Raw genomic sequence first — 72,089 nt, 5'->3', positions numbered from 1 at the left:
GGTACCGGGCTGGAGTCCTCTACAGGTTCTGTGGTCAGTATAGCCGGGATGGACGGTATGCTCCACCCTACGTTCAACAGCAGTTCCTGCGGGCCCCTGGGCATGCTCCCGGGGGCGACGGTAGGGACCTCCGTCTGTCGAGAGTATGACTTAGGCTGGTTGCAATGTACCCAGTGCAGTCGAGTCCTGTCCGGTTCTCCGCTTTGGTGGACTTCGATTGCTGCCGTCGGGCTCTTGGTGACCACGTAGGGCTCGGCCTCCCATTTATGGTGAAATCTACGCCGGGGATGACTGTTAACGATAGGGGTGGGGTGATTCCACTCCTCTGCTGCGACCGGCTTCTCTCCTCTATTGGCGGGAACGAGGTTCACTCTTGAGCGTAGATGCCGTGAGACTGGGCTGAGGGAAATCGGTGCTTCCATCTGTCCACTTTGGCACCAATGGGCACGCCTGCGGAAAGGACGCCTGTCGGGGCCCGGCCGGTATCTTCTCTCTGGCACCCCACCTGGACCAGTCACGTTCACCGCTTTGGCACCCTGTTCCTCCTCCACCACATCGAACTCCACCGTCTCGCCTTCTCTGAGACTGTACAGAAGTCTCCGCGAGTGGCTCTTCCTTAGGGCTGTCCGATGGACAAAAATGTCATCCCTTGTGTCGTTCCGGTTGATGAAGCCATATCCCCTTCGGATGTTAAACCACTTGACCGTCCCTTGGGTACGCGGGGCCAGCACTCTCTTCTCCACTTGGCTCCCCTGGACGCAGATTATGTGCCGTTGGGTGATCTCCCCAGTCTGGTCTTGGTTAACTGGTTCCTGCTTTAACGCTGCAATCAGCTCTTCAGGGCAATTCCTTAGTATGTTCATGCCCAGGATGATGGGAGCAACTCTCCCTTCCCCGCAGGTGATCACTAAATAACCCTGCCTGGGTAAGCGGGTTCGTCCAATCTGCAAATCTGCTTCCCAGTACCCGTTGCAGACGACCTCTCGGCCATTGGCAGCGACCACCTTCACTTGTGTGGGGGGCTGTCTAAACGGTACTTTTCCCCAATACTTTTGGAGAGTGGGTAACTGTATCATGGATACCTGTGACCCGGTGTCGATCATGGCCACTGTCTCTATCCCGTTGATCACTACTGGGATCCTCGGGCATTGTCCTACATATTGGGCCCACCATTCCTCCGGGTCTGAGTCTACTCCCGGTGTTCTCCCCGAGGTTCGGCCCTCATCCTCGGGGCATTGCAGTTTAAATGGTCGGACGAGGGGCAGTTTCTCTCGACGTGCCCGGCCTCCTGACAGTGTCGACACATGGGCTGGCCTTGATGGTCGAATGGGTCTGAGGCTTGCCTCCCATATTCTCGGGGTGGGTCCCATCGATTCCGGTTCGACTGCTGTCCTTCCATCTTCCATCTGGCCTCCCCGCGGTTAGCCGCGGTTTGCTGTGTCAGCTGGCGTATGTCTCGATCCATTGCAGCCATCACGAGGGTCAGGTCTTCCACCTGGCGCTGGAGGGATTGGTCTGGATTTCCCGCTGGCGGTTGGCAACTCTGGATGGTCCGGTCTTTTAATCGGCCGACTTGTTCAGAGCTCGTGGCCACAGATCCTCGATCCTCCGCCATCTCCGGATATTCTGCTTCGGGGTCAGTGTGATTCCCGATGGTCAGGATGGCGGTGTTCTTAAAGTCGGCAAAGGACTTTCCCGGCATCTGCATCTTTAGGATTCGTAGCTGGGTCTTGATGATGGGGTTCGACGCTCCCTCCACGAACTGGAGAGTGAGAGCCTCATCACTGTTACGAACCTCATCTTTGTCGACCGCTTGGATGAGCTTCAGGGCCTTCTGTAGGCTAAGGGCGAAGTCCCGGAGGGTTTCGCCTGGTCGCTGTTTCCGACCGTAGAGTTGCATCTTCAACTCTGGGAGGGTGGCGGTCTCGAAGATCGTGGCCAGCCGGTTCAAGATCTGGTCGGTGTCCTTCTTTTGGTCATCATCCCACGATTCGACCTCGCTAAGGGCAGAGCCCGTGAGTTGGCCGATTAGGATCTGTACCCTCTGTTCTTCGCTCGGGGTGTAGAGCTGGGCCATGGACTTCATCTGGTTCCTGAATGCCGAGAACGCGGCGCCCTTGTTGGGGTCCCCACTGTAAGTCAGCATCCATGGGGCCCCAAAGTAATAGGGTAGCGTGATGGGAGCATGAGGGAGGGCTGCTGGCGCAGGTACTGCCACTGGAGGGGCAGCCTGTTGGTCGCCGTTGGGGGGCACACCGGGTGGTTGTCCACCCTCAACCTGTACTGCGTCCATCCTGGTATCAGATTATACTCCGCGTCGACTATATCCTGTTCGTGACGCCAGAAAACTGTAGACACCCAAAAGGAGGAGTTACCTTATAGATGCGGTGGGGGCCGTGCCTCCCCAACCTCACGGATCTCAGTCTGGAGTCTTCTCTTGATACAGGAATGGGCACAGAACACTCGACCACTGGGTTAGGTTGACCTTTTATTTTCAAAGCAGTCACTATGGACGTCAACCTCTTTCAGTTAACAACTTAACAATATTATCACAACAAGTGAACAAATTGTAATAACATTCAAGTAAACGGACATGTTTTACAGTGCAGTAAACATTCAAGTAAAAGGAAATGTTTTACCATAATGTCAGGCAATACAGAGAAGGAAACGTTTTACCAGCATACTAAACAGTGCAGACAAGGAAATGCTTTACCATAATACTAGGCATTACTCCTATAATCAATCAGTACTTCTGACCTCTATTTACTGTAGATTCTTTGCATGCATATAACCTAGGGTTACCGGTAACCATTACCCTAACTAAAGTCCCGGATTGCAGGTCCTAATAGCCAGGGGAAAAACAATATAAGAAGGGCTCTTGGTTTGCTGTAAGCGGGGTCGCTTTACTAGGGCGTGGGTGAATCCCACTTGGAGTCCTGGAAGGGTTAGATCACTCTCAAGTGTTGGTAAGGAGGCCTTTGGGCCCTTATAGTTACCCTGTTTCCTTACCCAGGCGTCCGGCTGGGATCAGAAAGTCTTCACCAGTGCTGTGTACCCTCCTGGGAGTGCTAGTGTGGGCGCTTAGACGTTGCCACAATCAGCTACACAGGACTACTGGCCACTGGCCTGCACTGTGGCTCTCTATGCGGCCTCAATGGGTACAACCCTGTCATGTGCTAGGGGTGTCCATGGGTCCCTGACCCTATAATGTGCCTGGCGGGCGATATAATAGGGGTGGTAGGCAGGGGCACAGTGTGCAGTAAGGTACCTGTATCGGCTGCAGGTGCTGGTTCCAACCAGTCTCAATCTCCCGGACTCTGTCACCGCTGATCTGTCCCTGGTGACTGCATCAATGGTGCCTCTGCTGTCCAGGCTCTGCTGCTGCTTACACCATGCTGCTGGGCTCTGGCTACTATGCTCTGTGCTACCCACGTGCTGGCTGCTGGGCTCTGGCTGCTGGGCTCTGTACTGCCCACGTGCTGGCTGCTGGGCTGGCACTTAATATTTACTGCAGGGCTCTGGCAGCTTGACACTGTGACTGCTGTGTTCTCTTGTACAGTTTGCACGCTGCCTGACTGGCTCCTTCTCTCACAGGCTGGGCTGCCACTCATTACTGGAGCTCTGTGCTGCTCAAGTGTCTTTCAGGCTGCATGGAGAAGTCTCCTCTCTCTGTGCTAGCTGCTAACTTCCTCAGTCACCTCTGACCTCTCTCTTCCTGTCACACTCCAGCCTGTCTGTGTTTAACTCTTTAGGTCTGAGCTGTGCCTAGTGCTGGGGTATATTAACCCCTGGTTAACTGGAATGCACGGCACCTATTATTCCACAGTTATGGGGTGTTACATCCGCCCATACTTTTTTATGTGCGTGTCCTCACGCCACGCTTTCGGAGACATAAGTCCGAACCTTTCAAAGTTCTGAATCCGTAAAGTCTCTTTCGCAGTCCGAATACTACCGACAGTTATAACAGTGTCAACATAAATGAACAACCTATACATATATACATAAATATATAACATCAGAACGGCATGAGATTATTACAGCTGGAGCTTATTCTCGGTACCGGGCTGGAGTCCTCTACAGGTTCTGTGGTCAGTATAGCCGGGATGGACGGTATGCTCCACCCTACGTTCAACAGCAGTTCCTGCGGGCCCCTGGGCATGCTCCCGGGGGCGACGGTAGGGACCTCCGTCTGTCGAGAGTATGACTTAGGCTGGTTGCAATGTACCCAGTGCAGTCGAGTCCTGTCCGGTTCTCCGCTTTGGTGGACTTCGATTGCTGCCGTCGGGCTCTTGGTGACCACGTAGGGCTCGGCCTCCCATTTATGGTGAAATCTACGCCGGGGATGACTGTTAACGATAGGGGTGGGGTGATTCCACTCCTCTGCTGCGACCGGCTTCTCTCCTCTATTGGCGGGAACGAGGTTCACTCTTGAGCGTAGATGCCGTGAGACTGGGCTGAGGGAAATCGGTGCTTCCATCTGTCCACTTTGGCACCAATGGGCACGCCTGCGGAAAGGACGCCTGTCGGGGCCCGGCCGGTATCTTCTCTCTGGCACCCCACCTGGACCAGTCACGTTCACCGCTTTGGCACCCTGTTCCTCCTCCACCACATCGAACTCCACCGTCTCGCCTTCTCTGAGACTGTACAGAAGTCTCCGCGAGTGGCTCTTCCTTAGGGCTGTCCGATGGACAAAAATGTCATCCCTTGTGTCGTTCCGGTTGATGAAGCCATATCCCCTTCGGATGTTAAACCACTTGACCGTCCCTTGGGTACGCGGGGCCAGCACTCTCTTCTCCACTTGGCTCCCCTGGACGCAGATTATGTGCCGTTGGGTGATCTCCCCAGTCTGGTCTTGGTTAACTGGTTCCTGCTTTAACGCTGCAATCAGCTCTTCAGGGCAATTCCTTAGTATGTTCATGCCCAGGATGATGGGAGCAACTCTCCCTTCCCCGCAGGTGATCACTAAATAACCCTGCCTGGGTAAGCGGGTTCGTCCAATCTGCAAATCTGCTTCCCAGTACCCGTTGCAGACGACCTCTCGGCCATTGGCAGCGACCACCTTCACTTGTGTGGGGGGCTGTCTAAACGGTACTTTTCCCCAATACTTTTGGAGAGTGGGTAACTGTATCATGGATACCTGTGACCCGGTGTCGATCATGGCCACTGTCTCTATCCCGTTGATCACTACTGGGATCCTCGGGCATTGTCCTACATATTGGGCCCACCATTCCTCCGGGTCTGAGTCTACTCCCGGTGTTCTTCCCGAGGTTCGGCCCTCATCCTCGGGGCATTGCAGTTTAAATGGTCGGACGAGGGGCAGTTTCTCTCAACGTGCCCGGCCTCCTGACAGTGTCGACACATGGGCTGGCCTTGATGGTCGAATGGGTCTGAGGCTTGCCTCCCATATTCTCGGGGTGGGTCCCATCGATTCCGGTTCGACTGCTGTCCTTCCATCTTCCATCTGGCCTCCCCGCGGTTAGCCGCGGTTTGCTGTGTCAGCTGGCGTATGTCTCGATCCATTGCAGCCATCACGAGGGTCAGGTCTTCCACCTGGCGCTGGAGGGATTGGTCTGGATTTCCCGCTGGCGGTTGGCAACTCTGGATGGTCCGGTCTTTTAATCGGCCGACTTGTTCAGAGCTCGTGGCCACAGATCCTCGATCCCCCGCCATCTCCGGATATTCTGCTTCAGGGTCAGTGTGATTCCCGATGGTCAGGATGGCGGTGTTCTTAAAGTCGGCAAAGGACTTTCCCGGCATCTGCATCTTTAGGATTCGTAGCTGGGTCTTGATGATGGGGTTCGACGCTCCCTCCACGAACTGGAGAGTGAGAGCCTCATCACTGTTACGAACCTCATCTTTGTCGACCGCTTGGATGAGCTTCAGGGCCTTCTGTAGGCTAAGGGCGAAGTCCCGGAGGGTTTCGCCTGGTCGCTGTTTCCGACCGTAGAGTTGCATCTTCAACTCTGGGAGGGTGGCGGTCTCGAAGATCGTGGCCAGCCGGTTCAAGATCTGGTCGGTGTCCTTCTTTTGGTCATCATCCCACGATTCGACCTCGCTAAGGGCAGAGCCCGTGAGTTGGCCGATTAGGATCTGTACCCTCTGTTCTTCGCTCGGGGTGTAGAGCTGGGCCATGGACTTCATCTGGTTCCTGAATGCCGAGAACGCGGCGCCCTTGTTGGGGTCCCCACTGTAAGTCAGCATCCATGGGGCCCCAAAGTAATAGGGTAGCGTGATGGGAGCATGAGGGAGGGCTGCTGGCGCAGGTACTGCCACTGGAGGGGCAGCCTGTTGGTCGCCGTTGGGGGGCACACCGGGTGGTTGTCCACCCTCAACCTGTACTGCGTCCATCCTGGTATCAGATTATACTCCGCGTCGACTATATCCTGTTCGTGACGCCAGAAAACTGTAGACACCCAAAAGGAGGAGTTACCTTATAGATGCGGTGGGGGCCGTGCCTCCCCAACCTCACGGATCTCAGTCTGGAGTCTTCTCTTGATACAGGAATGGGCACAGAACACTCGACCACTGGGTTAGGTTGACCTTTTATTTTCAAAGCAGTCACTATGGACGTCAACCTCTTTCAGTTAACAACTTAACAATATTATCACAACAAGTGAACAAATTGTAATAACATTCAAGTAAACGGACATGTTTTACAGTGCAGTAAACATTCAAGTAAAAGGAAATGTTTTACCATAATGTCAGGCAATACAGAGAAGGAAACGTTTTACCAGCATACTAAACAGTGCAGACAAGGAAATGCTTTACCATAATACTAGGCATTACTCCTATAATCAATCAGTACTTCTGACCTCTATTTACTGTAGATTCTTTGCATGCATATAACCTAGGGTTACCGGTAACCATTACCCTAACTAAAGTCCCGGATTGCAGGTCCTAATAGCCAGGGGAAAAACAATATAAGAAGGGCTCTTGGTTTGCTGTAAGCGGGGTCGCTTTACTAGGGCGTGGGTGAATCCCACTTGGAGTCCTGGAAGGGTTAGATCACTCTCAAGTGTTGGTAAGGAGGCCTTTGGGCCCTTATAGTTACCCTGTTTCCTTACCCAGGCGTCCGGCTGGGATCAGTAAGTCTTCACCAGTGCTGTGTACCCTCCTGGGAGTGCTAGTGTGGGCGCTTAGACGTTGCCACAATCAGCTACACAGGACTACTGGCCACTGGCCTGCACTGTGGCTCTCTATGCGGCCTCAATGGGTACAACCCTGTCATGTGCTAGGGGTGTCCATGGGTCCCTGACCCTATAATGTGCCTGGCGGGCGATATAATAGGGGTGGTAGGCAGGGGCACAGTGTGCAGTAAGGTACCTGTATCGGCTGCAGGTGCTGGTTCCAACCAGTCTCAATCTCCCGGACTCTGTCACCGCTGATCTGTCCCTGGTGACTGCATCAATGGTGCCTCTGCTGTCCAGGCTCTGCTGCTGCTTACACCATGCTGCTGGGCTCTGGCTACTATGCTCTGTGCTACCCACGTGCTGGCTGCTGGGCTCTGGCTGCTGGGCTCTGTACTGCCCACGTGCTGGCTGCTGGGCTGGCACTTAATATTTACTGCAGGGCTCTGGCAGCTTGACACTGTGACTGCTGTGTTCTCTTGTACAGTTTGCACGCTGCCTGACTGGCTCCTTCTCTCACAGGCTGGGCTGCCACTCATTACTGGAGCTCTGTGCTGCTCAAGTGTCTTTCAGTCTCCTCTCTCTGTGCTAGCTGCTAACTTCCTCAGTCACCTCTGACCTCTCTCTTCCTGTCACACTCCAGCCTGTCTGTGTTTAACTCTTTAGGTCTGAGCTGTGCCTAGTGCTGGGGTATATTAACCCCTGGTTAACTGGAATGCACGGCACCTATTATTCCACAGTTATGGGGTGTTACATCCGCCCATACTTTTTTATGTGCGTGTCCTCACGCCACGCTTTCGGAGACATAAGTCCGAACCTTTCAAAGTTCTGAATCCGTAAAGTCTCTTTCGCAGTCCGAATACTACCGACAGTTATAACAGTGTCAACATAAATGAACAACCTATACATATATACATAAATATATAACATCAGAACGGCATGAGATTATTACAGCTGGAGCTTATTCTCGGTACCGGGCTGGAGTCCTCTACAGGTTCTGTGGTCAGTATAGCCGGGATGGACGGTATGCTCCACCCTACGTTCAACAGCAGTTCCTGCGGGCCCCTGGGCATGCTCCCGGGGGCGACGGTAGGGACCTCCGTCTGTCGAGAGTATGACTTAGGCTGGTTGCAATGTACCCAGTGCAGTCGAGTCCTGTCCGGTTCTCCGCTTTGGTGGACTTCGATTGCTGCCGTCGGGCTCTTGGTGACCACGTAGGGCTCGGCCTCCCATTTATGGTGAAATCTACGCCGGGGATGACTGTTAACGATAGGGGTGGGGTGATTCCACTCCTCTGCTGCGACCGGCTTCTCTCCTCTATTGGCGGGAACGAGGTTCACTCTTGAGCGTAGATGCCGTGAGACTGGGCTGAGGGAAATCGGTGCTTCCATCTGTCCACTTTGGCACCAATGGGCACGCCTGCGGAAAGGACGCCTGTCGGGGCCCGGCCGGTATCTTCTCTCTGGCACCCCACCTGGACCAGTCACGTTCACCGCTTTGGCACCCTGTTCCTCCTCCACCACATCGAACTCCACCGTCTCGCCTTCTCTGAGACTGTACAGAAGTCTCCGCGAGTGGCTCTTCCTTAGGGCTGTCCGATGGACAAAAATGTCATCCCTTGTGTCGTTCCGGTTGATGAAGCCATATCCCCTTCGGATGTTAAACCACTTGACCGTCCCTTGGGTACGCGGGGCCAGCACTCTCTTCTCCACTTGGCTCCCCTGGACGCAGATTATGTGCCGTTGGGTGATCTCCCCAGTCTGGTCTTGGTTAACTGGTTCCTGCTTTAACGCTGCAATCAGCTCTTCAGGGCAATTCCTTAGTATGTTCATGCCCAGGATGATGGGAGCAACTCTCCCTTCCCCGCAGGTGATCACTAAATAACCCTGCCTGGGTAAGCGGGTTCGTCCAATCTGCAAATCTGCTTCCCAGTACCCGTTGCAGACGACCTCTCGGCCATTGGCAGCGACCACCTTCACTTGTGTGGGGGGCTGTCTAAACGGTACTTTTCCCCAATACTTTTGGAGAGTGGGTAACTGTATCATGGATACCTGTGACCCGGTGTCGATCATGGCCACTGTCTCTATCCCGTTGATCACTACTGGGATCCTCGGGCATTGTCCTACATATTGGGCCCACCATTCCTCCGGGTCTGAGTCTACTCCCGGTGTTCTCCCCGAGGTTCGGCCCTCATCCTCGGGGCATTGCAGTTTAAATGGTCGGACGAGGGGCAGTTTCTCTCGACGTGCCCGGCCTCCTGACAGTGTCGACACATGGGCTGGCCTTGATGGTCGAATGGGTCTGAGGCTTGCCTCCCATATTCTCGGGGTGGGTCCCATCGATTCCGGTTCGACTGCTGTCCTTCCATCTTCCATCTGGCCTCCCCGCGGTTAGCCGCGGTTTGCTGTGTCAGCTGGCGTATGTCTCGATCCATTGCAGCCATCACGAGGGTCAGGTCTTCCACCTGGCGCTGGAGGGATTGGTCTGGATTTCCCGCTGGCGGTTGGCAACTCTGGATGGTCCGGTCTTTTAATCGGCCGACTTGTTCAGAGCTCGTGGCCACAGATCCTCGATCCCCCGCCATCTCCGGATATTCTGCTTCGGGGTCAGTGTGATTCCCGATGGTCAGGATGGCGGTGTTCTTAAAGTCGGCAAAGGACTTTCCCGGCATCTGCATCTTTAGGATTCGTAGCTGGGTCTTGATGATGGGGTTCGACGCTCCCTCCACGAACTGGAGAGTGAGAGCCTCATCACTGTTACGAACCTCATCTTTGTCGACCGCTTGGATGAGCTTCAGGGCCTTCTGTAGGCTAAGGGCGAAGTCCCGGAGGGTTTCGCCTGGTCGCTGTTTCCGACCGTAGAGTTGCATCTTCAACTCTGGGAGGGTGGCGGTCTCGAAGATCGTGGCCAGCCGGTTCAAGATCTGGTCGGTGTCCTTCTTTTGGTCATCATCCCACGATTCGACCTCGCTAAGGGCAGAGCCCGTGAGTTGGCCGATTAGGATCTGTACCCTCTGTTCTTCGCTCGGGGTGTAGAGCTGGGCCATGGACTTCATCTGGTTCCTGAATGCCGAGAACGCGGCGCCCTTGTTGGGGTCCCCACTGTAAGTCAGCATCCATGGGGCCCCAAAGTAATAGGGTAGCGTGATGGGAGCATGAGGGAGGGCTGCTGGCGCAGGTACTGCCACTGGAGGGGCAGCCTGTTGGTCGCCGTTGGGGGGCACACCGGGTGGTTGTCCACCCCCAACCTGTACTGCGTCCATCCTGGTATCAGATTATACTCCGCGTCGACTATATCCTGTTCGTGACGCCAGAAAACTGTAGACACCCAAAAGGAGGAGTTACCTTATAGATGCGGTGGGGGCCGTGCCTCCCCAACCTCACGGATCTCAGTCTGGAGTCTTCTCTTGATACAGGAATGGGCACAGAACACTCGACCACTGGGTTAGGTTGACCTTTTATTTTCAAAGCAGTCACTATGGACGTCAACCTCTTTCAGTTAACAACTTAACAATATTATCACAACAAGTGAACAAATTGTAATAACATTCAAGTAAACGGACATGTTTTACAGTGCAGTAAACATTCAAGTAAAAGGAAATGTTTTACCATAATGTCAGGCAATACAGAGAAGGAAACGTTTTACCAGCATACTAAACAGTGCAGACAAGGAAATGCTTTACCATAATACTAGGCATTACTCCTATAATCAATCAGTACTTCTGACCTCTATTTACTGTAGATTCTTTGCATGCATATAACCTAGGGTTACCGGTAACCATTACCCTAACTAAAGTCCCGGATTGCAGGTCCTAATAGCCAGGGGAAAAACAATATAAGAAGGGCTCTTGGTTTGCTGTAAGCGGGGTCGCTTTACTAGGGCGTGGGTGAATCCCACTTGGAGTCCTGGAAGGGTTAGATCACTCTGAAGTGTTGGTAAGGAGGCCTTTGGGCCCTTATAGTTACCCTGTTTCCTTACCCAGGCGTCCGGCTGGGATCAGTAAGTCTTCACCAGTGCTGTGTACCCTCCTGGGAGTGCTAGTGTGGGCGCTTAGACGTTGCCACAATCAGCTACACAGGACTACTGGCCACTGGCCTGCACTGTGGCTCTCTATGCGGCCTCAATGGGTACAACCCTGTCATGTGCTAGGGGTGTCCATGGGTCCCTGACCCTATAATGTGCCTGGCGGGCGATATAATAGGGGTGGTAGGCAGGGGCACAGTGTGCAGTAAGGTACCTGTATCGGCTGCAGGTGCTGGTTCCAACCAGTCTCAATCTCCCGGACTCTGTCACCGCTGATCTGTCCCTGGTGACTGCATCAATGGTGCCTCTGCTGTCCAGGCTCTGCTGCTGCTTACACCATGCTGCTGGGCTCTGGCTACTATGCTCTGTGCTACCCACGTGCTGGCTGCTGGGCTCTGGCTGCTGGGCTCTGTACTGCCCACGTGCTGGCTGCTGGGCTGGCACTTAATATTTACTGCAGGGCTCTGGCAGCTTGACACTGTGACTGCTGTGTTCTCTTGTACAGTTTGCACGCTGCCTGACTGGCTCCTTCTCTCACAGGCTGGGCTGCCACTCATTACTGGAGCTCTGTGCTGCTCAAGTGTCTTTCAGGCTGCATGGAGAAGTCTCCTCTCTCTGGGCGGGATGTTATAACATCCGCGGCCCCCCTTCGCCGGACATCGCATTATTAGTAACGGCATATGCTATAACATATGCCGTTATTCATGCAAGGGACAGCTCTTGCGGTAAGAGCTGTCCCTTGCGATGCGGTGCCGGCACTGGACTTCCGGGTCTGTGACCCGGGAGTCCATCTGCGCATGCGCAGACCCCGGCGCCGGCCGCAGGGCACGCTGGGAGGGATCCGTGACGGATCCCTCAAACAGCGCTGCGGTAAGAAGCCCATAGGCTTCTGCAGGAATTCGCCAGCTTTAGCTGGCGATTCCCTCCGCAGCGCTGACACTGCGGAGGCGCCATATAGCATATAGAAATGCGGTAGAAACCCCGAAAACGGGGTTTTTACCGCATTTCTGCTATATAGCATCCCGCCCTCTGTGCTAGCTGCTAACTTCCTCAGTCACCTCTGACCTCTCTCTTCCTGTCACACTCCAGCCTGTCTGTGTTTAACTCTTTAGGTCTGAGCTGTGCCTAGTGCTGGGGTATATTAACCCCTGGTTAACTGGAATGCACGGCACCTATTATTCCACAGTTATGGGGTGTTACACAGACATGTTGGATGTTCCACTTTTGCTTGATCCCCTTTTGCGGCTCCATATCTAGAGCCTGACTGATCATTGTACATAAAATGGAAATGGGAGCACAACCAATGCATCATAGACACTGTACACATAATGTAAAAATTTTTAATTACAATAACGTCTAATAAGTGCATGCACAAAACAAAAATAGAGAAATAACAATCACATAAAAATATGATTAATACTACTGTGCATATATGAAATAAGTAAGGCTCGTTAGGATAAAGCTAAGTAATACTCCTTTCACACCAGAAATGCAGAGACAAACCCGGGAACAAGCAGGGACATTCCCGGGATGGGACCCATTCACACATGCTTTTGAAGCATGGACAACCCGGGTCGGCACCTTTCACACTGAACCCGGGATGACCCTGCATTTCTATGAGAATAGCATTGAAAATGGCCTTTTTTAGGCTCACATTAGATTATTGATTATTAATAATTAAGACACAAAACATTTGTAGTGTTTCAGCCTTTGTTTACTTGTATAAAACAAATTAAAACGCATATGAAAGCATCTTCCCCTCTAATGATTAATAGCTCTCTCACCTCCTCACTTGTCCAAGACATGGCACACATTGCAGGCTTTCAGGGGTTAAAATTAACTTCTGGGGTCTGTGGTGACACAGAACATGCACACTGTCTCCCATGCTGTCTCTGGGCGTGTCTGTCCACCACAACAGGAAGTTGTCTTGCTAGCAAATCAGCACTGGCAGAGGCAAAACGGGAAACAGGGACATGTCCCTGCACCTTTCACACCAGCCAGTAACCCTGGAAGGACCCGGGAGCAACCCTGCTACCTAGCAGGGTTGAATTGTCGGCAAATTAACCCAGGAATTTGTCCCTGGAACCTTTCACACCAGAGTCACACCAGAGCTAGTCCCGGGTTGTTCCCGGACTCAACCCGGGAATTTAGGCTGGTGTGAAAGGGGAATAAGGCTCACTGGGGCAGATGTATTAATGCTGGCCACACATCAGACCAACATTCCTCCAACCATCCAACTAGTTGGTTGGATGGAATAAAAATATGGTACTGAATAGAAGCAAATGTAATTTGTAACCAAGTCATTTCTTTCCCAAATCAGTAAATGAACAACAACTGTCACTCAGACAATGGACTGTAGTTGGACCTATTTGATTTAACCAATTTACTGAATGTTTTCGTCCATTCTCGTGAGTTTGTAAGCAAATTGCTTATTGCCATTTGCCCCCATCCAGTACCAGATTTTCAGTCCAACCAACCTACTAGTTGGATTGTTGGAGGAAAGTTTGTCTGATGTGTGGCCTTAACAAGAGATAAATGCAAGGGTGATAAGGAGAGATAAACGTCCAGCCAATCAGCTCCTTACTAACTTTTTCAAACACAGCCTGTAACATGGCAGTTAGCAGCTGATTGGCTGGACGTTTATCTCTCCTTATCACCCTTGGATTTATCTCTTGTTAAGGCTTTATACATCTGCCCCACTATATGTTGTTCTTATATATTGAAGGATAAAAACCAAACAGTGTCCCAGAATTAGAGGGCTCCAGTAAAAAACACAGCTGGCACTAACCGATGCTCTGGGTACTAGATGTATTGCTGAGTATGTTATGGTGGGGATAGCGTCCAGACTCCAGAGCTCATAAATCCCATCTGGAGTCTGCTGGGAGCAAAATAAGCAATGCCTCTGGCTGGTTACCCTGTTACAAGCTGTTAGGTACTGTGCAAAATGTCCAGGAGCAGGGAGGAACATCAATAGGAGCAATCCGTGAGAGCTGGCAGACAGCGTGGTGTATAAAAGTGACAATAGGTGGTATAGCCGTATCCTCAGTGCATTCAGGAAGCCAGTTTTCTGCCCATCGCAGGCCGGACTGGCAGTCTCAGAGGGAGGGAAACTTCCCAATGGGACTGGCAGGTCCAATAGAAAGTCCAATAGAAAGTCACTTCCAGTCACAGTGAAGCCAGTGCAGTCTCATGGACTGCATCTGGCTTCACTAGGGCTGAGCACAGTGTTTTACCTGGTGTGTGTGGGGAAAGGGGGGATAAAAACGACCACAGGGTGTTTCTATATAGAACTATAAGCCCTGCCTACTTGTGGCAAACTGCCGTAATTCACAGGTATATTGGGAGGGGCCAAAATTACTCAATTCTAACGGAATCATAGGAGACTTCTGTCACTCAGAGAATCACACTACAGAGTCTCAAGGTGGCTCCTGCACATGCTCAGTAGTGATCTCGATGGCCATTATGGGATAGGGCATGAAGCCTCCCTAGAGAACAGGATGACTGGTGTCTACTCAGTAGAGCGCTCCTCTTTTAACAACAGAATCCCAAGAGGCCACTTTAGTGCCAGAGGCTTGTATGCCTCCTGTATAAATAAGTCTTTGTTTTTAATCTACCACAATACTTTATAATTCACTGAAATGATAGCATTAATGTCTTTCACAAACTTCCCATAAATCAATATACCGACATTGGAGTCTATGGGTCTTATTCTAGTTCACTCTTTCTGACAAAATCCTTCTTAGATGGACAAAACCATGTGCACTGCAGGGGGGCAGATGTAAAATGTGCAGAGAGAATTAGATTTGGGTGAGTTATTTTGTTTCTGTGCAGGGTAAATACTGGCTGCTTTATTTTTACACTGCAATATAGATCTCACTTTGAAGTAAAACCCCACCCAAATCTAATTAACTCTGCACAAGTTACATCTGCCCCCTGCAGTGCACATGGTTTTGTCCATCTAAAGCTGCCCATATAAGGTCCATCTCATCGTACGGTACAAAAAGTATGTGCTGCAGATACTTTTTGTACTAGCTGTTCATCACATCGCATCGCATTGCATTCACACTGCATGCACAAGGCATGCGATGCGATGTGATGTGTACTAATTATGTCCCAAACGGATCCGTTAAACGGACCGTGCATGGGCAGCTTTAGATGGATTTTGTTAGAAAGAGTGAACTAGAATAAGGCCCTATATAAGCCAATCATGTATATTGAAATATGTAGCATTTTATTTCATTTACAGTTTGCGACTAGTAAATTGGGCTAAATGTGCTTTTCATAAACTTGTTACAGTTAATTATATGAGGACTAAAGTAACCAGTAGATGACTGCATTAAGGAGGTGTAGTGCAGTGGTAGTGCAGTGGTAACCTTTGCAAAGATTATTGGCAAGTGTATATTGAATTTGGAGTCTTGACAAGAATGTTTGTAAGTTATATAATATTTCCTTGGCACCCATCACATTAATGTGACTCTAAGCCCCGGCGATAATTAAAACCTCCCTTAGAGTTCTGTAGCCAGAAGTTAATTTGTTTCGAACTTTTAAGGTAAGTGAGTATATATCTTCTCTATCATTTTACTTTCCAACATCACAAGTCACTACTGATGCGAAGGCTGCTCCTCTACACTGCATTATCCCTGCTATCTGCAACAGACAGAACACGGCTCCTGCCTGCTGATCAATCAGGTTTGGTTCTCTAGTGAGAGGGGAAAAATATAATCTAATAGGCAATAATAAGTACTATATATACTATCATCTATATATACTGTATATCTAGTGTCTGTGTGATTCTGAAACACTGCCATCTCTTGGCAGCAAGTGAAACTAGCTTTTGAAGCATTTGCTTCTAAAGGGCTTACTAGTACTAATATATTCCATGTCTTGAAAAATATGGGACTGATGGATTTTTATTTTCTACTACAATATCTTCTTTTAACAGCACTTGTAGCAGCTGCTTCTTCTATCATCCAGCAGCATGCAATCTATATATAGTAGCTATATCTATACAGGTTGAGTTTCCCTCATCCAATTATCCGTTATCCAAATTAATCCAAAAACTATAGTTTCCAGAAGTATTTTTTTGGGCTGGTAAAAATTGGTACTTGTGTAGTTTCACGGCGCCAGCATTCCGGGTTGTACGCTCGCCACAACTATCTAAAATAAACTGACTTAACTCTATGCCAACATGGATAGTTCATACCCCCACTATCCATGTTGGCATGGAGTTGATTTTAGACAGCGTGGCGAGCGTACCGAGCCCGCAGCGTGGGCGAGCGAAGCGAGCCCCGCAAGGGGACTCAGACGCACGGCGCCATTCTGGTGCCGTGAAACTACACAAGTACCTAAAAATCTTCTGGGGACATCTGCAACTGGCACCACTTGGGACATGATATGTAACTGGCACTACTGGGGACAAGATCCACAACTGTCACTACTGAGGACATGATATGTAGCTGGCACTACTGGGGACATGATATGTATCTGGCACTACTGGGGACATGATATGTAACTGTCACTACTGGGGGCATGATATGTAACTGTCACTACTGGGGACATGACATGTATCTGGCACTACTGGGAACATGATATGTATCTGGCGCTACTGGGGACATGATATGTAACTGGCACTACTGGGTACATCTGTAACTTACACTACTGGGGACATGATATGTATCTGGCGCTACTGGGGACATGATATGTATCTGGCGCTACTGGGGACATGATATGTAAGTGGCACTACTGGGTACATCTGTAACTGACACTACTGGGGACATGATATGTAACTGGCACTACTGGGGATATGATATGTATCTGGCACTACTGGGAACATGATATGTATCTGGCACTACTGGGGACATGATATGTATCTGGCACTACTGGGGACATTTGCAACTGGCACTACTGGGATCATGATATGTAACTGGCCCTACTGGGGACATCTGCAGCTGGCACTACTGGGAACATGATATGTAACTGGCACTATTAGGGACATGATCTGTATCTGGCACTACTGGGGACATCTGCAACTGGCACTACTGGGGACATGATATGTATCTGGCACTACTGGGGACATGATATGTAACTTGCACTACTGGGAACATGATATGTATCTGGCACTACTGGGGACATTTGCAACTGGCACTACTGGGATCATGATATGTAACTGGCACTACTGGGGACATCCGCAGCTGGCACTACTGGGAACATGATATGTAACTGGCACTATTAGGGACATGATCTGTATCTGGCACTACTGGGGACATCTGCAACTGGCACTACTGGGGACATGATATGTATCTGGCACTACTGGGGACATGATATGGATTTGGCACTACTGGGGACATGATATGAAACTGGCACTACAGGGTATATGATATGTAACTGGCACTACTGGGGTACATCTGCAACTGACACTACTGGGGTCATGATATGTAACTGGCATTACTGAGGGACATGATATGTAACTGGCATTACTGTGGACATCTGTAACTGAGTGGGACATGATATGTAACTGGCACTAAATATGTACAAGAAAATGATTGCTTGGCATTCCAATTCAGTGACTGAGATAGTACACAAATTTTGTGTCATGTTTTATAACCTTTTTTCATGCAAAATAAAATATATTTGTGTGTATTTCATGTGTTTGATGTGTTTATACAACATAACAGCAAGATTCCTAATTGAAATATAAAAATATTCAGAAATAAAGAAATAACCATTATCCGAATTCTTCTGGTCTTGCGCATTTTGGATAAGGGATTCTTAGCCTGTAGTACTGTTCCTATACTGGTGAATGTTGTGTATATTTTCTTGGTAGATCTACAAGTACTGTATAACTGGGTACTGCTGCAGATGATTGTTTGAAAATTCTGAATGAACTATTTCTGTATATATGATAGTTAGGTACTTGTTTAGTTTCACGGCGGTGGCGCATGCCGCTCTAGCTATGAATCTTGGCAGCTTGCCAGACTTCCTTTAATTACGTTGTCAGCGTGTTATCAACGTAGTCAGTCAGAAGTAGCGTAGCCAGCTGCTTTACATCTGTAATCTATGTTATCAGCGTAGTCAGTCAGAAGTAGAGTGTAGGCAGTACTGTCATCGTATTTACTGAAAAGCTCCTAGCATCTAGTTATAAAAGCGTCTAGTGTCATTTTCTAGTCAGAATTAGTATCACGGTCAGAAACAGCGTCTACAGTAGTTCTCGCGACTAAGTCAGTCAGCTTGTAGATTGAGCGGTACGCAGGTAGCATAGTCAGTCAGAGGTTAGCGTAGTCAGTAAGCTGTTGCGTAGTCAGTCAGCTGGTATAGATTGAGCGGTAAACAGTGAACGTCGTCAGTGAGCTGTTGTATTTTGTGAAAAGCAGACATTTTAGACAAATGGCTGCAGAGAGGCTGACTATATTTACTCTGCCTCAGAGTGAGGAGGAGGCAGTGTCTTTTCTGCAGGGGCAACATTTCCTGCCCGAGACCCAGACCTGCCCCAATTGGGCACCCGATGAGGCTATTAGGGAGCAGATGTGGCGCTGCCATATCAGGGCCTGTGGCAAGAAGGTCAGTTTGAGGGCAGCACAGTGGTTTACAGGGTGCCACTTGACCTTCGTCACCCTGCTAAAATTTGTGTTCTGCTGGGCTGAGGAGCTGACCAGTGTGCGGTTTTGCCAACACAATCTCTCTCGATGAGAGCCTTTTTGTCCGTCCAAAGGCCAATGTCGGGTGCCTGCTGCCCCAGCAGTGGGTCTTCGGGGGCATCTCGAGACAGACCGGAGAGTGTTTCTAGACGGCAGTCGAGAGGCGGGATGCCAGCACTCTCATGGCTGCCATCGAGAGGCACGTGCTCCCGGTGACCACGATCTACAGCGACTACTGGAGGGTGTACCAGACTGACAGGCTGGCTATCATCACGCCAGGGTCAACCATCGCTTCCACTACGTGGATCCAGAGAGCGGCATGCATACGCAAAATATAGAGAGGATGTGGGGATCCTGTAAGTGGCGGAATAAGCGCCAAAGGGGGGACCGGCCGCCATCACCTGAACTCGTACCTCCAGGAGTTTATCTGGAGTAAGACTCGGCGCGGAGGACCCTTTTATGCACATTCTGCACTCGCTGACCCTGCTCCCCCAGGCCAACAAAGTCGAGGTCGCAGAGCCTGAGTCCACAGCGTCCACGTCAGCAGCTACTTCCTCTTCAAGTGCTGATGATAGCACTGCAGTTCCCAAATAATTACTTTTTTAATAGATTTTCTTCTTTTTTGTGTCTTTTATTGTTCTTCAAATTAATTGTATTGTTATTGAATAATTTTTTTCCTCATTCATCTTCTTTATCTTTTACTAAAAAACAGTTAACAGTTAACACATGTTGTCATTACTGTCTCAGGTGTATGATATGGCAGGTGTGAATGTGTCCCCAAAAACACCCCCACCATCCATGCCATCCCAAAGTGTGTCGAGCGCAACGGTACGCGTCCTCCCGGCCTTTTCATTCCCCCACTATCCACGTCGGCGTGGAGTTGATGTTATATAGGCCCTTATTCTGATTCGCGCGGTACGGCCCGCGTGCGGCCGTACCGCCGATGTTTTCCGTCTGCACATGCGCAGAGGTCAATCTGCGCATGTGCAGGCGAATTCGCCGCACATAACGTTACTACGCCGCAAAGGGGGCGTATAGGGGAGTGAGGGGCTTCATGCCCTAATTTCCCTATGTATACGCCCCGCGTTTCATGGGCGTTCCCATGCAAACGCGGGGCGTACGCATGCTAATGAGGGCATGACGCAACTCATGGGGGCGGAAAGCTGACGTCGCCGGATGTCAGCTTTCAGCCCCCATACAAGCTACCACACGGACGATTGTCCGTGTGGTCTCAGCTTGCGGGAGCTGCCGCGGCGTGCGGACCTGCCTTCGATGGTCGACGACCATCGAATGCAGGGGGCAGCTCCCACCATGGTGGAGGCGTAGCCTCCACCATTTTTATGCGGATCGCCAGCCGTCCGTGTACGGACGGCCGTGGCGATCCGTAGGGTGGGCGGGGATTCGTCTGGTGCGGTCGGAGCCGCATATGCGGCTCGACCGCACCAACCAGAATAAGGGCCAATGTGTGGCGAGCGCAGCGAGTCACCGAGCCCGAAGTGTGGCGAGCGGATGCGGATAACTTCACATGTATTCCGCGTCCCCTCTCGGGGTTCGCTGCGCTCACCACGCTTCTGGCTCGGTGGTTCGCTGCGCTTGCCACACTATATAACATCAACTCCATGCCGACGTGGATAGTGGGGGTATGAAAAGGTCGGGAGGACACCACGTCCGCTCGCCACGCTTCGGGATGGCGTGGATGGTGGAATAAACAAGGATGACAGCTGTTACGTCGACTGGTGTCATTGTGAACAGGTTTAATAGTGTTTTTCACACTGCACCCCTATGTACCCCTATACCCGACTAAAATTAAGACGCTGTAAGGGTCTAACTTTAGATGCACCCTTGTTAGCGGTTTGCGGAGCATCTAAATTTAGAGGCTAAAGCTCTAAATGCACAGTATGCTGGTGCTGTACTTAGATTTTAGACTATATAAAAACCTCCACAATGTTTTCCTGTTGCCAGCAGACATTCATTATTGTACCGCTCTCCAACCCTTTGGCGGTCAAACTGTCTTCTGTAGCAGCCAAATATTTAAAATCAGTCCAGAGCATCTGCTACCACTTTCCTGCATAGTTAAGTCTAGGGTAGCCAATCCCAGGATCATGATTGGCGGGATCCTGGGATTTGGCCTCATAATGTCTGGCATTTCAATCCCAGGATTGGAGTATCCAATTCCGGGATTAGATTGCTTATGCGCAGTCTAATGCTGGGAAGTGTCTGAGCACCCACTCAGAAGCTACCCAACTGTTCCCGTCCCCAGCGTGTGGCTATGCGCAGCATGATTTGGTCATAGGTCATGCTGCGCAGGACGCCATAACCTTCCGCCTCCCAACGGCATACAAGGTCCTCCTCCTGGTGGCTCGGCCACAACGCTGCCACCTGCCCCACTCCTCCCAATAAGTTAATGTGGGGGGCATTTTTCTTTTTGATATGTCAATCCCAGGATCGAGCATTTGTCAATCCCGATTCCCGGGTTACAAAAAATGCCTCGAGATTGGCATCTCTAGTTAAGTCGCTTGGCCTTGTTTCCATTTAGAAGGTATTGCTTTTTAGCTGCAATTCTTCCGTGAAGACCACTTCTGGCCAGACTTCTCAGAGTATTAGATAGGTCTACCTGGGTACCACCTGCTTCTTATAGTTCTGAGCTGATGGCACTGTTGAACATCTTCCCTGATTTCAAATAGACATTAGCATCTTTCATCTGATGCAATTCCTTGGCCTTCCATTGCGTTTATGGCCCTCAATGTTGCCCGTTTCTTTGTGTTTCTTCAAACAAGTTTGAATAGCACATATTGAAACTCCAATCTGCTTTGAAATCCTTGCCTGGGAGAGACCTTGCTGATGCAGTATAACTACCTTGTGTCTTGCCCTGTTGCTCAGTCTTGCCATGGTACATGTCCTGTGACAAAAACTGTCTTCCACAACCTCACCTTTGTAGCAGAGTTTTGATGTTCCTCGTCCAGTTTCAAGTCTCCTAAACAGCTATTTCAGTTACAACTGGTTCAACCTACACATGAAAATGATGATCATTAGCAAGGTGTGAATGTGTCCCCAAAAACATCCCTTTAATTGGTTAATCATGCACCAGACTATAATCCTACAAAATTCCTGACTTGTAAGTGTACTTAGAAGAATTGATGCTATTTTCAAGGCAATGGATGGTCGCACCAAATATTGATTTGATTTGTTTACTATTCATTCACTTAGCCTTTTGTTAATTGATAAAAATAAACTACAGTATTAACGCTTCTATATTTGAACTTTGCAGGATTTTTCCTTGCCTGCTAAAAACATTTGCACAGTATTGTGCATATGTAAAACTATAGTATCAGATTTTATTTAATAAAAGAGAATACATGATGAATACAGTATATTGCCAATTAAAATGTACAAGACCGGATTGAACACTGTAGCTGATAAAGCCCCCTTAGAAGAGGGGGAAGTATTAGGGGAAAACTATCTGAGGGTAGTCCTGCTGCTATACAACCCAGGGGTCTCAACAACCCATACAGTCATTTTTTGGTTACCACTGTTGATTCCTTGGAAGCCGCTCAAGATGCCCAACCAGGAAATCTCTGTCCTACTAATGAGACCCCTGGGCTCTTCCCATAACCTAAATGCTGATGACATGCCTCCATTTGGAAAAATGGAGCCTTTAGGTTGTGGGATGCCCCCCTCCCCATATTCCCTTGCTGTAGCTGATAGAAATATCCATTGTTTATTGAAATAATTTGATCTTATATTACGTTTAAGTAATTAGCACCAATATAACAGATTCCTAGGATTAAATAACATTATTTAATAAAAAATAAATAATGGGTAATACTTTATGATTGAAGTGACCATATGTGGATGATTATAGTAAGGACAGTATTGGGCAGCCTTGGCCTCTGGGCAGTATCAAGGGTCAGACAAATAATAAGTGTACACTTATTTGTCAGTGAATAAAACAATACTTTGATGTTAGAACCGCGATATGCTGAAGAGTTTGCAGATGTTGCAACATTTTCCTGGCACCCTGCACAATAACATGACTCCAAGTGATGACTACATCACTCGCTGTTTCTAATATGAGGTCAGGTTACATTTTTCTGTCATTACTGATTTTATTCTTAACTGTTTACAAACATGGAGTTGTCAATAGAATCAGGGGCATATCTAGAACTTTGTGGGCCCCATAGCAAAATTTTGAAAGGCCCCCCACACACACAGCCTTTGTCATTACATTGCCCCTTAGGGGAAGGACAGAGTGGAGTGAAAGTAAAAGAGGGTGTCAGGGGGAGAGAAAGAGGAGCGATAGTAGGAGGAGAGAGAGAACGGGTTTTCATGGATAAAGTAGGAATGAGAGAAAGAGAGAAGCAAGCAAGAGGGAGAGAGAGGGATATGAAGCAAGCAGGATAGACACTCCTTACATAACAGGACAGTGGTTGAGGCATAGACTGATAGGGAGGAGCATGGATGGACGGGGCATCGGTGGACAAACGGACGGACAGAGCACCACATGGGGGAATAGATGGACATTGGCAGAATTAAAGACAGATGGACAGACAGAACACCATATGTGGGAACACCATAGACGGACAGATGGAGGAAAGCCGAGAGAGGCATAGACAGAGAGAACCACATGGGGGTATTGAGGGACGGACAGGAGTGGGCATGGGTGGATGGATGGACAAACAGAGCTCGGCCTGTATGTCCACAGCTTTACAGGGGCAGCCTGTGTATGTTCTACCCATTAACACTCCACTTAAAATGGTGCATGGTACAGTACAGTAAAATATTTCCTATTTACAGTTAAATATCAGTCTGACAATACAGTAACATACTTCACAACTTCTTGTTGGACATAAGCTTGCAATAATGGTGCTTGCCTGAAATTAGGTGGCGTGGCCTTATGATCAGGGGGAGTGGACTATGATCATGTAGCTTCCTGTAAGGCCACGCCCCTGATTTTGCTGGTGTGGTGACACTGCCAGCGCTCTATGCTCATGCCCCTGTTCCTCTCCCCCAAATGAATAAACACTGTGCACATGCAGATCAGCGAGGGACAGAGGGTCTCCCAACTACCCCCACTGCTGGACGCTGCAGAAGGCGTGACAGTCGCAAAATTCATGACAAAAAGTTCCCGCAAAAATTGGGACAGTTGTTAGGCACAGTATGTAGTAACATGTGCCCGCTAACATGTGTCACTCCAAGGCACATGCCTAATGGGAAATTCCCCCCTGGTTGATTATTATTAGGAGGTATTGCGTGGTTGCCTTTGGCTCAGTTTCCTCACGTCTAGCTTATTAGGGCAAACATCACCATAACAATACATACTGTACATTTAGTTTCGGTAGAGTGGCTGATCCGTCTGAGCTGCGTTTTAATGTATGTCCCCCCTCTCAGCATGCTATCTGTTCTAGTGGTCTCACTAAGAACATAAGAATGACCTTCTGTTCTCTGTTGGCAGATGGATCTCTACTCACTATGTACAGTGCTCCTGGTGCTCCTCATCACCTGCTTCTTGGCTAAATACGGGAGGATGCTGTTGGACAGATCCAAACTTCCCCCTGGACCAACTCCTTTTCCCATCATCGGAACCCTGTACAAGATGGACATTGGCAATATTGTGCAGTCACTACTGAAGGTAAGTCATTGACACTTGCTGTGGTAGGAGAAACAATGCATTTTTTCCTCCTACACAGATAGGCACTGTACACAGATAGGCACTGTACACAGATAGGCACTGTACACAGATAGGCATTTGTACACAGATACACATTTGTACACATTCTGGTTCAATTGCAAAACAGCAGTATTTCGCTGCTTTGCCAACAAACTAACGCCGCCTGCAGGAATGCCTAGTGATGTCAGCTGCCCACCCCTGGAAGGCAGGAAGTTGCCCCCCGTTCGTATGGGAGTACCCAGCGTTTTCCAGGAGAAATGTGTTTTTGCAGGTAGTACTATTATTTCCTGATGTCTCTGATTGATAAATGTAATGCTTTGCGTTCGTAATAAAAATAGAGATGACAGTTTCTACTGGTGTTAAAGCAGTTTTAGAGTAGTATATCTAGCAAATTATACTAGCAAATTTAACACATGTGAGTAAATCTCTCTTTTATATCTATAAAGTGATGAAATTCAGTTATCTTGGATAATATGTCAATAATGTCTCATCATCATTGTTAAATTCAAAAAACAGGTTTCAAAACTGATCATGTAATATTAGCAGTCATTTCATTTAAAATCTATACACTTTAATATGTCCATCTATGGGCTGGATGCCCATTCTGCAGATGCAATTCTGCAATCAAAACACATATTGGTGTATACCAATGAATGGCGATCCATTGGGTATCTTTAAAATACAGCATATAAAAGATCCACGACTCAACAATTATTTACTCCAGATATTATCAATGCAGATTATAAAACAATGGCCTTTGTATTATACTGCTAAAATGTAACCAGCATAGGAGGGGGGCTGCGCTCTGAGGTCTCTGTCTCCATTCCCCACCCGATGACCAGTGTCCTGGAACCTGTAAAACGCAGTTGACAAGTGTTGCACCCTGTGCATTTGTCAAAGTTGGCTTTTATGGGCTGCACTGACTGGAGCCCATAGATGCCGGCTAGGCTGCACAATCAGGAAGGGATCGGCTTCCTACAGGAAGCCAGATTTCTGCTTATAGCAGCCTGGACTGGCAGTCCCAGAGGGAGAAAACACCTTCCATTCAGACTGCCTTTACTTAGTGTGACTGTTAGGTAGAACTGACAATAGGCAGCCAGTGCCAGCCACAGTGAAGCCAATGCCATCTGGCTTTATTGAGGCTGAGCAGGGTGGTGGATTTTACTGGGGGGAGGGAGGCCGTGGCACTTAGCTAAAATCCGCCATTAAATATAACTCATTCTGCTGAGATGGACTTGAGGCCAAACAGCCCTCAACTGTAACGAAAGTGCAATAGATTCATTAATTCAGCCTACGCTTACACTCTATTTGTTTACAAATTAGCCTTTTTATCACAAAACAAAAAAATTTAAAGAATTTGTCAAATTAGTGGCATTGTGCAAAACCACTAAATAACATTATACTTATTATATTACTTTGTACTTGTAGCTAAATAAAACCTATGGAGACATATTCACTGTATATGAAGGGAACCGTGTGTGTGTGGTGCTGTGCGGATATCAAGCTATAAAGGAGACTCTGATTGACAAGGCAGAAGAATTCAGTGGCCGAGCGTATTATGCCTCGTTCTTTGATTTTACCAAAGGAGATGGTAAGTAACTGACCCAACAGCACATCTAGGGAATGTGGGGTTCTCCTTAGTTCTATCTCTGTGTTTCCCATTGTGCCCAGATCAGCTTGTCTAATGTGCCAATATTGGCCTCTCAGTTAAATAAGTAGACTGTAGGTCTTCTACTCAACAGAAAAAAAGAAAGTAATATATGGGTGCACTTATGTTATCCTTTATCACAGTATTAATTTAAAAATTAACTTTTATTAAGGTCTAGAAAAAATAGGTGGGTACTTATGTAATATCTGGACTCCCGTTTTTCTTATGAGACCGTGGCCCCTTGCGGGGCTCGCTGCGCTCACCACGCTTCGGGCACGGTGGCTCGCTGCGCTCGCCACACTATATAAAATCAACTCCATGCGTAGTTGGATAGTAGGGGTATGAAAAAATGGGGTGCATTTAACATGGGAGTCCAGATAATACATAAGTACCAATAGGTGAAATATTTAAAACATAGTCAACAGGTGTGAAAAAGAAATGAAAGTACGTGAGTTAAAACAAGACAGGCCACTGTTCTCATGCAGTCCTGTATTCACAGGGTTAAATGTGTCCCTGTGTTCTCAAATATGATCCCCCTGTTTTTATTTTTAGAAAGTGAGGCTTTATTTTGTAATTACTGTCACAGTCTCACTGTTCTATAATTGTTTCTTTAGTGTAAGTTGATACATGTATCCATTATTTTCTATATCTCACTTGTCACAATACTTATTTGACATGTATCAGAATCGCTTTTCAAGGCAATGTCCTATGAAAATTAATTTGATCTGTAATATGATAACTTCCACTGTCTCCAAGAAATTATAGGAGCCTAGGCATAGCCCCGCATTTCATAATAAATGTAAAACACATCCATAAACAGCTGAATAGCGATTCTGATTGACTGATGTCAAATAAGTATTGTTACAAGTGAGATATAGAAAATAATGGATACATGTATCAACTTAATTAAAGAAACAATTATAGAACAGTGAGGCTGTGTAAAAGAACCATACACTGTGACAGTAATTACAAAATAAAGCCTCACTTTCTAAAAATAAAAACTGGGGGATCATATTTGAGCACACAGGGACCCATTTAACCCTGTGAATACAGGACTGCATGAGAACAGTGGCCTGTCTTGTTTTAACTCACATACTTTCATTTCTTTTTCACACCTATTGACTATGTTTTAAAATTTCACCTATTTTATCTAGACCTTAACCCCTTCACGACATTTGACGTATATATACGTCATGGCCGGGAAGTACTTCCCGACACATGACGTATATATACGTCATGACTTTAAACTGTCACTGCGTCTCGAGACGCAGTGACAGAGGGACGATGTCTGCTGTCCCTGACAGCAGACATGTCCCTGCATGCCCAGGGGGGGCTGCGATGTCGCCCCCCCGTCGGCGATCGCTGTGATTGGCTGTTCAGTGTGAACAGCCATTCACAGCGTTTTCCTGTGTTACCAGCGAATCAGACGCTTGGTAACACAGGTGTCAATCACCGCCGGGCGTCAGGGGGCATGAGGGGGTCATCGGTGACGATGACACCTCACCCCACCCTCACCCCACCTGCCCCCAAGGCTGTGATTGGTCCGTGGGACCCACGGACCAATCACAGCCAAGGCGCAACATTTAAACTAACGGTGACTGCGCTGCAGACGCCATTCCGGTCTGGAGTAGCGTGCAGAGCGGTCACCGTGCCTATCTGCCGTGATACTGACCTGATCCTTGCTAATACTTACCTGATCCTTGCAAATACCTTACCTGATCACTTGATCACTGCTTGTAGCGTGCTGGACGCTTCCTGGATCTGACTTCCTGAGACTTCCTGCTGCTGCTGCAGTGTGATAGAGAGATAGAGAGATAGAGAGAGAGATAGAGAGAGATAGAGAGATAGTGACAGAGAGAGCTATATTTTGTGTCTGCTACCCCCCCTTTTTGGGGGTGCAGGGTTTTTTTATATATAAATAACTGTCGCTGCTGCTGCAGTGTCATAGTGATAGATAGTGATAGATAGTGAGAGATAGTGATAGATAGTAATAGATAGTGAGAGATAGAGAGATTTGTGTCTGCTACCCCCCCTTTTTTGGGGGTGCAGGTTTTTTTTTTATATATATAACTGTCAGTGCTGCTGCTGCAGTGTCATAGTGATAGATAGTGATAGATAGTGAGAGATAGAGAGATAGAGAGAGATAGTGACAGAGAGTGATAGAGAGTGTATATTTTGTGTCTGCTACCCCCCCTTTTTGGGGGTGCAGGTTTTTTTTTATACATATAACTGTCAGTGCTGCTGCTGCAGTGTGATAGATAGTGATAGATAGTGATAGATAGTGAGAGATAGAGAGAGATAGTGACAGAGAGTGATAGAGAGTGTATATTTTGTGTCTGCTACCCCCGCCTTTTGTGCTGATCACTATATCTGAGGTGATCAGCAACTTTTTGGGGGTGCAGAGGTTTTTTTTTTTTATATATACCTGTCAGTTGCTGCCAGTTGCACCAAAGGTTGTGCACCTGCTGCCCCTCACTGGTAATCAGTGTCGCATCACTGATCACCTTTTTTTTTTTTTTGTGGGTGCTGTGTGGTCTTTTTTAAATTTTTTTTTTACACACACTGTGATTTTGTGGGTGTCCTGTGGCCACTGTGCGCTGATCAGTGACGTACATCACTGATCAGCTTTTTCGGCACAGGGTTGATCTATTTTTTTTTTTTTTGATCAAATTCCTGTTGCCTTTGAGCGCTGTTCAGTGACAGACGTTACTGACCAACATCTGTGCTCAATTTTTGGCGCAGGACCTTTTTTTTTGTTTTTTTAACCCCTTCAATTTTTTTTTTTTTAACCCCTTCAATTTTTTTTTTTTTAACCCCTTCATTTTTTTTTTTTTGTATAAAGTATTTTTTTTGTTCTGCACTACATACACACAACACACTACATACCCCCCGGGTTGAAATAAAGTTTGTACCCCCCCCTACACTATACACGTGTTGAAACATTTCACTACCAGTAACACAAAAATAAAAATGTCATCCCAAATGTCATCCCAAATGTCATCCCAGTCATCCAGAAGAATGTATTCAGTGGAGGAGGCATATGCCATGCTTGCCTCTGATTCTGACACAGCCAGTGAGGCAAGCGGGGAATTTGAAGGATTCGTCTTAAGCTCCTCTTCCTCCTCTGGTGATGAGGGACCCCCTCAAAGACGCCCCCGTAGAGCAGCTGAGACCCCCCCCCCAATAATTGATCTCGTATGGACCCCACCACCAGACAATTTTGAGCCCCAGGTTCCTGAGTTTTTGGCCATGCCAGGAATCCAATTTGATTCCACAGGTCTCAGAGAAATTGACTTTTTCAAATTATTTTTCTCTGATGATTTTATAAATTTAATGGTGGACCAAACTAATTTATATGCCCAGCAGTTTATTGCTCAAAACCCCACGTCATCATTTGCTAGGTGGACCCCTGTAGATGCAGTAGAGATGATGACGTTTTGGGGTCTGGTGTTTCATATGGGCATAGTAAAAAAGCCACAAATTAGGCAATATTGGAGTACAGATGTTCTGTACAGCACCCCATTTTACCGTATGGCCATGACTCGGACTCGTTTTGAGGCAATCCATAAATTTATACATTACACCGATAATGCACAGTGCCCACCCAGAGATGATCCCACCTTTGACCGGCTATTCAAAGTCAGGCCGGTCATTGATCATTTCAGTGCCAAATTTGCAGAGCTATACATCCCTGAAAAATTTATTTGTATTGACGAGTCCCTTATACATTTTAAAGGAAGGGTTAAATTCCGTCAGTACCTTCCCAGTAAGAGGGCAAGGTATGGCATAAAAATGTATAAGCTGTGTGAAAGCACCACAGGGTACACCCACAAGTTTAGGGTATATGAAGGGAAGGATTCAAGAATTGAACCGCCAGAATGCCCCCCCTCCCTCGTAGGTGTTAGTGGCAAAATTGTCTGGGATTTAATGCACCCCTTCCTGGATAAGGGTTATCACCTCTATGTGGATAACTTTTACACCAGCATCCCCCTGTTTAAGGCCCTTGGTTCAAGAGGTACAGCAGCTTGCGGTACTGTGCGCAAGAACCAAAGAGGCCTCCCCAAAACGCACATTGCCCAAGTAATGAGAAGGGGTGAAAGCAGGGGAATATGCACCGAAAATATGTTGTTGGTCAAATATAAGGACAAGAGGGATGTCCTTATACTGACAACAATTCATGGAGACAGTACCACCTCCATCCCTGTACGAGGTACCAGTACCCACACCTCAAAACCAAATTGTATCCTAGATTACAATAAGTACATGGGCGGAGTGGATCTTTCAGATCAGGTACTGAAGCCGTACAGTGCCCTGCGGAAAACAAATATCTGGTACAAGAAGCTGGCCGTGTATATCATCCAGATGGCACTGTAAAACGCTTACGTGCTATTCCGTTCTACCGGCCAGAGGGGGACATTTATGCACTTTCAAGAGGAAGTCATAAAGGGCCTAATATTTGGGAACCAGCAGGCAGAGGGCCCCAGTACTTCTAGTACTGGCCCCCGTATTGTACCAGGGCAGCATTTTCCCAACGAAATCCCCTCCACTGCAAGAAAGGGCAGGACACAAAAAAGGTGCAAAGTTTGCTATAAAAAGGGAATAAGAAAGGAAACTATTTTCCACTGTGAAACTTGCCCCGACAAACCCGGCCTATGTATAAAGGAGTGTTTCAAAATATACCACACATCGATGGATTATTAGGTTCATCATTTCACCGTGCATCGGGGGTCTTGCTAATGCCACATAGCACCCACCATTCATTCCACCAGAATCTGAGCTGCAAAATCCAAAAATCACTCCTTCCCTTCTGAGTCCTGCCATGCACCCAACTGGTATTTTTTGGTCACATGTGAGGCATTGCCGTACTCTGGAGAAATGGGGGCACAGATTTTGGGGTGCTTTGTCTCCTTCATTCCTTGTGAAAATGAAAAATTTTGAGCCAGAAGTACATTTTTGTGTAAAAAAATGTAATTTTTCATTTTCACAGCCCAGTTGTACCAAAATTGGTGAAACCCCTGGGGGTTTGAAATGTACACTATACCCCTAGATGAATTCCCTGAGGGGTGTAGTTTGCAAAATGGGGTCACTTGTGGGGGGGTTCCACTGTATTGGTAATGCAACATAGCACCCACCATTCATTCCACCAAAATCTGTGCTGCCAAATCCAAAAATCACTCCTTCCCTTCTGAGTCCTGCCATGCGCCCAACTGGTATTTTTTGGTCACATGTGAGGCATTGCCGTACTCGGGAGAAATTGGGGCACAGATTTTGGGGTGCTTTGTCTCCTTCATTCCTTGTGAAAATGAAAAATTTTGAGCCAGAACTGCATTTTTGTGTAAAAAAATGTAATTTTTCATTTTCACAGCCCAGTTGTACCAAAATTGGTGAAACCCCTGGGGGTTTGAAATGTACACTATACCCCTAGATGAATTCCCTGAGGGGTGTAGTTTGCAAAATGGGGTCACTTGTGGGGGGGTTCCACTGTATTGGTAATGCAACATAGCACCCACCATTCATTCCACCAAAATCTGTGCTGCCAAATCCAAAAATCACTCCTTCCCTTCTGAGTCCTGCCATGCGCCCAACTGGTATTTTTTGGTCACATGTGAGGCATTGCCGTACTCGGGAGAAATTGGGGCACAGATTTTGGGGTGCTTTGTCTCCTTCATTCCTTGTGAAAATGAAAAATTTTGAGCCAGAACTGCATTTTTGTGTAAAAAAATGTAATTTTTCATTTTCACTGCCCAGTTGTATCAAAATTGGTGAAACCACTGGGGGTTTGAAATGTACACTATACCCCTAGATGAATTCCCTGAGGGGTGTACTTTGCAAAATGGGGTGACTTGTGGGGGGGTTCCACTGTATTGGTGCTTTGGGAGTCTTGCTAATGCAACATGGCACCCACCATTCATTCCACCAAAATCTGTGCTGCCAAATCCAAAAATCACTCCTTCCCTTCTGAGTCCTGCCATGCGCCCAACTGGTATTTTTTGGTCACATGTGAGGCATTGCCGTACTCGGGAGAAATTGGGGCACAGATTTTGGGGTGCTTTGTCTCCTTCATTCCTTGTGAAAATGAAAAATTTTGAGCCAGAACTGCATTTTTGTGTAAAAAAATGTAATTTTTCATTTTCACTGCCCAGTTGTATCAAAATTGGTGAAACCCCTGGGGGTTTGAAATGTACACTATACCCCTAGATGAATTCCCTGAGGGGTGTACTTTGCAAAATGGGGTGACTTGTGGGGGGGTTCCACTCTATTGGTGCTTTGGGAGTCTTGCTAATGCAACATGGCACCCACCATTCATTCCACCAAAATCTGTGCTGCCAAATCCAAAAATCACTCCTTCCCTTCTGAGTCCTGCCATGCGCCCAACTGGTATTTTTTGGTCACATGTGAGGCATTGCCGTACTCGGGAGAAATTGGGGCACAGATTTTGGGGTGCTTTGTCTCCTTCATTCCTTGTGAAAATGAAAAATTTTGAGCCAGAACTGCATTTTTGTGTAAAAAAATGTAATTTTTCATTTTCACTGCCCAGTTGTATCAAAATTGGTGAAACCCCTGGGGGTTTGAAATGTACACTATACCCCTAGATGAATTCCCTGAGGGGTGTACTTTGCAAAATGGGGTGACTTGTGGAGGGGTTCCACTGTATTGGTGCTTTGGGAGTCTTGCTAATGCAACATGGCACCCACCATTCATTCCACCAAAATCTGTGCTGCCAAATCCAAAAATCACTCCTTCCCTTCTGAGTCCTGCCATGCGCCCCACTGGTATTTTTTGGTCACATGTGAGGCATTGCCGTACTCGGGAGAAATTGGGGCACAGATTTTGGGGTGCTTTGTCTCCTTCATTCCTTGTGAAAATGAAAAATTTTGAGCCAGAACTGCATGTTTGTGTAAAAAAATGTAATTTTCCATTTTCACATCCCAGTTGTACCAAAATTGGTGAAACCCCTGGGGGTTTGAAATGTACACTATACCCCTAGATGAATTCCCTGAGGGGTGTACTTTGCAAAATGGGGTGACTTGTGGGGGGGTTCCACTGTATTGGTGCTTTGGGAGTCTTGCTAATGCAACATGGCACCCACCATTCATTCCACCAAAATCTGTGCTGCCAAATCCAAAAATCACTCCTTCCCTTCTGAGTCCTGCCATGCGCCCCACTGGTATTTTTTGGTCACATGTGAGGCATTGCCGTACTCGGGAGAAATTGGGGCACAGATTTTGGGGTGCTTTGTCTCCTTCATTCCTTGTGAAAATGAAAAATTTTGAGCCAGAACTGCATGTTTGTGTGAAAAAATTTAATTTTCCATTTTCACATCCCAGTTGTACCAAAATTGGTGAAACCCCTGGGGGTTTGAAATGTACACTATACCCCTAGATGAATTCCCTGAGGGGTGTACTTTGCAAAATGGGGTGACTTGTGGGGGGGTTCCACTGTATTGGTGCTTTGGGAGTCTTGCTAATGCAACATGGCACCCACCATTCATTCCACCAAAATCTGTGCTGCCAAATCCAAAAATCACTCCTTCCCTTCTGAGTCCTGCCATGCGCCCCACTGGTATTTTTTGGTCACATGTGAGGCATTGCCGTACTCGGGAGAAATTGGGGCACAGATTTTGGGGTGCTTTGTCTCCTTCATTCCTTGTGAAAATGAAAAATTTTGAGCCAGAACTGCATGTTTGTGTAAAAAAATGTAATTTTCCATTTTCACATCCCAGTTGTACCAAAATTGGTGAAACCCCTGGGGGTTTGAAATGTACACTATACCCCTAGATGAATTCCCTGAGGGGTGTACTTTGCAAAATGGGGTGACTTGTGGGGGGGTTCCACTGTATTGGTGCAACATAGCACCCACCATTCATTCCACCAAAATCTGTGCTGCAAAATCCAAAAATCACTCCTTCCCTTCTGAGTCCTGCCATGCACCCAACTGGTATTTTTTGGTCACATGTGAGGCATTGCCGTACTCGGGAGAAATTGGGGCACAGATTTTGGGGTGCTTTGTCTCCTTCATTCCTTGTGAAAATGAAAAATTTTGAGCCAGAACTGCATGTTTGTGTAAAAAAATGTAATTTTCCATTTTCACATCCCAGTTGTATCAAAATTGGTGAAACCCCTGGGGGTTTGAAATGTACACTATACCCCTAGATGAATTCCCTGAGGGGTGTACTTTGCAAAATGGGGTGACTTGTGGGGGGGTTCCACTGTATTGGTGCTTTGGGAGTCTTGCTAATGCAACATGGCACCCACCATTCATTCCACCAAAATCTGTGCTGCCAAATCCAAAAATCACTCCTTCCCTTCTGAGTCCTGCTATGCGCCCCACTGGTATTTTTTGGTCACATGTGAGGCATTGCCGTACTCGGGAGAAATTGGGGCACAGATTTTGGGGTGCTTTGTCTCCTTCATTCCTTGTGAAAATGAAAAATTTTGAGCCAGAACTGCATGTTTGTGTAAAAAAATGTAATTTTCCATTTTCACATCCCAGTTGTACCAAAATTGGTGAAACCCCTGGGGGTTTGAAATGTACACTATACCCCTAGATGAATTCCCTGAGGGGTGTAGATTGCAAAATGGGGTGACTTGTGGGGAAGGTTCCTAACTTTTAGCACTTATGGTGCCTAGAAACCTACATGGTGCCTAAAAAAAAATCTCATAAAAAGGAGGCTCCAAAATCAAGTAGGTGCTCCTTCTATTATGAAGCCTGTGGTTTGGTCAACGTGCACACTAGGGCCACATATAGGATATTTTTGAAAACACAAGAATTGGGGGAATCAATTTTTAGTCACATTTCTCTAGTAAAATCTACTGTATTTGTTAGAAAAATGTATTAAAATTGAAACTCTGCAAAAAAAAAGAAATTTTGAAATTTCACCTACACTTTGTTTTAATTCCTGTGAAACACCTAAAGGGTTAACAAACTTCCAAAATGCTGTTTTGAATACTGTGAGGGGTGCAGTTTTTGAAATGGCATCATTTATGGGGGTGTCTCACATACAAGTCCCTCAAAGTCACATCAGAACTGAACTGGTCCCTAAAAAAATCAGTGTTTGAAATTTTCTTGAAAATTTGAGAATTTGCTAGTCATATTTGAAGCCTCCTAGTGTCCAAAAAAATGAAAAGGGGGTTGAAATAATGATGGCAACATAAAGTAGACATATGGTCTATGTTAGTTATTAACTATTTTGAGTGGTATGATTATTTGTCTCACAAGCAGAAAATTTAACATTTTGCATATTGCTAAATTTTCCATTTTTTCACGATATTTTGGTATTTTTCACAAAAAAACACAGACTGTATCGACCAAAATTTACCACTAACTTGAAGTACAATGTGTCACGAGAAAACAATCTCAAAATCACTGGGATAAGTAAAAGCAAAAAAAAGTTATCCCCACTTAAGTGAGACATGTCAGATTTGAAAAAAAGGGCTCTGTCATGAAGGCACAAACTGGCTCTGTCATGAAGGGGTTAATAAAAGTTAATTTTTAAATTAATACTGTGATAAAGGATAACATAAGTGCACCCATATATTACTTTTTTTTTTTTTGTGGAGTAGTGGAATTTGTTTAAAGTATTGGGTAGCACCTCTCAAGTTTGTAATTTGGGCATTAATCCCTGATGAAATATGAAATAAGAGAGAACTAATTTCTACATACAAAAATCATTTAAACTGGTGCGGGAATTTCTTCTGTATGTGAGACTGTAGGTCTTCATTAATTGTATGGACAATAAAATATTTGGAGAAGAAACTGAAACGTACGACACCGCAATGGTCTCAGTAATGAAAAGGGGGTTATAGCAGATTAGAATATAAACTACAGGATCCAATATGCACGGAAACGTGCAAACACCTCCCATTTGACCAGTTTTCATCTGCTTTATTGGTCCGATCCGTCCGAATTGGATGAAAACAGGCCAAAATGGACCTGGGTATGGGCACCTTAATATCCCTATAATATCAGTTAGTTGGTGTATTACCCCATAGATAATCTACTATCTTATTTTATCCTGTAGAGATGATATTCAGTAATGGTGAGAAGTGGAAAGAATTAAGAAACTTTTCCGTGTTAACACTGAGTAACTTCGGGATGGGGAAACGCAGCATTGAGGAGCGGATAACGGAGGAGGCGGAGCATCTCACTGATTATCTGAGAAAAGCAAATGGTAATGTACATAGACACCGAACTCTATAAAGAGGATCGATTATTGGATGTAACTCTTTGAGTGCCAAGTGAATCTATCAAAATTGGTGAGAAAATTGGCAAGCAAAATTTTTATTCATCATAATGACCTGTGATGGTTACCGGTACCTTACATAGGAAATATAATTTTTTTTTTTACAAAACATTTTTAATTTGAATTTACATATCAAATGTGAGCGACCTTGGCATTTTTAGCGGATATTTTGCGCATCTCTCACAGAGATGTTGGCACACAAAGGGTTGTTTATTGAATATCAGAGGATGTACAGTCAGAACCAACAAAGAACAATGTGAATATCTATTTCACCTATAACAAAATATAACGTAAATAAATAAATTAAATTAAGCAATATGTCAGGAATGATACTAAGTTCAAATATTCACCAAAATGGAAGCAAAAGAGAATAAAAACCACAAGTATAGCTATAGATGCTGTATGGGGAGTGTGTAAATCTCCCAAATAAAATGGATAAAAAAATAAAAATATATACAGCGCTTGGGTTTGACTGAATAATCGACACTACCAGATTTAAAAATTCCCGTACATTTATTAAACAATATAATAGACATATAAAATAAATAAAGTATCTTAAAAAATATTAGAGAATTCACAAAAAACAGCCATTACGCTAACAAAAATATTATTCATACATATACATATATATATATATATATATATATATATATATATATATATATATATATTTTTTTTTTAGAGAATTCTCTAATATTTTTTTATATACTGTACTTTAATTATTTTATTTTATAGGTCTATTATATTGTTTAATAAATGTATGTGAATTTTTAAATGTGATAGTGTTGATTATTCAGTCAAACCAAAGCGCTGTATATATTTTTCTCAAATGTGCACCAATACCATTAAAATCACAATATAACAACATAAAATAAACACTAACAAGTGATAATAGCAGGATAAAACTCTAACAACTGACTAAACAGCATAAAAGGCAAAACTGCTTATTAGTGCACATCTCTTACAGAGTACAAGGAGCGCTCTGGTCCCCACTGCTCACCAGCCCCACTTAGTGCTCCAATACCCTGGAGAGATATACGCTCCTGCTCTGTGCTGTCTGGACCAGTGTCCTCCTCCTCTTTGCACTGTAAATCCTCTTCCGGGTGCAGGAGGAGTGCCCACCCCGCAGCAGCACCTGGCCGGGTAAGGGAGGGAAGCCGCCGGGACCCGCTGCACATCCCCGGCCAGATCGCAAAGGGCAGCTCTTAACACAAGAGCTGTCTTTTGCCATAATTATCACATATGTTAGTGCATATGCGATAATTATGTCTGTGGTAGCCGGCTATGTGCAGCCGTGGATATTAGAGAATTCTGCCCTCTAACTGCCACTTTGGGCCTGATTCAGACCTGCTAGCTAGGCTGCATATATTCGCTGCCTAGCAAGCAGGTAAATGGTAGCCTGCCAAATGCACACCCCCTTCCCGCCACTCCCAAACCAACACCCTACCATGTGATTGGATGCGTGTGCTTACACATCCACTCGCTATAAGTGTTGCTTTGGCACTGGAAAAAAAATATGGATCTCACCACTGGAGGTTATCGCAAGGAACTCTATTGTTAGCGTCCTGTTGTCCTCAGAATTGTGCGGATGGAAGTGTGGTAGCAGCCCCGATGGCAAATGTCCACTGGGGGAAGTTCGATGGACTTGGAAAGGATTTGAAATGTACACTATGTGTCGGATGTCCTCACTAGAAGGCGGTGGTTGGAGATGATAGCAGCCAGATGTAATAAATGGTGGATTAGAGGTGCCAGACCATGGGCGGAGATGCGCTTAGTAAGGAGTCCTTCACCGACGCATTTAGCTAACTTTTTAAAGGAGTAATTTGGTCTGTCAAGTGGCCTCTAGTGGTCAGGGGGGAACTTTACCTCAGAGAGGTGAGGAATAATTTGCCTTTTATATACATAGATTAAAATTATTATTATAAATATAAATATATTTTAACGTTATATTAAGGGTTAAATATTTAATAATTACATTATGGGGCCCAAAACCATTGATTGACAATGAAGCCATAGTTCGATGTTTCAATGCCATATAGGCATTATTATCAAGACAGGTGGGTCACAGCATGATCAAACAACCCCCCCCGGTATTATACAGCTGGAGCTGGGGCTCAGGACACACTGATAAGCTATGATAGCGCTGTCTTGTTAGCTTTTTATTTTCTCACACTAGCGCAGGAGGATCACTGTCTCCTCACAGAGGGCACGCTGTCCTCACAGACAGGGAGTGCATGGGCAGTAGTAGCACAACGCCTACTACTACAAGTGGCCAATCAGCCCCCCCGCTGTAGGGACAGGTGCAGAGCATACCATATTAACAGCCATAGCAACACAGCTGGGCTCGCTGATGTCACGTCTGCTGAATTCAGATATCTGGGTCGTGACTAAACGTTGTGGGGCTGCGGGCGGCAAGACACACAGGATAAGACACTGTGTAAGTTTTTACGGTTTGTATCACTGTATCCTGATGAAGGGGAAACTCTCCCAGAAACGTTGATGCGTTTAATACACAAGTGATTTATAATACACAAGTAATTTAAACAAGACTCAGAGCGCTGCCTCTTTATTGGCTACATATTGCATGGGTAGCAACACCCTAAGGAGGGCACCTGAGCCACATATCCCCACGGGGTGTTCTGGAGTGTGGAAGCAGGAGTTGGAGTATATACTGTGTATATATATATATATATATATATATATTGTAATACCCATTCATATATATATAAGTAAAAGAGAATTGTACAAATGGTTAATGTTGTACTAGTAAGATGTATACAAATATAGTAGAAATGTAGTAGTGGATTAAATTGCCTTGGACTTTATTGGAGGACATAAAATAGTTGTGTGTGAGGAAGAGACTGCAGGTGTATATGCCTCCTCACCGAGAAAATACTGGAAGGGTTAATATAACCCAAATGGATTAACATAATCCAAAAGGACTAGTAGGATCCTTTTGCTGGAGATTGATATATGCCTAAGAGAGAATTTCTCTAATAAAGGAGCTAAATGCAGAGTAAACGGGAACATCCCTTACTACTGGACAAATGGAATAGTCTACTCTAGGGCAGATCTTGGCAGACTGTACCATTATCCCTGTTATTGGGGGAGAAACTTAAAAGTGATTATTGTATGCCCACCTATGGGTTAAATAAAGTTGGGGTGCGCGTGTGCCCTGGGGAGCAGTTGCCCGCTCAAATGGAATGCATATAAGGGAGAGCAGGGAGAGTTGTTGAGAGTGCCTGAGGAGATTACTGACTGCAGAGCTACGCAGCGGGCAGGGCGGACAGCGGTGCTGGGTGAGAGAAAGGTGGTGTACCTGAAACTGGTCCCGCTATCCAGACGCTGAAGACAGGCGGCGGGGCTCCGGCAGCTGCAATACCAGACCGCACCGAGAGTTTGGAGCTGGGCGGGTCTCACCTCTGTAACCGCTGAGCGGCATCGATAGGCAGCGGCAGTCCTGGTGTCTAACTGTGGGCAGAGTCCGGCGGCCAGCGTCAGAGGTGGACGGCACCATCAACAGGAGGGAGTGAGCCTCGTCAGTGAAAGGGGCGGGCCGCATCGTTACAGGGGCGGCGCCATTACAGGCAGCAGCAGCTCCGGTGCCATTTCAGGTGAAAAGCCGATCCGTGCTGACCAAGGCGGCACCAGAGGGAGTGGTGAGTCTTATGCTGTCCCTGACTCGCCTAGAACCCGGCCACATATAACAGAACAGAAATCAGCCATATCCCTGCTCAGACAAACCCCAGCTAATTACACAGTGTAGTGCAGCTCCAGACCCTCCTATCCTCCCAAACTGGGAGGAGGAATTCCCAGCCTAATACACTGAGCCAGCGTAACTCATACAGAAAAGTACAGGGAGACAGGGATTGCCAGAGACAGTAATGCATTCTGCAGCCTATACACTTCCCTTAAAGCCTAAGGATGTACTAAAGTAGAAAGATCCCTACCATCTTCCATCAGCCCATTTAGTAGAGTGAGGAAGTCACAGCCCTTTCTACCTCAGGTGGGAGTGACATTCAGTATATCTGGAAGCAAAGTTCGCAGCAAGTACAGTGTTAACTACAGTCTCTATACCAGGACAAGAATTCAGTCTACTATACTCAGTCACCTTTCTTACTTGAGCTCCTTATAGATAATAATTATTTGGTACAATATTGCTGAGGAAACTGACTACACAGAGTAGCTGAAGTGTTATGCAATGGTTAATTAATTCTGTCCAGAATACCTATGGGAAAGCAGTCAGCAGAAAGTCATGCTTAACATCTAAGTGGATACAAAAGGTCAATCTACACAAGTTACTGTAACATCTTTAATTTCTCTTCAGGGATTACAAATACATTGTTTCCAATCTATACTTCAGGGAGACAAAGCTGATATATCCTAACCCAGGGCGGGATGTTATAACATCCGCGGCCCCCCTTCGCCGGACATCGCATTTTTAATAACGGCATATGCTATAACATATGCCGTTATTCATGCAAGGGACAGCTCTTGCGGTAAGAGCTGTCCCTTGCGATGCGGTGCCGGCGCTGGACTTCCGGGTCTGTGACCCGGGAGTCCATCTGCGCATGCGCAGACCCCGGCGCCGGCCGCAGGGCACGCTGGGAGGGATCCGTGACGGATCCCTCAAACAGCGCTGCGGTAAGAAGCCCATAGGCTTCTGCAGGGATTCGCCAGCTTTAGCTGGCGATTCCCTCCGCAGCGCTGACACTGCGGAGGCGCCATATAGCATATAGAAATGCGGTAGAAACCCCGAAAACGGGGTTTTTACCGCATTTCTGCTATATAGCATCCCGCCCCCAGTGAGAAACTGCAATCATTAAACCAAAGGAAGCAACCTAGAGAAGTTTTTTCATTTTAACAGAGGGAACAGATTGTTAACTTCTTTCCATATTCCTTGGCAGCCTATTACTAGAGAGAGGATTATAAATTCTTGAGAAAGTTTCCTTCCACTATTTATTCTCCACCCCCTCACCTTACAGGACTCAGGTGGGGAATTTAGTTTCCACTATTCATTAGCAACCCCTTACCTTACAGGACTCAGGAGGGGGATTTTAACAGCTAAGAATCTATTAGAGAACATTATTTAGAACTACTACAAAATAACCAAAGCGCTTAAGGGTTTCTGTTATTCTATTGTGTACACTGGGTAAAATCCATATTATTGCGCAATAATAATTTATGGTCATTTCTCTAACCTTTATTGTTGGTTGGGGTGGTGGTAAGCAAACATTTAAATTGAAAAAATACTATTTGGTATGTAATCAAATGTGTTATTGGTCATGTACTACTAATGTATAATTTTTGCAGTTAAAGGAGATGTTACTGATGTCGGAGTGATTTGGACTAAAAATTCTTCAGTTCCAGTAAAATAAAGCATTGTTGTGGTGTTTTGCCAGTTTTTTAACCTGTATGTGCTGTGTGGAATTTCAAAGGTACATATGCATAATATTATTGTGATGTAGATAACGTTATTTTTACTGCTAATTCCAAGGGCGGCTCCCCAAGCACGCCCTATTGAAATATACATACCTATATTTCTATACTTATCTTTTAACACCAAAGCTTGGGGTGGAGGCACCTAAACTGATTACATATACGCAGTGTTGAAGACAGCGTTACATATTGGAGGCACTGCTGAGATCCAGCTGCGGCAATGGAAAGCGTCAGCAAACACGATATACAGAGGTGGAGTCAAGATCATGGACTGGATATGGAATGCAGCTTTGGGATTGAGGGTTCTTTTGATGACATGTCTGATGAAGAAATATTGACGGGAGTGGATAAAATAAATGGGTTAAAGAGACCCAAGTTAATTGATAAACAGACCGGAGATACGGGGGAAGTGATTACAGTATTGATCACCAATTTAAATAAGTTGGACCGAAACTTGATCCCCGCCCATATTATAATATCACAACTACCTGAAAGGCGGTGGAAGCTACTATGGCCCGATGTTCCCATTGAATATCAGCGAGAGATAACTGTAGACCATGTAGGAAGTGCCACTGGAGATGGATTACGGAATAAGGAACCTAACTCTGAGATAAATAGTACCAGGGAGCAGGTGCTGGAGCCCCCGGTAGATGCTATGATGGATAGAGTTGTTAGTCAGATGGAAAGATGGCACTATGAAGGTGGATATCGAAGATTACGAATTTTTTCTGGGATATTTCCGATACCTACTGGAGAGGAGGGATATGAGGCTTGGAGAGAGGCTGCTACTCAACATTCGGAGGAATGGAGATGCCCAGAACATGTAAAAAAACAACGTATTGTGGAAAGCCTTCGGGGTCCCGCCATGGGCATCATTCAAGCTACCCGAAGGAGCAACAGTCAAGCATCCCTGAAAGACTATTTTGAAGCCCTTGACTATTCTTTTGGCACTCTAGAGGATGTAGGAGACATCCTATCTCGATTGAACCACACATACCAAGAGCCAAACGAAACTCTCACTACCTATATTTACAGAATTGATAAAATCCTGTATAAATTACTAGAAAAAGGAGGAATTAAGGAAGAGGAGATTGATGGGAAGAGAATGAAATATGTGTTGAGGGGAGCACTGACCTCTAACCCAGTAGCCCAGAGGCTTCGATGTAGTCTGTCCAAAGTTCCAGTTCCTACCCTCAGTGAATTAATTAAAGAGGTGAAACTCGAGGAAGTACAAATTGAAAATAGAGATAAAAGTCTTAAGAGGGTCAAAGTTGTACTGCCAACCCCGGAAGAACCCCCAATGAATGATAGACTGTATAACCTCATGGAAGAACAAAATAAAAAGCTAGATCAACTCATTGCCATACATGCGCAAAGCACTCCTCGGACGTCAGGGTTATCTATGAATCGTGGACGAGGGTACCATAGGAGATCTGATAACCAAGGACAGTTCACTTGCTACAGTTGTGGACAGTTAGGCCATCGTAGTTTTGAATGCACTCAAAGGGGAGGATACAATAGAAGGATGAATCCTACTGAACCCAGGACATCTACTCATTCGGAAAACTTGCAAGGGACGTCGGTGAACCCCGCACGGACTCCCAATTAACTGAGATGGTAGCAATGGGGAGTATTACATGGACTAAGCTGTGTCAAGGAGGTATTGTTGGAGAAGCCCCCATGGTCCCAGCGTTAGTAAATGGACATTATTGTAACGTCTTATTGGATAGTGGGTCACAAGTATCGATCATCTTTGAGAGTTGGTATTATAAACATCTGACTAAAATACCAATAAATCCTATCGATGGCTTAGTGATTTGGGGGCTAAGTAATCAAAAATACCCATATTTGGGGTATGTGACCACTCATATTCAATTCTTGGACAACACCACAGAACCCCAACCTCCAGTACCTTTTTTGGCCTTAGTGTGTCCTGACTCTCCATCTGGGCAAGACGTAGTTTCTGTGATTGTGGGCACAAATTCTCACCTATACAAAACCTTGTCTAATTGGTGTCTAAATCAAGATAAAGTGAATTACCTTTCCTCAGAAAGAGATGCCAACTCCTTTAACTCTATGGCCTATCAAGAAAACCTCAGTCATTCTGAAGATCGCAGAGTTACCTTCCAAGAAAGAATAGTCGAATGCTTTGATGGAAGCGACATCTCTTATCAAGACAGAGAGCAGCTTATCAACAAATTGAAAGCACTGGAGTCGGTTTTCTCATTAAGTGAGTGGGATCTAGGAGCAGTTACGGGAGTAGAGCACCGGATCCGATTGAATGATGATACACCGTTTAGAGAGAGGTCCAGAAGGCTGGCCCCAGCCGATTTTGAAGATGTACGTCTCCATCTAAAATATCTCCTTGAGAACCATGTCATCGCAGAATCACAGAGTCCTTATGCGTCTCCTATTGTAGTGGCTAGGAAAAAGAATGGAGATATACGACTATGCATAGACTACCGGACTCTTAATAATCGCACAATTGAAGACCAGTATACAGTGCCAAAAGTTGAAGAAGCCCTTGATTGCCTTCAAGGGAGCCAATGGTTCTCGGTGCTCGATTTGAGATCTGGATATTATCAAATTCCCATGCATCCTGATGACTGCGCTAAAACAGCATTTATATGTCCAATCGGTTTCTTTGAGTTTCTCAAGATGCCCCAAGGCATTAAAGGTGCTCCAGCCACGTTCCAACGAACTATGGAGAAAGTTATTGGCGACATGTGCTATAGGGAAGTGCTGGTGTACCTTGATGACGTTATTGTATTTGGAAAAACATTGGAAGAGCACAACTTCCGGCTACTGAAAGTATTAGAGCGACTACAACGAAAGGGATTGAAACTTTCCATCGACAAGTGCCGGCTATGCCAGACCACCGTCAAGTATTTGGGGCACGTAGTCAGCAGAGAAGGCGTCGCCACGGACCCTGATAAAATAGTGGCAGTGCAAGAGTGGCCTAGACCAGTGAAATTGAAGGATCTGCGTTCCTTTCTGGGATTCAGTGGATATTACCGGCGGTTTGTTCCACAGTATTCAAAGATTGCCCGTCCCCTCACGGAGCTAACAAAGGGATACCCTCCAGTAGGAAAACAACGAAAGACCCAGAAAAATTATTACAAGCCCCAAGAAGAGTTTGGAGAACGTTGGATGGCTTCATGTGAAGAGGCTTTTAACAGCTTGAAATATCTTCTGACTCACTCCCCAGTATTAGCCTATGCAAATCCAGATTTACCTTACGAAGTCCACATAGATGCATCCATGGATGGTATTGGAGGAGTGCTTTACCAATGGCAAGACCAGCTCCTACGACCAGTCGCTTATGTTAGTCGAAGTTTGTCATCTAGTGAGAAGAACTATCCAGTGCATAAACTCGAATTTCTTGCTCTAAAGTGGACGGTGGTGGAAAAGTTCCATGACTATTTATATGGAGTTACTTTCACAGTGCATACGGACAATAACCCGTTAACGTACCTAAATTCCACTGCTAAACTTGACGCTACAGGGCATAGGTGGCTTGCGGCTTTATCCAATTACAATTTTAGTCTGAAATACAAGCCCGGTATCAATAATATTGATGCTGATGCATTATCTCGGTTACCTCAACCAGACATTATCAGTGAAAATGATGACTGGATAGAATTACCAGCTCCTGCATTACAAGGGTTATGTCATCAAGTGTCCTACATGCACCAGCACTTGCCAGAACAAGTTAGTGCACTTGGAGCTTCTGGAAAGGCTCTACCCCTGATGTATTGTTGGATCACCCAGGATGAGATGAGAGACTTACCCAAATGGTCCAAAGAACAGATGCGTAAATTACAGAATGATGACACTGAGATAGGGGCCATGTTGAGACTATATCAAAAGCCGAAATTGTCGTCAGTTCCATGTCCAGTGACCTTGAAGTACAAAGTGTTGTGTAGACAAAGAAGAAACTTAGTTGTCAAACAGGGAATACTGTACCGACGAACATTAAAGCCCAGGGGTATGGTTAAAGAACAATTAGTGTTACCATCTGAACTGGTACCTATAGTGTTGAAAGCACTTCATGACCAACATGGACACCTGGGTTTTGAGAAAACTAAACATTTGATTGCTGATAGGGTATATTGGCCGTTAATGAACAAGGACATTGAAAATTATTGCCAAAATTGCCGAAATTGTGTCCTACGCAAAACTTTGCCCCAACATGCTGCTGGGATGGTCAGTCTACAGAGTTCCGGTCCGATGGATCTAGTATGCATTGACTTCCTCTCTTTAGAAAGTCCTACGGGACAAGATAGTAACATACTTGTCATCACTGACCATTTCACTAGGTATGCACAAGCTTTTGTAACTACCGACCAGAAATCCCTTACTGTGGCTAATACATTGTGGGAGAAGTTTTTTGTACATTATGGACTACCTGCTCGCATCCACACTGATAGAGGACCTGACTTCGAGAGTCATCTGATTAAGGAGTTGTGCTTGCTTTGTGGGATAAAGAAATCAAGAACTACACCATATCACCCCCAAGGAGACCCACAACCTGAGCGATTTAATAGAACCTTACTAAATATGCTGGGAACTCTTGATCACAGTCAGAAACTTAAATGGAAAAAATATATATGTCATCTAGTCCATGCATACAATTGTACACGAAATGAAGCCACCGGGTACTCCCCCTATTTGCTAATGTTTGGAAGAGAGGCAAGACTTCCTATTGACATTAGCCTGGGCACCTCTCCCACTACTATCAAAGCCCCTTCCCATTCAAAGTATGTTGGTAATTTGAGAAAGGAACTCAATAAGGCGTATAATATTGCTAAGGAATCCGCACGACAACAAAACGAAAAGAATAAAGAGCTGTATGATAGAAAAGTAAAGGAGCATATCTTAATGCCGGGGGATCGAGTCCTTCTCAAGCGATTGGGCAGTCCGCGGAAACGGAAATTGGCCAATTGGTGGAGAGAACTTCCTTATAGAGTGTTACAGAAACTTCCTGACATCCCGGTTTATCAAATTGCCCCTGAAAATGCAGATGGACCTATACTCACCTACCATCGTCAACATCTATTACCTATTACTCAGGATATTGTGTTTCCTTCCAGTGTGGATAAAGAGAGTCTTGAATCAGCACCAATTCCTGCTAAAGAAAATAAAATTACCTCTTCTGTTGGTCCGGTAACTGAAGAGGCCGGAGATGATGAGACTGACACAGAAATGGGGTATTTCTACCAAGATGGAAATACAAATCCAGCATCCACGTGGGAATTGAACTTTAAAAAAAAAACAGATACAGGAACTCCGCAGGCCATAAACAGAGAGCCAGAATTAATTGAAAACTACGTATTTCCGGATGAGAGTTGGGGGAGTGACATTTCTGTAACTGATGATCTAAGCGAACTTCCTCTACCAGCCCGAGTACGTAGACCTCCCCGAATACTAACATATGATAAATTGGGATGTCCTACTGTTGTTAATAGGGTGGTACACCCAAATATTGTATATTCCTGGCCATATTTCGGGAATCTGGCAGTAAACATTTAATGTATTCAAATTGTTGGTAATTAAGAAGTATATTCTTAGAACTGTAAGTGGAGATCAGATTTGCACATGTTAAAGAATATTGCAAATTTGATCGCCAGGGGGAGAAATGTAATACCCATTCATATATATATAAGTAAAAGAGAATTGTACAAATGGTTAATGTTGTACTAGTAAGATGTATACAAATATAGTAGAAATGTAGTAGTGGATTAAATTGCCTTGGACTTTATTGGAGGACATAAAATAGTTGTGTGTGAGGAAGAGACTGCAGGTGTATATGCCTCCTCACCGAGAAAATACTGGAAGGGTTAATATAACCCAAATGGATTAACATAATCCAAAAGGACTAGTAGGATCCTTTTGCTGGAGATTGATATATGCCTAAGAGAGAATTTCTCTAATAAAGGAGCTAAATGCAGAGTAAACGGGAACATCCCTTACTACTGGACAAATGGAATAGTCTACTCTAGGGCAGATCTTGGCAGACTGTACCATTATCCCTGTTATTGGGGGAGAAACTTAAAAGTGATTATTGTATGCCCACCTATGGGTTAAATAAAGTTGGGGTGCGCGTGTGCCCTGGGGAGCAGTTGCCCGCTCAAATGGAATGCATATAAGGGAGAGCAGGGAGAGTTGTTGAGAGTGCCTGAGGAGATTACTGACTGCAGAGCTACGCAGCGGGCAGGGCGGACAGCGGTGCTGGGTGAGAGAAAGGTGGTGTACCTGAAACTGGTCCCGCTATCCAGACGCTGAAGACAGGCGGCGGGGCTCCGGCAGCTGCAATACCAGACCGCACCGAGAGTTTGGAGCTGGGCGGGTCTCACCTCTGTAACCGCTGAGCGGCATCGATAGGCAGCGGCAGTCCTGGTGTCTAACTGTGGGCAGAGTCCGGCGGCCAGCGTCAGAGGTGGACGGCACCATCAACAGGAGGGAGTGAGCCTCGTCAGTGAAAGGGGCGGGCCGCATCGTTACAGGGGCGGCGCCATTACAGGCAGCAGCAGCTCCGGTGCCATTTCAGGTGAAAAGCCGATCCGTGCTGACCAAGGCGGCACCAGAGGGAGTGGTGAGTCTTATGCTGTCCCTGACTCGCCTAGAACCCGGCCACATATAACAGAACAGAAATCAGCCATATCCCTGCTCAGACAAACCCCAGCTAATTACACAGTGTAGTGCAGCTCCAGACCCTCCTATCCTCCCAAACTGGGAGGAGGAATTCCCAGCCTAATACACTGAGCCAGCGTAACTCATACAGAAAAGTACAGGGAGACAGGGATTGCCAGAGACAGTAATGCATTCTGCAGCCTATACACTTCCCTTAAAGCCTAAGGATGTACTAAAGTAGAAAGATCCCTACCATCTTCCATCAGCCCATTTAGTAGAGTGAGGAAGTCACAGCCCTTTCTACCTCAGGTGGGAGTGACATTCAGTATATCTGGAAGCAAAGTTCGCAGCAAGTACAGTGTTAACTACAGTCTCTATACCAGGACAAGAATTCAGTCTACTATACTCAGTCACCTTTCTTACTTGAGCTCCTTATAGATAATAATTATTTGGTACAATATTGCTGAGGAAACTGACTACACAGAGTAGCTGAAGTGTTATGCAATGGTTAATTAATTCTGTCCAGAATACCTATGGGAAAGCAGTCAGCAGAAAGTCATGCTTAACATCTAAGTGGATACAAAAGGTCAATCTACACAAGTTACTGTAACATCTTTAATTTCTCTTCAGGGATTACAAATACATTGTTTCCAATCTATACTTCAGGGAGACAAAGCTGATATATCCTAACCCAGTGAGAAACTGCAATCATTAAACCAAAGGAAGCAACCTAGAGAAGTTTTTTCATTTTAACAGAGGGAACAGATTGTTAACTTCTTTCCATATTCCTTGGCAGCCTATTACTAGAGAGAGGATTATAAATTCTTGAGAAAGTTTCCTTCCACTATTTATTATCCACCCCCTCACCTTACAGGACTCAGGTGGGGAATTTAGTTTCCACTATTCATTAGCAACCCCTTACCTTACAGGACTCAGGAGGGGGATTTTAACAGCTAAGAATCTATTAGAGAACATTATTTAGAACTACTACAAAATAACCAAAGCGCTTAAGGGTTTCTGTTATTCTATTGTGTACACTGGGTAAAATCCATATTATTGCGCAATAATAATTTATGGTCATTTCTCTAACCTTTATTGTTGGTTGGGGTGGTGGTAAGCAAACATTTAAATTGAAAAAATACTATTTGGTATGTAATCAAATGTGTTATTGGTCATGTACTACTAATGTATAATTTTTGCAGTTAAAGGAGATGTTACTGATGTCGGAGTGAGTTGGACTAAAAATTCTTCAGTTCCAGTAAAATAAAGCATTGTTGTGGTGTTTTGCCAGTTTTTTAACCTGTATGTGCTGTGTGGAATTTCAAAGGTACATATGCATAATATTATTGTGATGTAGATAACGTTATTTTTACTGCTAATTCCAAGGGCGGCTCCCCAAGCACGCCCTATTGAAATATACATACCTATATTTCTATACTTATCTTTTAACACCAAAGCTTGGGGTGGAGGCACCTAAACTGATTACATATACGCAGTGTTGAAGACAGCGTTACAATATAGTAGAAAAATGACCCGGCACTGTGCAAGTTATGGGATACTTGATCCGGTGCCCCCACTTCCAAACAAGGATAGATAGTAGACAGCAATTGCGTGGCACTCTGGATACTTTCTCTCATGAATAAACGGCAGACACTGTAGTCATTTTCAACGTTTCATTTCTTTATAGAAATTTCGTCAGGATACATGTAAGAACAAAACAATTTTACCTTATATACCAGCAAACACCAATCACAAATGTGCAGTTAGCTCCCGATTCCCGCGCTGCGTGCACAGACACATGACGTCATCAAGCCTCTCCTCGGCGCTCGTTCGGGTGCCTCAGGTGTGTTGTCATGGAGACCACACCACGCTAGCCCTTCACTTGCGCCGGGATTTTAACTCGATCAAGCCCAGTTGTCAGTGCTGCAGCTAAAACAATGGGAGTTTGAAAAAATATAAAACATTACACACAACAAGTACAAAAATATCCAGCAAAATGTTTCAAGGGGTATGTTACTGGTAATAAATAGAAACATGTAATGAAAAACAGTGCATTTATCCGTAGTCAAAATTTCCAAATAGGTACATGATGTATATATAAACAAGAAGAAAAATACAATGTCGATAAATATACAAACAAGTATTTAGGCAGGAACAGTATCTGGCCCAATGGGAACAATCAACCAAATATATAATGTATACCCAGCTGTCATGCTGCGAGAGGAGGGGAAATGTTTGGAAAAATAATGCATACGTTTCCAAAAGTATAAACTGAAGCCAAAGGGCATGAAGAGAGTAATTAATGCACAACATCTACTTCTGCTAATAATTATTTAAAGCAGGATAGTGTCATATTTTCTTTCAAACCACCTGGGGAAATTACTTTAAGTCGGTGTATCCAGGAGGTCTCTAATCGAAGCAACGCAGCATTCCTATCTCCGCCACGCAGAGACGGGGCCACCCAATCTATCATACGATATTTAATCCATGTAGATTGTGCCATGCTTCAACCCAATGGCGAGCCACTGGTTGATCACTCCCACCTTTTTCAATAGCACCCCTGATCACTGACCGGTGAGCTGTCATGCGATCTTTAAATTTACACACCGTCTTGCCGATGTAAGCAAGGCCACACGGGCAAATTAATTGATAAACCACATGTGTGGATTCACAAGTAAAATGTTCTTTTATCCGATACATTACGCCATTATGCGTAAAGGTATCACCTGTTAACAAATATTTGCATGTAGTGCAAGGACATTTGTAGCAACCTGGGCGATTTTGTGACAGGAAATTTTTTGGATTAATGGTTTTCTTTTTAGTCATGTCTGCTTTAACTAATAAGTCCCTCAGGTTTTTGGGTCTTGAATAACAGGGCATGATTTGTGTATCGGTTAACCCCAAATCTGGGTCTGCCTGTATAATCGGCCAATGTCTGCGGGTGTTTTTGATAACCAAGTTAGACTGACAGTTATACTGATTCACCCATGGTAATTTTTTTGACAAAGTTTTAGGTGGATTTTTCTTTAATAACACTTCCCTCAGTATATCAAGAACTTTCTTTTTGGTTTGTAATAGATCAGACTTATTGTATCCCCTCTCGATAAATCGGGAGATTAATACATCAATCTGATCTGAAGCTGTTTCAGAATTGTCATTAATACGTCGCAGACGTAACATCTGGGAATAGGGTAAGCTATATTTGAAATTTTTAGGGTGGCAGCTGGTACTGTGCAGGAAAGAATTTCTATTTGTGTCTTTGGTATAGACAGTAGTATGTAATTGACCATTCAAATTGGTGATCCTTACGTCCAAGAAGTCCACGGAGAGGCGGTCCATCTTAAACGTAAGTTTCACTGGGCTATCACTTTGATTATGCATGTTAATTAATTCATTGAATTCCACATCCGAGCCTCCCCAGATCATCATGAGATCATCGATGAATCTGGTATAAAACAGGATGTTACCTGAAATAGAGACATCGGAAAAAAATATGGCTTTTTCTACCTCAAACATGTAGGAGTTGGCATAGGCCGGTGACACCGCCGCCCCCATGGCACACCCACGTGTCTGGAGGTAGAACCGCCCATCAAAAATGAAATTTTTTTTTGTCAGTATTATTTCTAAATGTAACAGTAGAATATCAACCTGTGCACCATCAAAAGTATCACTTGATGATAATAATCTCCGAACCTAGTGTAAACCAACTTGATGCGGTATCACCGTATACAAACTGGTTACATCGGCGGTGATTAACCAAACATCATCCAATCTGCATTGCAACATACACAATTTATTCAACAATGTAGGTAGTATCCAATAGAAAATTGGGGTGATTCTGAACCAGGGGCTGTAAAATGGTATAAAGGAATACAGAGGTGGGTTGTAGCAGACTCCCCCTCGCCGATATGATCGGCCGACCAGGTGGGGGGTTTGTACCCTTGTGTATTTTAGGTAACATATACATTAAGGGAACCAAGGGAAATGGAGGAATCAGAATATCAAACATCTCATCAGTAATTAAACGTGCATCTCTCGCAAGAATAAGCAGTTCCTTAAGTTCTCTTGTAAACACAACAGTCGGATCCCCATTCAGTCTAGTATACACACCAGGTTCCTCAAGTTGACGAAAGATTTCCTTTTTATAGTCCTCAATGTCCTGTAAAACAATACAATTAGGAAGTCATTCGATCTCAAAGCATGGAGTGCCTTTCTTCCCTCCATTGACAAATTAGAGGGTACTTTGTGAGAAGTGTTGACACTGTTCTTAACATCTTTGTCAATCATTTTCATAAAAGTCTTGATCACTGCATTATTAGAGAGAGGATCAAACTTGGAAGGTGGTTTAAACTGTCTTAGCTTGTCTGGTAATTTCACAGCTGACATGGTCGACGTACTAACAGGTGGAGGGGCAGGTTTATTAAAGAAATGTTCTTTCAATTTGAGTTTACGATGTAACTGTTGTTTCTCAATGTCCCATCTCAAATCATTAAATTGTTCCGATGGAACAAATGATAGGCCTTTGGCCAATAAACTCAATTCATTTTTGCTTAATTCATAACTAGATAAATTAAAAACTACTTCTTCTGACCTGCTGGCGGTTTCTTTCCTCTGCTGACCATTTTGTCCTCCACGTCTGGTAGGTCTCCTTTGCTCTTTTTGCGTGTAAGAACCCCTAAAGGGACAGAGGGGCCTCTGCGTCGACTCCGTTTACTCTCTCCTTCACTAGCAGTGCTTGGACCTTCAGTGAAGGTGTCTGTATCAAATGCCGTCCTTTGAGTTCTATGACGGCGGAAGAAAGGGTGTCGATTATTCTCACTGTTATTTCCTGATAACCATCGATAAACTTGGTGATTATCATAATCTTTTTCCACTTTTAACAGTTTCTCTTTTTTTAATTTTATCAGGTCTTGTTTATATACAGTCAAAAAATATAAAACATTACACACAACAAGTACAAAAATATCCAGCAAAATGTTTCAAGGGGTATGTTACTGGTAATAAATAGATTACTCTCTTCATGCCCTTTGGCTTCAGTTTATACTTTTGGAACCGTATGCATTATTTTTCCAAACATTTCCCCTCCTCTCGCAGCATGACAGCTGGGTATACATTATATATTTGGTTGATTGTACCCATTGGGCCAGATACTGTTCCTGCCTAAATACTTGTTTGTATATTTATCGACATTGTATTTTTCTTCTTGTTTATATATACATCATGTACCTATTTGGAAATTTTGACTACGGGTAAATGCACTGTTTTTCATTACATGTATCTATTTATTACCAGTAACATACCCCTTGAAACATTTTGCTGGATATTTTTGTACTTGTTGTGTGTAATGTTTTATATTTGTTTTGTTTTTTCTTTTTTTATAAAATTGTTTTGTTCTTACATGTATCCTGACGAAATTTCTATAAAGAAATGAAACGTTGAAAATGACTACAGTGTCTGCCGTTTATTCATGAGAGAAAGTATCCAGAGTGCCACGCAATTGCTTTCTACTATATATATATATATATATTTTTTTTTTAATATATATATATATATATATATATATAAGATTCCGGGGGGATAGCGGCACTCGGTTGAAGGAAGACTCCACACTCAGGTAATAGTCACCAACGTTTCTGGGATCTCAATCCCCTTTATCAAGGTGCACCTTGATAAAGGGGATTGAGATCCCAGAAACGTTGGTGACTATTACCTGAGTGTGGAGTCTTCCTTCAACCGAGTGCCGCTATCCCCCCGGAATCTTGTATTTAGCAGCTGCAGCGCTGCGCATTAGCGGGCACCGGACGTTTGTGTGTATAACTGTGTTTCATTGCGGTGTCCTATTGGAGTGCCCCCATCTACTATATATATATATATATATATATATATATATATATATATATATATATATATATATATATGAAGAAAGAAAGTGGGGTTTCAGAGGGCACTAATATATCACAACAATTTTGATCAAAATGGTATTTATTACAACCTCAGTAAAAATTGTCATAAAAACACCTCTTAGGGTGTAATGTTTACACATAAACAATGAAAATAAAACTCTGGTGAGACATTATGAGTCGCAATTGGAACGATGACACTGGTGGTATAGTCAATTCAGAATGGAATTGACAATCCATTCTGAATTGACTATACCACCAGTGTCATCCTTTTTTTCCCTCCAGACAACTTGTACATAGGTACTTCAGGATAATTGGATTATTCTGTGTGACGTCCAGGAGAAAAGATATATATTGGCTAAGCCCACTCAAAGCAAAAGCTGCAAAAGATAGTCTGCTACAATGTGATTGCCTCTGTGTTACTGTATGTGGGATTGCCTTTGTGTCTGTGAAAGAGATGTAGTTGCACTGCAGATGGCAGTGTTTCGGTTACCCACGGACACGTCATATAAGACGAGAATAAAATAGCAACGTCCCATGTGAAACAGAACTCCCATCTTAGTAAATTTCCCCCATAGTGAGGGCCATTGGTACTATTGGTCGAACTATGGAGCAACATGTCTACTATGTTATGCAAGAAAAAACATCAGCTAAAGACATACAAACAACACTCCAGGCAGCAGACCAGAAATGAAAGTCCTTGAGAAGAAAACATTAAAGGCTATAATGTCATACCCTCCAACATGACCCATTCCATTAGGTACAAAATGCTCTGTTCCTGGACTTCCCTGTCAGTGGCAGTTACAGACTCCAGCACAGTCCAAAATTCAAAGAGGGGGAGTCACTGCCAGTGAGTCCAGGACAGTGATGCTTGGGGTGACATTAAATGTGGCTCCCCTTTTTGAATATTGGACTGTGCTGCAGTCTCACCTCTGCAACTGCCACTGGCAAGGAAGTCCAGAAACAGAGCATTTGATAACACAAAATTTAATGCAGCAGTTTGTGACAAAATTATTTCTGTTTCTTAGCAACAAACAATCTGTTAGATGATAAAGAGATTGGTGCCTTAAGACCCTTGCAGCGGTGCCTTGGGTTGGTGGTCTAGGGCCAATTCAAATGAATTATGGTAAATACAGTATAACAAAGAAAACCAGTGCTTGTGGCTGCCAACTCTAAAATATGTGTACAAACAGAAACAAATCTTGTCCCTCACTACATAATTAAAACTAAAGGAGCCCATACACGGTCCGTTGTGTATGGCTCCGTTCTGTACTATTCGATGCGCGCTCCCGCGCATCACATAGTACAGTACAAAAAGTATGTGCTGCACATACTTTTTGTACTAGGTACACGTCGGATCGGATTGCAGTGCATGCACACTGCATGCACTAGGGATCCGATCCGATGTGTGCTAATTAAGTCCCAAACGGATCCGTTAAACGGACCGTGTATGGGCTGCTTAAATATGATATATAAACATATTTCATTTAATTTAATATACGATTTATGTAATTTCTCAATAACAAACGTTTGGCCTAGGGGTACCGTGGATAAAATTCTGAAAGTATAGGGTGCCGTGTTTCTAAAAAGTAAATCACTGCTCTACAAGCAAACACAGTACAACTAGCTGTGCCCTGTGATTCAAGTACTGTGACTACGGCTTTGAATAAAAAAAGTGACTCATTTCGAAAGCTTAAGTTCAAATGCTACAATTGTCATATTGCGTCCCTATAACCCTTTCTGCTCCACCTCATTTACGAGAGGAAGCAGGAGGGGAGACCAACATCTTGTCTGCCGAAGTGGTGGAGCATAAACTCCCCCCTCCGGTGATGCCATATCCTGCTGACAGCACATCAGTTAAAACTGACGCGCTGTCTCCTTCCCCATGGACGGCTGGACTGGGCATGCTCGGGTTCTCACTACTCACGCAAAATCTCCAGTGCAGCTTAGAGCCAGCAGCAAGGACTGTTGTGGGGATAGGGCATCGCCACCTGCAGCTGTCAAAGTCGATAGCTGCAGGGGGCGGAATGGTCTGTGCTGCTGACCGTTTATACATTAGGTAGGAATTAGGCTTTCTATTTAAAATATGGCAGCTCTGCTAAGCCTCCTCCTTCATAGCGCCACCAATATAGTACCCTGCTATAACGCATGGGGATAGCACATAATCCCCGACTGTTCAGAAATCTACCCCTGAGTGTAAGCAATTAATGCAGAACTTATACAAAGCAAGACATGTGAGGACAGAGTGATAAATGGATTCTGTCAAAACAAGACATTACTGCCACAATGAGGACATTAACGAAATTTGACCCTATCATCATCAAAGGGATTTGCAGCTACTAAAGTTGGAACAATTAAAGCTTACTTAAAAATTTGGAACACGAACATTCAGATGGAGCCGCTCTCTGCCATTCCGCCAGCGAACCATATCTGGATAGCTGGCGAGTGTTCGTGGGTGGTGGACAGGGACACTTTAGCGCATCACATTGCCAAGAATGCAGCACGCATGCGTCTCGCGTGTGCACACCCCATTCTGGTGTATGGTGCCGTGTGTCGCATGGCGTGATGGCAGCCGCCCAATGAGAGCGGCCGATCTGAAAAAGTTACAGGAATCCAGAATGTACTTTAGTGTATTAAAGATGAAACCAAATCTTATCGTCATTAGTGTCCTAGAACAGAGAGGTCATAAGGTTAATTTTGCCAAAATAGAGCGTATTGTGTGATACAGAAAAGGTAAAGTCATACTGTAGCTATAGGCACAAGTTGTCAGCTATTTCCTTTTTACAGAGTACGGTTCTGCTACAGTATGATCACATATAGGTAAAATGGAGGGGACATGGCCCCCGGGTGGGGACCTCTGGGAGAGGGCGTGGCCACACCCCAGTGGGAAAAAAAATAAACCTGCTGCTGCTACCTCTCTCCCAAGGTCAGCACACGGCACTGAGCAGAGTGTGCTGAGCTGGAGAGAGAGGCTGTGCTGCGATGGCATCCTGTCATCTCTCTTCCCACTGCTTGGCTACCTGCAAAAGGGGTGGGTGGGTGGGGGGGGGGGGAGCAGGAGCCCGGGCCCCTCTAGCAGACCCGGGTAAAATTTTGTAACAAGAACATACAGATGGTGCAGCTCTCTGCCATTCCACCAGCGAACCATATCTGTATAGCTGCCTAGTGTTCGCGGGTGGTGGACAGGGACAATTTAGCGCATCACATTGCCAAGAATGCGGCACGCGTGCGTCTCATGTGCGCACACCCCATTCTGGTGTATAGTGCCATGTGAATAGTGTTTGGTGGGGTAAAGCTTAAGATAATTTAAGATAGAAGTGGTCTATTTTTAGGTATATAGTCATATGTATGTAGTAAAACTTTTATTAGTAATTTCAAATAATGTACTATACTTACTTGTGCACAGTGTCTATTCTCTGCTGCTCTGCTAAACAGAGCAGTGGGTGACAGGGGGTCTACTAAGTGCCCCTACCACCTTGGGACACTGGTGGGACATAGAACACTTTAAAAAAATCATGACCGTCCCTCAAAAATTGGAACAGTTGGGAGGTATGATATAAGAACTCTTCCTGTAATACATGCTGTCCCAGAGGGAGGTGTTTTCTTCCCCAGGGACTGGTAGTCTGCCTGCAATTTCAGAGAGAGTGCACTCCTGCTATAACGTCAGACTCATGCTATGCTGCAGTCACCTGCGCAGGTGCTGGACATTAGGTGGAGGTGGCCCATGGCCACTGGCATTGGTGCTCACACTACTTTGTTGTCTCCTGAGTTGGTGCTAACAACCAAAAGGCAAATAGCGCTTTAATTCTGGATGCTGATCGCTAGCTTGCTAGCATTGTATGGAAGCCAGAGACGCCAGGGATCCTGAATTGCGGTGGGGTAACTTCCATGATTGTCACAGTAGTGGTTATATATATATATATAAAACAATATACAGTAGGCTACTACTTACATCAATCACCCTTACATTTCTTGGTCTTCTTCTGCATAACCTCTTTGTTTTTGCTTTTTTATGGTTTATGTTCTAGGTTCCCCTATAGATCCCAAACATCAGATACACAGCTCTGTGGCCAACGTCATTTGCTCCGTACTGTTTGGGAAACGGTTTGATTATCAAGATAAAGAATTTCAACATCTTATTGATCTCACCGAGGACAGCTTTAGGATCTTGAGTAATCCTTGGGGGCTGGTACGTATTCTAATGTCACAAAGAAAATGTAAATGACTTAACATGACAAAAAAGGTCAAATTCATTACCCAATATATTACCTACGGCACATCCTCAGAAGAGCGGTTTAAGCTCCATGGAAACAACTTTGTGGTGGTGGTGGGGTTGATAGAGTAGGAATAATGGGGTCTTTGTGGGATATTTAAAGATGAATGCTATTGTGCGAATTCACAAGGTGATTGATTATCGAATGACTGCGCAAGTATATGGATCGTAGCACAAAGTAGTGAAAAGAATCATCAATGACTGTTTTCGCGAACACCTCGCAACATGACTGTCAGGAAGCCGGCGTTTGGGGGTGCTGACCAGCCATTTTCTGGGTGTGTATGGAGAATCGTAGGCGTGCCCAAGCGGTTTCAAGGAGGGTGTGTGTGATGTCAGCTCCGGCCAATGGGCCAGATGCACTAAGATTCAAAAGTGATAAAATGGAGAGTGATAAACATCCAACCAATCAGCTCCTATCTGACATTTTTCAAACACAGCCTGTGACATGGCAGGTAGGAGCTAATTGGCTCTCCATTTTATCACTTTTGAAGCTTAGTGCATCTGGCCCAATATGTTATATGACTTGGTTTACCTAAACTGTATTAGTTATTTCTTGTTTCCTCAGATGTACAACATTTACCCAGGGTTCATGAAGTACATGCCAGGACCTCATAAACAGTTGATGAAGAATTATGAAGGAATGATTGACTTTATAAGACGAAGAGTGGAGAAGAATAGCAAGGATTTGGACAGTGAAAATCCCAGGGATTTTATAGACTGTTTCTTGATCAAAATGGAGAAGGTACCATCCTGTTAATAGATGTCACATAAATGCCACTAATAATATTAAATTATTTAATTAAAAATAAATAAAATAAGTACATAAACTCTGCAACCACAATGGCATTACCACTCCAAAACTAACAATTGCAGCACATGAATAATACTGGCTGTCTCCCAGCATGATGACACCATCAGTAAAACTCACTAGCACCCCAACAGATCATGGCACCCTAGGCAGTTACCCTAAAGCAGCCTAATGGTGTAGCTGGCCCTAAATGCACTATGGTAATCCACTGTAATGGTGGATGCCGTGGAGTAAGTTCATACCAGGTGCCCGGAGGCGACATTGATGGTAGAGTCCCCAACCACACATACATGCAGCAAAGTCATGTCGGTATTTTGACCTTGTCGGGATTTTAAATGTCGGGATTTTGTCCTTGTCGGGATTTTAAATGTCGGGATTTTGACCTTGTCGGGATTTTGTCCTTTTCTGGATTTTGTCCTTGTCTGTATTTTGACCCATTCGGGATTTGACTGCATCCCCTGGACTCTGGTAAACATTTATACAGTACTGTTGCCCACACTGACTAATTTGAGTGCAATCAGACCACAGACCTTTTCAGGCACAATGGTGATTTGTCCACTCAACTCAATACCTTGTACAGACCCAGATTTCCTTTTCCTCCCATCCTGCAAGGCATTGAGAACCCCCCCCCCCCCACACACCTCTCCCCATCCCCAACACATTTTAGATGCACAAATGACAAATGGGAACATGTTTGTTACATTGTGCTGACACCAGTGCCCACACCTACCGCCACTGCAGGCGCCACTGCTTTTATGTCACTTCATCATAGCAAAACCGAGAAATTGTTTCTTAGATCAGCTTTCTGGCATGGAAAGTCCATGCTCACTTGCCCCAATTATATATAACTATGGTTTAAGAATTTGTATAAAAAGCTTACAAATGTTTAAGTAACGCCATTGTGATTAGGTTTTGTATGTATCTTTATCATGCGGCAGTGTGTTCATTGCACATGCATAAACAATCTAACATAATAGAAGGTAATATCAAACAAGATGATGAATTTATATATAGAGCTAATACTGTTCCCAAAACTCAGGGGTTGATACCATATCAATGGTGAATAAGATGTAAGCAGTCACCACTGATGTTCATCAAAGGGATGAAATATCCAAGGCTTTTCCTCAATAAATTTGTCCTCCAATCATCAGACTCCGATTGGTTAATATGGAAAAAAAAAAATGCAGCTAGTGCATAACTTTTAAAACAGATGACTTTTAATAAAGATGTGCACTTACAAATTATCAGATGAAATAAGCATGTACTGTATAAAGTAGCCCAGGGCAACAGCAGGCAACAAAGATGTCCAAATGTGATAGCAGTCCAGCTCAGGAACTGGTGGTGCCGTCCAGAAAGCAGTAGGCCCGAGATCCCAATGTTTGCAATAAATTAGATAAAAAGGGCAAAACACCCCAAATGCGTTTCGGATCAACGGATCCTTCTCTTACATTTTCTTCCTGTTACCCCGAACCGCATGCTACACCTCTACTATACACAGCCTGCCAGCAGCAACCTACACTGTGTGCCCCATGTCCGTGTCGCTCAATAGAGTACATCTAGCATAAATGTATGTGTCCTATATCTGTACTGTTACTGGCTACCTATCTGGTTGGTGCAATCACCATGTGGCGCCGCTGAATGGCTGCCTGGGTGCTGCACAGCTCAGTAATTACATGTTCCCCATGCATCTAGTGCATAGCTGTATGTGTGATGTATATCTGTACTGCCATTGTTGCTTGTTCTGACAACCCTTTGTATTACAGTACAGTATGTGCATTATTTTTAATGTCTGTAAAGCGCCTTGAGTCCTGTTGGAGAAAGTGCGCTATATAAAATAAAACTTACTTATGCCCCTTTTCCACTGCAGCCTTAAAACGGTATATTGCCGATTTTTGAGGGCAAAATACCGTTTAAGGCTGCAGTGGGAAAGCGCCAGAGTTGAAATACCGTTTAAAGTTAAACGGTATTTCAACCCGTTTCCAAAGCAGAGTTTTACACGGTAATCTACCGTTTAAGAGGCAATGGGAATGCATCCTAAACGGTAGAGATGATGGCTGATTTTTTCAGCCATCATCTCCGTGTGTGTACGCTGCCGGGCTGAAAGATTAACCACTTTCAGCCCGGCGGTACGCCCCGCTGCCACCCCCTGCCCCCCCCTCCTGTTATACTCACTTGTCCACGCTGCCCTGCTGTGTCCGGCTGGCTGCTGCTGCGGCTGGATGCCGTTAGCGACGCTGGTCCGGCCACATGCCCCGCCTCCCTCCGTCCTGCTCCACACGGAGCAGCACTGGCCACCAATGTTTTATTTTGTAAGCCAGTAATATATAGATTGCTGGCACATGCCAGCAATCTATATATTTCTGGAACCACTGGGCACCAATGACAAACCTAAGCCAGTAATATATAGATTGCTGGCACATGCCAGCAATCTATATATTTCTGGAACCACTGGGCACCAATGACAATCATAAGCCAGTAATATATAGATTGCTGGCACATGCCAGCAATCTATATATTTCTGGAACCACTGGGCACCAATGACAAACCTAAGCCAGTAATATATAGATTGCTGGCACATGCCAGCAATCTATATATTTCTGGAACCACTGGGCACCAATGACAATCATAAGCCAGTAATATATAGATTGCTGGCACATGCCAGCAATCTATATATTTCTGGAACCACTGGGCACCAATGACAAACCTAAGCCAGTTATATATAGATTGCTGGCACATGCCAGCAATCTATATATTTCTGGAACCACTGGGCACCAATGACAATCATAAGCCAGTAATATCTAGATTGCTGGCACATGCCAGCAATCTATATATTGCAGGCACCACTGGGCACCAATGATTTAGTTATTAGGCAGTAATATATACATAGCTGGCACTGGCCAGCAATGCATATATTACTGTCCACCATGGGTTAAATTGAGCCGACACATAGCACAAATGTCGACGGCTGCGGGATTTGTACGCACCACTGGCCCCTCCCCCACCTTTTATTATGTGAAAACAACTGTGGGTGTGCACCTTTTTATCCCTGAAAAGCCCATTAAAGTCACAGGCACTCATTTGTGTTGTAAAAACGTTTTGAAGAGCTAAAACGTTTTACCTGCAATGGGAATGGTACTTAAATGGCATTTAAAACTGTAATCTGCTGCAGTGGGAATGCTAAATACCATTTAAGATTACCTGTAACTTAAAACGGGTCTGCAGTGGGAAAGCAGCATGACTTACTTCTTCAGTGTCTTGTCTGGCTCCACTTTAAATAGCGGTCTTAATCATGTAAAAAGCTTCCACCCTCTGGCAGAAGCAAGATGGCCGTGCGTTCCACCCATGGCTTATAGTGCATTCCATATAATATGACATACTTCCGCCGAGTGGCCGGTGCAACCCCCACCCCAGACAGATATTTCATATTTCATCCCTTTGATGAACATCAGTGGTGACTGTTTACATCTTATCCACCATTCATATGGTATCAACCACTGAGTTCTGGGAACACTATTAGCGCTATATATCCATTTATCTTCTTGTTCTATATTATTATCTTTAAGGTGTTTTTTGAGTGGCACCTTTTAAATTGCATATTAAGCTGATTTTAGCCTGTGGTGCGCACTTTATCACTAAGTCACTTTTTCTGTCCATAATAGAAGATAAGAAAAAATACTTATGCGCACAAACCCCATTTTCTAGGGACTGCACTGACTGCAGACCCTAGAAGCCAAGTAGCACTGGCGTACTCAAAGCAGAAGTGGCTTACCATTGGAAGCTCTGTTGGCTAATGGCACTATAGACTGGCAGTCTCAGGGGGAAAACACTTCTCCCCTGGGACTGACAGTCCAGCCTGTAACTAGCAATGAGCACTCACAATTGGCAGAATGCCAGCTGTAATGGTTTTTACTATGTGTTCAACTCTGTTGGGGCTTTGAAGATTCATTATATCTTATTAGTTGTTAATCCCATAGCCCTCCAAAGAACACCTGTTTGAGTCAATGTATGCATCTATACCTTCCAATTTCCCTAAATGCTCATTACTTTTCATACCTCAGGAACAGAAAAACAAAGCTACCTACTATAATTACAACACTTTGTTGATGAGCATTATGGTCTTAATTTTCGGTGGAACTGAAACCTTGGGAAATACATTGTGTTACACACTTTTAATACTTATGAAACACCCCAATGTAACAGGTATGTGCTTTATACAGGACAAGTACTTAAATTGCCATCATTATACTACTGTAGATAGATGTTTCATACAAGAATGAGGGATGAGGTCATATTCTATCTCCACAGAGAAGCTCCACCAAGAGATAGACAATGTCCTCTGTGGTCACCCTGCAAATTACGAGGACAGACATAAGATGCCTTATACTGAAGCTTTTATACATGAGGTGCAGAGATATGCTGATGTCGCTCCACTGAGTCTTCATCATAAGCTGATAAAGGACACGAAGATACGAAATTATACATTCCGTAAGGTAAGCCTAGTAGAAAGAAAATGAAACAATACAAATGTTAATATGTTTTTTACCCTTATTTTCTTCACGCCGACAGGGAACAGTCTTCCTCCCACTGCTGACAGGTACACACTATGACAAGACTCAGTTTAACAACCCAATGGAATTTAACCCAAACAACTTTCTGGATGAAAATGGGAAGTTTAAGAAGAACAATGCACTGATGGCATTTTCAGCAGGTAAGCAGTGGTTCCCAAACTTTTTTTAATCACGGCACCCTAGAGCATCAAAATATTTTCAAGGCACCCCTAGGCCAAATGCTTCTTATCGAGAAATTCAGAAAAAAAAAAATATTAAAATAAGTGCATTGTGTTTATATGTCACAGTTATCTGGGACAGGATTTGCTTCTGTTTGTCCACATATATTATGATTGGCAGCCACCAGCACTGGTTTTGCCTGGTACATTGACCATAAATAATATGAAATGATCTTGGTCCACCAACCCAAGGCACCCCTGCAAGTGTTTGGGAACCACTGAGGTAAGCAGTGGCGCATGCAGGGAGGGGTGTGTGTTTATGATTACCCAGAAACACCCCCCCCCTCAAAATGGTCTTTGCTCCTACTTACCACTGTCCTGAGGAACTCAATATTGGCACCGCCCCCTTTTCAGAATTGTGCCATGATTCACAGGCCATTGGTAAGGGGAACCGAATAGAACTGTACTTCGCCCTATAATATGCTTCACTACTGGTAATTACTAAATCAAATAGTGGTGGCCATTTTCTTGTAGCCCATATAAATGTTGGTGCTATTCACACTATTCATTAGTGTGCCTCTGGTGAGTATCACCGTGTCTCTGCAGATGCCCTGTATCGTGAGGAAGGGGCGGTATGATTGTTACTGAATAGAGAGACACCTCGTGTGCAAGCTCTGATTCCAGGAGTGGGAATGGTTTCAAACAAAAAATAAAAATAAAGAAAAAAATGTAGATATGAATAAAGTTAAATACTGGAGATAATACAGTAATCCTAATTTTGAGTCCAATAAACCATTTCATTTGGTTGGTTGATACTTTGGAGTCTGTGTACTAAGCCTTCTAGAGAGATAAAGTGGATAAAGATAAAGCACCAGCCAACCAGCCCACAACTGTCATTTTTAACCAAATCCTTTAATGTGGCAGTTAGGAGCTGATTGATAGGTATTTTATCTCTGTTCACATTCTCTCTCTCTCTCTCTCTCTCTCTGAGGCTTAGGTCCTTATTCTAGTTTACGCTTTCTGACAAAATCCTACTTAGATGGACAAAACCATGTGCACTGCAGGTGGGGCAGATGTTACTTGTGCAGAGAGAATTAGGTTTGGGTGGGGTTTTACTTCAAAGTGAGATCTATATTGCAGTGTAAAAATAAAGCAGTCAGTATTTTCCCTGCACAGAAAAAAAATAATTCACCCAAATCTAATTCTCTCTGCACATGTTACATCTGCCCCCCTGCAGTGCACATGGGCCCTTATTCTGATCGGTGCGGTAATATCCGCGTGCATTCGTGCGCCGATGTTTTGTGTCTGCGCATGTGCGAGCGGGGCGTACGGCCAAATCCCGCATGAAATGTGAACACTCCGAACAGGGGGTGGAGAGGGGCGTGAAGGGCTATTTGGGCTCATTACCATATGCATACGCCCCGCGTTTCATGGGCGTTCCCATGAAAACGCTGGGCGTACGTATGGTAATGCGGCCGTGACGCACGTGTAGGGGGCGGACATATGACATCGCCGGATGTCAGCTGCCCGCCCAGATCCCTGCTTTTGCACGGAAAAATGTCCGTGTGGTCTGAGGTTGCGGGAGCTGGTGGACCACTCGGTCTTGCATTCAATGGTCTGCGACCATCGAATGATGGGGGAGGTTCCCTGAGATGGAGGAGGCGTATTCCGTGAAAAATACACGTGCGGTCCGTTCGGCCAGCTTCTTACCGCGTACGGACGGAGTTGGCAATCCGTATGGAAGGCGGGGTTTCGCACGCACGGTCCTGGCCGCATATTCAGATCCGGCCGCACCGATCAGAATAAGGGCCTTGGTTTTGTCCATCTAAGAAGGATTTTGTCAGAAAGAGTGAACTAGAATAAGGCCCTTAGTGCATAGACCCCAATGTACCAACCAACCAGCTACTGTCATTTTTCAAACACATCATGTAACATGACAGTTAGGAGCAGATTGGCTGGTGCTTTATATCCATCTTCTTTATCTCTCTCCAAGGCTTAGTACATAGACCCCAAAGTATCAACCAACTAGATTAAATGGTTTGATGATCTAAATAAAGGGATTGCTATATCCCTGATAATTTCCAGTACTTCATTTTATTTATTTCTGCAACTTTTTTTGCTGGAAGTCCCCCTGCAGGCCACGCATGGAAGTCCCGATTAACTATGTCTATAAGTTGCGAGCTACAGTATGCTTTTGGTATATCAATCTAATATACAGTATAATAATGTATTTAGAGGTGTTTTAATAGAAAATATGGCCAATAAATACAATTCACTTTCTCTAATAAACACAAAACAATGGTTACTAATGTGGGACCTAGTGAAGTGTTGTACTGATGGGAGCGGGGTTTTTGCAATGTTAAGGCGCCTATACACTAGTAAGATTTATCTTCAGATCTGGCTGGTTGGAATAAAAACATGGGGGTTTATTCTAGTTCATTCTTTCTGACAAAATCCTTCTTAGATGGACAAAACCATGTGCACTGCAGGGGGGCAGATGTAACATGTGCAGAGAGAATTAGATTTGGGTGAGTTATTCTGTTTCTGTGCAGGGAAAATACTGACTGCTTTATTTTACACTGCAATATAGATCTCACTTTGAAGAAAAACCCCACCCAAATCTAATTCTCTCTGCACAAGTTACATCTGCCCCACCTGCAGTGCACATGGTTTTGTCCATCTAAGAAGGATTTTGTCAGAAAGAATGGACTAGAATAACCCCCATGGTTATGGATGAGTGACAGTTTGTCAGTTTCCCAGCATTTCCAAACAAATGGTCAACTGTCATTTGCTCTCATCCATGACCATGTTTTTGTTCCAACCAGCCAGATCTGAAGATAAATCTGCGTGTGTATGGCCACCTTAAGCCAAAATACTCTATTTGTTTCCTTTATCTTTTCAGGCAAGAGAATTTGTCCCGGAATGAGCCTGGCCGCTATGGAAATTTTCCTGTACATCACCACAGTGCTGCAAAACTTTACCATCAAGTCACCGGTCCCCCCTGAAGAGCTGTCACTTGCTCCGGTGGGAGTGGGGCTAGCTCACATCCCTCCAAACTATAAAGTGTGCCTCATACCTCGTTCATGTTCTCAATAATGAAGGGATTACAGAATCACAAGAGGGAAGATGGTGTCTTGCGTGTTCCAAGAGTTTCTATTTCTGTTTCTTTAAGAGGATCCTCATACCTCGGTTCTCTGAATCGTGATGTTAATTTTCCAATAATGAAAGGAAAGCAAAATATAGATGTTGTCAGTGGGGTTTTAATAAACAAAAAAAAAGCACATCAAATGGTTATGGGAAGAGGTACGCTCACTTTTATCTTGCATGGAAAAATGTGTAGAAGATCCTATCAAGGTTTCTTTTATCACTCTATGTACCGGACACCTCCAGTGATTATAATATGCAGCATGTGCTTACACAGAGCATCGGCGTAACTATAGCACCGCAGCCCCCGCCACCGCGGGGGGGGGGGCGCTGTGCATGTGGGGGCGCCGGGGGCTGCGGTGCTATAGTTACACCCCCCCAATCCCCGCAGACTTACCTATAGCGCTGGTCCCGGCGGCTCCGTTCTTCTGCTGAGGACCACCACAAAATGGCCGCCCCCATATAGCACGCAGTTCTCTGAAACTGTCTGCTGTATGGGGGCGGCCATTTTGTGGTGGTCCTCAGCAGAAGAACGGAGCCGCCGGGACCAGCGCGATAGGTAAGACTGCAGGGGATTGGGGGGGGGGGTTTGCATGGGCGGCGGGGGATTGGGGGTGCTTGGCGGGGCGGCGGCGGGGGGGGGGCGCCCAAAACTTAGTTACGCCACTGACACAGAGCTTACATGTGGTTCTGCTTGCATACATGTGTAAAGGGATCTTTTTTTCTGTCAAAAACAGGGAAATTAAAAAAGCATTCACCACTCCAAGTTCATGGTACCATACATAGAATTGATGCTCACAATTTCACTTACACATGGGTGGGTGGGGTCAAACACATTATGGTATCTTTTTGAATTCTCCAAACAGCAATGTGGGAAAATCACATGAAGACTTCCATGGTGCAATAAAATCAATTTATTTTAAAATAAAAACAGTAAAAAAAGGAATATTCCCCGTTCCATATATTAAGGAGATGGAATCCTTACAGCACTCAATGTAGATGGTAAAACCCGGGTGTTTCTTGTATGCTGAATAAAAGGGAAGTCCTCCACCTTTCTCTAATGCCAGGGATATCCTTATCTCATCTCCTCTAACATGTTTTGATGTCTCTTGAAAAGCAAGGCAAGCAGAACCACATGTAAGCTCTGTGTAAGCACATGCTGCATATTATAATCACTGGAGGTGTCCGGGTACATAGATGGATAAAAGAAACCTTGATAGGTTCTTCTACACATTCATAGGCGTGCGCAGCCCATTTTCTTAGGGGGTGCACCATTGGAGGGGCGTGTCCATCACCGCCTACTGGCCATGTTCATCATTGCCTATTATTAAACATAATGCCACACACTGTAATGCTCATTAGACATAATGCCACACACAATAATGCCCATCACACATTCCCCCTATGCACACACAGGTATATACATACAGAGCCCCCACACACATAGTATACATATACACAGCCCCCTACAGTATGCTCACACATACACCCCCTCTATGCGTGCACATGCATGCATGCACACACACACACACACACACACACACACACACACACACACACACACACACACACACACACACACACACACACACACACACACACATTATACATAAAGGCACAGCATACACACACACACACACACACAGATGTATTGTAGTATACACAGAGCCCCCTCCCACACAGCATACATACAGTATACACAGCCCCTCTATGCAGACACACATGCAGTATACATACAAAATGCTGATACATACACACACACCTTTTTGACATAATAAAAAGCAGGCAGCATGATTAAAGACAAATATAAAAATAACTTTTTATACCCCCCCCCCCCCCCCCATAAAACAAAGCCATAGACTGCCCAGATAATATACAAATCCCCCTGTTACAGCACCTCCCGAGTCCCGATAAGTTGAGCACACCTGCAGCAAATTTCATTCAGCAGGCAGGAAGTACTACTACTCACTCCTCCGTCCCTAGTCCTCACCCAGGCAGCGAAGCTGTGCACGTCAGCTCCCCCTAGAGGCAGCCAGGGGCGTCACGGTCACTAGATACAGATAGTTCTGTAGTATCCTGCTGCAGCAGCCTCGGCCACGTCTGTCACACACTGCAGCCGGCCCGAGCTTGCTCCCCGATGTCGGCTCTGGCTGCAATTGTGAGGGGGGTGCCCATCATTAGGAGGTGCCTGTGCACCCCTGGCACCCCCTGTGCGCACGCCTATGTACACATTTGTCCATGTAAGATAAATGTGAGCGTCCCTCTTCCCATAACCATTTGATGTGCTTTTCATTGGTTTATTATTGGTTTATATTATATTTATTAAAAACCCCACTGACCACATCTATCTTTTGCTTTCCTTTCATAATTGGATGATTCTGAGGACCGCAGTATGAGGATCCTCTGATAGAAACGGAAATAGAAAATCTTGGAACACTCAGCGCGAGATACCATCTTCCATATTTCCATATTGTCTTCACCCCAGTGCTTGTAGTCTGGGACCTAGAAGAACGGTGATCTGCGGCAGAGGTGGCGCCAGCTCGATAACAAATTTATTTTTGATTTCAAATATCTGGATTACAGAATAATTTTGCTTGCACCTCTTGTGCTCAGTTATAATTTCTTTGGGGGGTTTATAATCTACCTAGTTTAGCGGTGGGCTTCACTGATCTGGTTCACATAAAAAGCATCAGTGATGGGGTTATCCAATATTCATTTTATTTTGGCACCTAGGCTTGGCCAAAGGATGAATTCTGATATTTCAAACAATGCACAAGATGTGGGCCGAATTCAGAGCTGTGACTGCGCAGGCCGGGCGATCATCAATAGACTGCGCATGCGTACGGCCCATATACTATACTATCCTGTGATAAAAGCCTTCTTTTTTTTTTGATTGCTGGCAGCTCGAATGGTGATTGACAGAAAGTTGGCATTTGGGGGTGGTAACCTGCGTGTCAGGGAAAATGCAGGTGTGCCCAGAGGGAGAGTGTGTGACATCAGCTCCGCCCCCTATCAGCCTGTTTCTATTGCAGCCGCTGAGTCCTGGGCTATGTACAGACTGCACATGGATTTGCAGCTAATCGCAGGCTTGCGCGGGGTCGGGTCAGCGTATACCTGATCGCTGGACTTTAAAAATGAGCAGGCTTGTAATCAGGTCACTAAATTAGTTATTATGTTTTATTTAGGAAAGTCAGAGCCGGCCAGACATGTAACAATATGGTGTGAGCACAAGCATACTTCTCTACTCTCTAACACCCCTTTCAGACAGAAAACAAAATTACCGGGTGAAGCAGTTCTACCCGGTAATTTCATGAATAACACGGGTCCTTTTTAGTGTGAAAGGGCACACCCGGGTCGTAAATCCTGTGTCTCCGACCCTGGAATTGACCAGGGTCGAGGACAGGGGATTTATGACCCTTTCACACAAAAGAAATACCCGGGCAAATTACCGGGTAGAAATTTTCAACCCGGTAATTTGTTCTTCTGTGAGAGGGGGGTCAGGCTGCCCTCTGCAAAATGACCTGGCATTTGAAACGCCGTGTATTTGCTGGGATTTTCAGACTTTTCTGTCTGAATGGGGTATAAGAGATTTTTTAAAACAATTTATGAATACAGGTGCTGAAATAAAGTCCAAAAACAGTTACAGTTGGATACCAGCTTTATAGCAGCTTTCACATGTATAGTAGATTTATAACTGTATATATAGTAGCTTCCTATGGTTATTCATGCAGACAGCACCTGATTTTACTATATACGCAGTACTCTCGGAACCATAATAATTGTATCTTTGTGGAATGTCTTTTTTGCTGCCAAATGTGGTTTTGTTGGTATTCTTGTTTTCTAATAAAAATATTCTATACCAAAAAAAAACCCCCATAGAAAAAACAATAAAGTGAATACAATTCTAAAATGCCATAATAGTATGAACCTTACTTGATTAAAACACTATCTTGAAATACTGCATCCTAGGGGTTACAATTAGAGATGAGCGCCGGATTTGGATTTGTCGCCAGGATTTGGATTTGGCTTTGTCAAACAGTGGTGAAAGGCTTTGGATTTTTTTTTTTTTTTTTTTACCTATACAGAGCAGTTTTTTATTAATGCAATATAGGGATATATATAGGGATATATACATGGCACCACTGCAGACCATTCCAGGCTCATTTTCCATAATTTGTAAGTGCTTTTAAATCAAACCTTTCATCTGGTCATACATCCATATTAACATATTGATGCATAATGAGGTAGTAAATAATTTGATCTTTGGACATTTCAAGATTTTTTTTTTTTTTGAATAATAAATTTTTATTAGATCTCCAAGAAAGGAACATTATACAAATACAGACCGTATATATAGGTATCATATTGTACACTTCCATCAGAACAAGTGGTACTACTATCAACTACCAATCTGAGAATGGAGACCTATATTATAAGACAATAAGTGTTGGGGGTATTACAAACCAAGAGGGAGACAAACATATAAAGTTAAAAAAGAGCAAAAGAAAGAGAGAATGAGAGGAGAGGGAGGACAAACACATAGGGGGGGGGGGGGGGGGAGGGGGGGGGGTACATGTGAAATCTTATAGATCATTATTCCATATGTGGAGATCAAGCACAGAGCTCATCCAGAGAGTAGGTAGAAAGGGTTTCTCATTATACGTCAGGTGTGTGTGGGGGGGAATTAAGGGCCAAAGTTCCCCAAGAACTTTCATTAGACAGAGAGAGGTTATGGGACTCCCTAAACTCACACCATTTGAACCACTTAAAGTGTATCGATGAGGCCTCAGAGGAGTATTTAACATTCGCGGTCTCAAAGAGGA

At 44.9% G+C, this 72,089-nt stretch overlaps 2 protein-coding genes and 1 long non-coding RNA gene across 3 annotated transcripts; 1 reads left to right on the top strand and 2 right to left on the bottom strand.

The window, feature by feature from the left end:
* The first annotated feature begins 15,741 nt into the window (after nucleotides 1–15,741).
* Nucleotides 15,742–67,286, top strand: LOC146035967 (cytochrome P450 2F2-like). The gene is made up of 10 exons (XM_083159695.1): nucleotides 15,742–15,839; nucleotides 24,237–24,413; nucleotides 25,881–26,043; nucleotides 36,122–36,271; nucleotides 58,344–58,504; nucleotides 59,154–59,330; nucleotides 63,455–63,596; nucleotides 63,702–63,886; nucleotides 63,963–64,104; nucleotides 67,025–67,286. Exons 2-10 carry the CDS (start codon nucleotides 24,237–24,239, stop codon nucleotides 67,216–67,218), a joined length of 1,491 nt encoding a protein of 496 aa, XP_083015821.1. The 5' UTR covers nucleotides 15,742–15,839; the 3' UTR covers nucleotides 67,219–67,286.
* LOC146036452 (uncharacterized) lies at nucleotides 50,885–53,193 on the bottom strand. The gene is made up of 2 exons (XM_083160449.1): nucleotides 53,007–53,193; nucleotides 50,885–52,574 (listed from the first exon to the last, which is right to left on the bottom strand). Exon 2 carries the CDS (start codon nucleotides 51,968–51,970, stop codon nucleotides 50,885–50,887), a length of 1,086 nt encoding a protein of 361 aa, XP_083016575.1. The 5' UTR covers nucleotides 51,971–52,574; nucleotides 53,007–53,193.
* On the bottom strand, nucleotides 63,431–69,245 carry LOC146035969 (uncharacterized). Its single transcript, XR_014460751.1, has 3 exons — nucleotides 69,192–69,245; nucleotides 67,199–67,316; nucleotides 63,431–63,892 (listed from the first exon to the last, which is right to left on the bottom strand). It is a non-coding gene; the product is annotated as an uncharacterized LOC146035969 (long non-coding RNA).
* Nucleotides 69,246–72,089: the final 2,844 nt, after the last annotated feature.

This window comes from Crinia signifera, chromosome 9, assembly GCF_055691185.1.
Source record: "Crinia signifera chromosome 9, ASM5569118v1, whole genome shotgun sequence".
Classification (NCBI taxonomy): Eukaryota; Metazoa; Chordata; class Amphibia; order Anura; family Myobatrachidae; genus Crinia; species Crinia signifera.
Note: the sequence above shows the minus strand (reverse complement) of the source record. Positions and strands in the feature narration are given on the sequence as shown.

Coding starts and splice junctions, on each gene's coding strand:
- LOC146035967 (XM_083159695.1), top strand. CDS start 24,237: ATGGATCTCTACTCACTATGTACAGTGCTCCTGGTGCTCCTCATCACC. Junction 26,044..36,121: donor TGATTTTACCAAAGGAGATG/GTAAGTAACTGA, acceptor TTTATCCTGTAG/AGATGATATTCAGTAATGGT. Junction 64,105..67,024: donor ACTGATGGCATTTTCAGCAG/GTAAGCAGTGGT, acceptor TTATCTTTTCAG/GCAAGAGAATTTGTCCCGGA.
- LOC146036452 (XM_083160449.1), bottom strand. CDS start 51,970: ATGGGGGCGGCGGTGTCACCGGCCTATGCCAACTCCTACATGTTTGAG.